The sequence below is a fragment of the Cervus elaphus genome, chromosome 19 (genome assembly GCF_910594005.1).
Source record: "Cervus elaphus chromosome 19, mCerEla1.1, whole genome shotgun sequence".
NCBI lineage: Eukaryota > Metazoa > Chordata > Mammalia > Artiodactyla > Cervidae > Cervus > Cervus elaphus.
Window position 1 is genome coordinate 75,088,424 of NC_057833.1, and position 70,829 is coordinate 75,159,252.

The following is a 70,829-nucleotide window of genomic DNA, read 5'->3' on the forward strand; positions in this document are numbered from 1 at the left end:
CATTCATTTCTCCAGGGGGTCTTCCCAACCCAGGAACCAAACCTGGGTCTCCAGCATTGCAGGCAGATTCTTTACCATCAAGTCACCAGGGAAGCCCAAAAATGAAAGTGTTAGTCACTCGGTTGTGTCCCACTCTTATATATATATATATATATATATATATATACACTTTTATCAATAATAAGAAAACAAAAAAATCCAGTTTAGAAACAGGCAAAAGATCTAAATGAACACTTAACAGAAGAAGATACAGAAATGGCTATTGAGGATGCGAAAGCTATTCAATATCATTAGTCATCAGGGAAATGAAAATTAAAACCACAATGTGATGCCGAATACACTTACTGTGCTGTGCTTAGTCGCTCAGTCACGTCTGACTCTTTGCATCCCTATAGACTGTGGGCCGCCAGGCTCCTCTGTCCATGGTGATTTTCCAGGCAAGAATACTGGAGTGGATTGCCACGCCCTCCTCCAAGGGATCTTCCCAACCCAGGGATTGAACCCAAGTCTCCCACATTGCAGGCAGATTCTTTACAATCTGAGGGAAGCCCAAATACACCTACTAGAAGAGCTAAATTTGAAAAGACAGACAGTACCAAGTTTTGGCAAGGCTGTGGAATAATTGGAACTCTCATATGGTGTTGGTGGGAATGCAAAATTGTCCAACATTTTGACATTTGAGTTTCTTGAGTTAAACATACATTTGCTATATGACCAAGTCATTCCTAGCAATCTTCCAGGGAGAAATAAAGATGTGTGTCCACTAAAACTTGTACCTGGACCTCCGTGATGGCTTTATTCATAGGAGACCCAAACCGGAAAAAATTCACATGTCCATCAACTAGTGAATGGATACACAAATTATGGTGTGCTCAATCAATGGGATGACATTTATCTATAATAAGGAACACACTGTAGATTCATGCAATATCATGGATGAATTTAAAAGAACATTATGTTGGTTTAAAAAAAGCCAGAGACAAAATCATGCTATATGATTTTATTTAAATGAAATCCTAAAAATGATAAAACTAATCTATAGAAACAGAAAGTAGATTAAGTGGTTGACCAAAACTAGTGTATCTAGGGGCTTTGCAGGGTAACGGAAATATTCTATTTCCCGATTTGGTGATGACTATATAGGCACATAGATCTGAACTAAACACTTAGAATGACTGAACTAACACTTAGGATGAATGCATTTTATAGTGTGTAAACTAAACCTCAATAAAATTGATTTTAAAAAAGGAAAGAAAAGGAATCCAAAGGACAATAAAAAGCAGTGTGCCAATTTCCACCAAAAAAACAGAAAACAAATCCTGCTGGGATTTTGTTTGAGGTTTTGCTGACTCTGTAGATCAATTTCAACAATACCGAGTCTTTCATTCTATAAATATGATATATCTGTCTATTTAATTTCTCTTAATAATGCTTTGCAGTTTTCAGGGCTTTATGCTTCTGTCATTAGGTTCATTCCTCCGCGTTGCTTGTTTTTGGTACTGTTGTTTAAAAATAATTTCTACTTACATTTGTTTGTTGCCTGTGTATAAAAACATGATTGATTTATGTGTACTGACATCACATCCAGTAATCTGACAAAAGTCACATAAATTCTAATATTTTGTAGATTCTCTTGAATTTCATATGTACACAATTATGTAATCCTCAAATAAGGACTGTTTCCCCCTCACTTTTTAATATTTATAAACTTCATTTATTTAATATTTATGAACTTTATTTCCTCTTTTTGCCATATTGTCTGGCAAAGACCTCCATAAAAGTGACTTTTTGGTAGGCAGTCTTTATCAAATAAAAGAAATTCCTTTTCACTCCTGGTTTACTGGAGTGTGTTAAAATGTCACTAATAGATATTAAATTTTATCTTATGCTTTTTCTGCATCTATTATGGTGATCATATTGTTTTCCTTCTTTATTCGATAATTATACCAATTGACTTTTTTAAAAACCTACAAATTAAAATAATTTTATTAATCCATTTAAAAATAACAAAAATAAACCATTATATGTTAATGTAAATATCATATTTTGGTGACAGAAAACTACATTTTACAAAACAAAAAAATTACTAATAAGATTGGCATGTTTTACATTTTTGCAAATCTCTTTAGTATCCAACTTAACATTAGAAGACACCTGAATTGTCACTTCTGCTTCTGCATTCAAATCAACATCAATATTTGTTGTTCTGGTTGAAGTATATGAAGAAAACCTGGCCTTAGAGAGTTTGATACCAATGGACTCTTGAATGTTAAATGGATCTTATTTTCCAAAGAGAAAACCTCCTTGGCCATAATGTGTTACCCTTTATATATATTGGTGTGCATGCTCAGTTGTGTCCGACTCTTTGCAGCCCCATGGACTAGCCTGCCAGGCTCCTCTTTCCATGGGATTCTTCCAGCAAGAATACCGGAGTGGCTTGCCATTTCCTCCTCCAGGGAATCTTCCTGACCCAGGGATCAAACCCATTTCTCTTATGCCTCCTACATCAGCACGCAGGTTCTCTAACACTAGCACCACCTGGCTTGCTGGAATCAATTTGTTAATGCTTTGCTTAAAATTTTTGCACCAATAATTGTAAGTTAGCGTGTCCAGTTGTTTTCTTGTAATTTCTTGTCAGGTTTTGTCAGTAGAGTGATCAACTCATTCTGATTGACCTGTGAATTTCTTGGTCTTAGCATGAAAAGTTCCTATCCTTGGAAACCCCCTCAGTCCCAGGAAGTTGAGGGGTCAGTTGGTCACCCTAAGGGTCAGTGTTATTCTGCTCTCATAAATAAGTTGGTAGGTGCTATCGCTTTCCAAGTTCTTGAGTTTTTGTAAGGTTGATACAGTTTCTTTCTTAAATTACTTGAAAAAATTTATCAGCGAAGTCATCAGAGCCTTCACCTCTTTTGGGTGAAGTGGCTCAGATGGTAAAGTATCTGCCTGCAATGCAGGGGACCTGAGTTCGATCCCTGGGTGGGGAAGATCCCCTGGAGAGGGGCATGGCCACCTACTCCAGTATTCTTGCCTGGAGAATCCCCATAAACAGAGGAGCCTGGTGGGTTGCAGTCCATGGGGTTGCAAAGATTCGAACACAGCTGAGTGACTAATGCTTTCACTTTCACTTTAAACTGTAGATTTAATTTATTTAAATGGTATAGGACTAGTCTTCTTCTGTTTTCTCGAATTGTTTTTCAAGGAATTTGACCATCTTATGTGAGCTGCCAAAGTTCCAGGCACTTCCAATTGTTACATAATTTCTGTCCAGATTGTTGATCTTAAGAAAATACAAGTCAGTTACTTTACAGCAAAAATGGGTTCATTTGAGAATAACAAAGAATTGCAATTTGGGACAAGCAAATCAAAGTAAAAATCATGGACAAGTCCAGTAAATAAAGGAAAGGAACATTACTTTATAGCTAAAAAAGAGGAGGTTGGGAGGGCTTATTTTGAACTAAGTCCATTGGAGAAAAGTGAGAGTTCAAGGTGATGATGGTTTCTCATTGGCTGAGTTACCGAGTTGGTCAATTCCTTGAAGAAGGTGCAGTGTGCATCTTTTCCTGCTGGGGCCTCATTACTGGTAATTCTTTCCTCTTGATGATTCTTCTGTTGGGGTCTGTTATTGATAGTTCGTCCTGAAACTGGCATTTCTACCTGTATGTCTGCGAGAGCTCCCCCTTCTGGCCTCTCAATTCCATTTCAGTGAGGTTTCCCTCTTAATTTTCACATTTTGCGATATCGATTCAATTATTCTTAGATATTTGATTATTATTGATGCACTGTAAATTATATCTTTTTGAAATTTCATGTTCTGATTCTGTTGCTCAGAGATCAAAATACTATTGGTTTCACATTATTTTATATTTAAATTATATTCACCAGTCTTGCTTGAATAATTTAATTCCAATAGTTTATCTTTAGAATTTTAAAGGTATTCTATGTGCAGAATAGTTTTGTCTATTAATGAATAATAGCTTTATTTCTTTTTATTAGCCAGTACATATTTTCTTTTAAAAATTCTCCATCCCTTGCTTACTTCTTTCCTTCTCTCTTTCAAAACTTCCTCCCATTATTCCTTTCTTTTTTCTTCTCTTCTTTCATCTTTTTTCCTTATTCTTTCTTCTTCCTCCTTCCCTCTCCCTCCTCCTCCTTCTGGTTTTATTGCCCTGGCTCGCATATGAAATATTGAATACATATAATATATGTCTATATATAGTGAATCTCCTTATATTGTTTTCCATCTCAGGGGAAAAGGCTTTCATATTTCACCTTTAAGTATGAAATGTGAGAATTATATTTTAAAGTATTATCTTCTTCCCTTGAGGACATCAAAGGACGAAATCACTTCAAAATAAAATGAATTGCAAATCTTACATTTGAACATCTGAAAAGAGACAAAGCTTGCTACCCAAACGGAAAAAGGCAGTTTTGGACTCTGAAATACAGCTTCTACTCAAACACATTTTTCTCTTCTAAGAGTGAACCACTTTTGGAGCAATGATGATTATAACACTAAAATATATATCTTTTTAATTTTTTAAAAAAACTTACTTCCGTATACCAGGAAATGCCTTATCGAGGTTAACTCACTTTTCTTAGAATGAAAAGCTATCTTCAAAGGCCAGCCGTGGGAAGACTGAGCTTCCTGACTGATGGTCTCTACTGTGACTGACCCCTCCCTTCACTCACTAAAGGAATCAACAGACCACACCTGTAACTCCGGCTGTCTGCAGGTGGTTCCCACAGCTTCACAGAGCCTGGGGGGAGCCCTCGGGGGAGGATGGCCCTTCTCACACCTCCAAACCAAGACCTCTGAAGACATCGGCTTGGTAAATACCAGATGCCAGCCCTAGGTATGCTGATTTCTGTTTTCTTAACATTTATCGTGAGCTTGATGGAATTGAATTGTAAGTTACCTTTCTGAAAGGCTACTTCATGGTGGTAGAAGTCCAGCTACCTCCATGGGTTCTTTTCCTAATACCCCCTTGGTGAATTGTCTCAATCTTTGACCTCATCTGACACATGTGCCAACATGTGAACACATGTTAATACGACCTTGTGATTGCTTTTGTTTCCTGCATGTCTACTCAGTATTGTTCATCCACCTTAGTTTATAATCAGCTCGTATACATGGAGCCCCATCATACACTCATCGTTGTGCTGGACACCCAAAAGTACATTCTGGACTCTGTCCTCCAAGGATTGAACTGCACTTGGGAGCAGTGCCCACGACATCTGTGTAAAAGCAAAGGAAGGATGAGGTTCTAAGTTTCCTGTCGTTGTCTTTAAGAGCAAATATTCCTTCAAGGAGGCTTCCCTGGTGGCTCAGATGGTGAAGAATCTGCCTGCAACTTGGGAGACCTGGGTTTGGTCGCAGGGTCAGGAAGATCCCCTGGTGAAGGGAATGCAACTCACTCCAGTATTCTTGCCTGGAGAATTCCATGGACAGAGGAGACTAGTGGGCTACAGTCCATGGGGTTGCACAGAGTCAGACATGACTGACTGACTAACACTTTCACTTCTCATTTCATTTCTTCAGGGACTGGAGATGATAGTTAAGAAAGAATGAAAGTGAGCCACAACTATGAGCCTGTACTTTGAAGCCTGAGAACTGCAACTTTTGAGCCCACATGCCACAACTACTGAAGCCCAAGCCACTGCAACAAGAACCCCACACACCGCAACGAAGAATAACCTCCACTCGCCACAGCTAGAGAAAAGACCTGTGTGGCAACAAAGACCCAGTACAGCCACAAATAAATGCATAAATAAATAAACATGATATTAAAAAGATCAACCCCAAATCCAGCCTTGATCTCCACCTGCACCATCAGCACCTGGTCGTGGCTGCAGGGACCCAGGTTTTCAGTAGCCTCCTCCTGGCTCTCTACACCCACTCCTGACCCTACACACATGGGTAGATCCCCACCTGACCCTGCTCAGCTCCTCCAACCTGTCCCTCACACAGACGCCAAACCAGAGTCCTTCCAGGGGCCCAAGCCCTTACCTGCCTATTAGCCTCTCCAGGCACAGAGGCTTCCCAGCACCACTAGCTCACTCCCTCCACTGGGCCTTTGGCATTGATGCTCCCGTGCTTGGAGCCCCTCCCCTCTTTGCTGGGATCTGAGACCGTTACTGCGGTGCTTGCTCCTGGACAGACATCTCCTCAAGCAACACAATACAAAGAAGGTATAAGGGGCTAAAAACAACTGCGTGCGTGCACAATGGGGACAAATTCTGGACAAGATACAAAAAATACAAGACCAAAACAAAACCACCCAACTGCCACTTCTGAAGAGCTGGGAGCAAAAGCAGGGTACTGCCCATGCCCCCTGCCCTCAACGTGACCAAAGGGGTGGGCAAACCACCTAAGCCACCCCTCCAGCCTGACCACTGGACCCACTCCCACCTTCAACCTGTATAAGGAACCTGCTCAAGCCTCCTCAAGGAGCAATCAAGAGAAACTTCCTTGTTCTTGCTCCTTCCTGGGGCCACAGGAGCTCCTATAAAGCCTTGCCTGAATTTCTCATCTGGCCTCTTATCTATTTCTATTGATTAGGGAGGTCAAGAATCCTGGTCAGTATCGAGCTCATAAGACCCACTTCATCACGTCATCAAGGGCTCTGCTAAAATGTCACTTCTTCCTGGAGGCCTTCTACCACCGTGTCCCACGATTCTCTAAGCCTCTCCCAGCCTCATCTCTTCCCAGTATTTGTCTTCACCTGAAACCACAGGTGAGTCCTTTGACCTCTTTGCCATCTGCTCTGCGTCTAGATGGCTGGCCCATGGCAGATGGCCTGTGAATATTTGCTAAATCAATGAATGCCTGATTTCCATCTAGCTCACATTCTCCCCAGCCTTCCAAAGGGGCTCCTAGTTCCCGGCCCACAGCAGCAGGGCTCTTTGCTCTCCTGGTTACACATAGTGGAGCTGTATTGTATGCAGGGGCCTCTTGGGAGGCAGAGGCCCCTGCAGAACAGAGCCAGAAAGTGTCTCTGCACAGTGCTGAGCGCAGGTCCCTCGTCTTTTGTCTGCAGAGTGGCTGCAAGTCTAAACCTAGACTCAGGCATGCAGGGGGTAGAAGTACCCACCAAAGCATCTCCCTGTCCCCTGGGTGAGCTTGCTCGGCATTGGGCAGGACCTCTCAGTTCTTTTAAATAAAAGGGGTGCCTGTGACCCAAAGCCTCTAGGATGAAAAGTGTCTGAAAAGGTTGCTCACTTACTAATTAAAAGCGAGCCACACTTTCCCCTCCTGGTCTCTGCAGTCAACCCCCAGTGGCTACCTGATAGTCGCTGCCAGGTAGGGTTACACAGAGGCCTGCGATCTTGCCATTTGCTGCGATGACTGAGTCGACAAGGCTGAGTGACTCGGTGGAAATATTTCCCGGTTGGACTAAGCTGTTGGCGGCCTGCTTACCATCACGCTTGCATTTATAATGAAAAAGGAAGCTATTTCTGCTTTGAAAGATGGCGGCTCCAGAAATGGTGAGTGAAGTGGGTGGGTGGAGAGAAGATGATTCTAAAAGTTGACTTCTCAACATTTCTCAGTGGAAACCTCCCAACAATGACCTGTTGGGAAGGGACTCCCTTACCTATGTTCCCTGTTTCAGAAAGCATTTTGCTGTTGATTCTTATGTTTGTTCTAAAGTTGGGCTGTGGAATTTGCCACAAGCTGATGGCAAGCAGCATGTATCAGCAAGCATCAAAGTAAAAAATGTTGAGTGTGAATTGATTAGTTTCTAAGATACACTTTGAAGCTACTCTTGCAATGGAAATGAAATAAACATTTTTAACGTTTTTACCTCTTGCTTAGATTTTCTCATAACTTCAAGAAATGGCACGAAGATAGAGTTTAAGAGGCTTAGTAGTTCCCTTTTGAATTTCAAATGTTATAAGTAAACAGAAAATAAAAATGTGTGATCTATATATCCATCTTTATATGACTGTTGGAATGTTCTAGGTTTTAGCTCTTTGAAGAAGCAGCTTCCTGGGGAACTCATGCCTGAGTCCTGGGAGAGTAAGCTGGAATTTAGTTGGGAACATTAGGCCCCTTCCTTGCCCCCTCCATCCCTCTTTGAGTTACTGGAAGTGACTTCCAAAGGCTTCTCACCTGTCCAGCATCACAAGTGGAATTCCCTTGCGGGGGACAGAGCCCCAGTGTAGCTCTGGTACAAGTCCTTGGTCAGTACCCAGCCACTCCTTCCTTTGCGAGGGAAGGGGGGGACTGGGCACCCAGAGGCCCAGGATCCTCCCATCCTTAATTAGGTCAAGCCTGTGTGAGCCAGGAAAGGGTTGTGTTTATGGGAGGCTCCAAATACTGGGGATGACTGTCCCTTCCCTGGTGCTGTCTGCATTTTAGCACGGACATAATGTAAGTATCAAAACTTATGATTACGGTACGTGTTATCACCTGTGCAGGCCAAAGGTCAAGTTTATGAGGGATGAAAGAGAGGAGGAAAGTGTTTGAAAGTAATTTATCTTCTGAAAAATAATGGCACACTGACTTCGAAACGGTAAACCAGCATATCTCTAAGGACGTGCTATTCAATTGAGCTGAAAATTGGTTGAGCAAACTGGGAAAATCATGTTTGGAAGAGTTATGTTCATAGTTTTTCGCTCTCTCTAGACATTTCTCTGTTATCTGCTGGGGCTCAGGAAAAAAAAAAAAAAGATGCATTCTCCTTGGACAAATAGTTTTGATTTATCGGGACCAAATGCATTTTATGTGGATTGTCAGATTTCAAAGATTTCTCTCGACAAAGATTCTTTTGATGTGAATACTCTAAATAGAGAAGCAAGCACTCTCTGTTCTTTCCCGAGAAGGAGGTGGAGGTGGAGGTGGAGCCCAGCCTCCGAGGTCCTGAAATAGTCACGATGGGGGAGAACGACCCGCCTGCAGCTGAAGCCCCCTTCTCCTTCAGATCGCTTTTCGGCCTTGACGATTTGAAAATAAGTCCTGTTGCACCAGGTAAGTGGGGCCAGGTGTAATGTCTGCCCCCACCTCACTCCCCAGATACAGATAATCCATGTGGTTGAAGGTCCCCTGTAGAAATACCTCCCCAGGAGTCCTCACATTCACAGGCCACTTCCTTGGGTTTGCAGAATCCCAGAGGGAAGGGGCTTTAAAAAGGCAATCACTTTGTTCAGGCCTCTTTGAACAACTCCCTGGAGACAAGTGGTATTTTTTTCTGGATGGAAGTTTTCAGAAATTGAGGCTCCAATTTCTCCTGGGGAGTTAAGGGTCAGATCCTGGCCAGGAAATCTCTGAGCTCTCCAGGAAGTTCTGACGGTCAGTGGTCACCAGCCCCTCCAGAAAACTTAAAATAAGCTGGATCCCTTGAAGGTATTGGGTGCCTAGATTAAAATTCATCAGCAGGTGATGGAGTTGCTTCTAGCAACTAAAGGAAGGGAAGTTGGTTTTGTAAGCAGGTCATAAACGCTTGGAGAAACGGCGGGCTCTTTAATGCCTGGTTAGGATCCTTTTGGCAAGAACCTATCAGAATTTGTCACAGGAAGCTGCGGCTCCTGGTCCTGGATGTGGTCAAGAAGACTGAACTGGGGGACACTTGGGGGCTCTGCTGAGGTTCCAGAAAGCATGGTGTGGGGAGTTGTCATATGATTCCTTTTAAACCACTTGGACAATTGATGTGAACGAATGAGAGGTGGGAGAAGAGGGTGAAGTAAGGGAAAAGATACACAATTTACAAACACTTTTCAAAAATTAGCATCAGTGCAAATGAAAGAAAAAAGTGCCCTGCAATTACCTGACCACCAACACTTAGCTGGGTTTTATATCTTATTTATTTTCTCTGTGTCCTTGTCTATAAATACATGTTCATCTACAGTGCAGAGAGAGACATGTATTTTTCCATGTATTTTCTTGGTTTTATAAACATGCCGCCCCCCTTTTTTTAAATAGGATTACAACTTTGCATCAAGTAGATGTATAATCTACGTGGCCATTTGGCATCATTTGACATATAATTGTTGCTAATACTTTATAATATATATCATATGAATATCAATAGCAGTATACATATTCTTTTCTGCTAATTTTTGAAAATTTCTCCATGATTAATTCCTAGTTTCAGGAAAGAGTAAAAACTTTTAAAAACTTTTCTTTTTTAAATAAGCCAATGCATTGTTCATGATAGAAATTTAGAAAATATAGTTAATCAAAAAGATTTTTTGAAATGACCCACAATTTTATACTTTTACTCAGAGATAATGCTATAGCATTTTATAGGTTTTCTTGCCTTTTTCCTATCCTATCAACATATCTGTATTTCTCTTTGAAAGTGACATATAAAGGGAGAACCCAGAGATATTTTGGGTTTGGTTCCAGACCATTTAATTCACCAATTAAGCAAATACTGTAATTGAGTCATATTAATTTTTTGATTTCCCATACATGTAAAAGTCAAACTTATTCTATAGTGTAGTCTATTCATTGTGCAACAGCATTATGTATAACAATGCACATAATACCTAGTTAAAAATTGAGTTGTAACTTAATTAAACAGTTAACTTATTTCTAAATAATGGTAGCCATTATCTGACTATACAGTGTTGCTACAAACCTTCAGTTTATGAAAACTGCAGTATTGGCTGGCAAAGAGTAATAAGATGAGATCTATGTATGCTATTTGTACAATTTTGAAGCTTTTTTGAAACTTAAAAATATCATGTTCATCTTTCTATGGCATTAAGTAATTAGTAACCTTTTAGGGTTGTCAAACAATGGCTCCTGAGCCAAATCTGGCCCACCATCTGTTTTTATAAATGAAGTTTTATTGGAACACAGACGTCCATTTATTCACATTTTGTCTGGCTTCTGTCATGTATAGCTATAGAGTTGAGTAATGGTGACAGGGACCAATATGGCCCATAAAGTTGAAAATATTTATATTGGGTCCTTCACAAAAAAGTTTGCCGAGTCCTCTTCTTTATCATTTTAAGCATTTCTATACCATTTGCTATTTCACCAGCTCCTTTTTGGGGGGGACTTAGGCTATTTTCATGTATCCATGTATCAATATTATCAAGGTCATTCCTTTAAGTGTACTTGTTTGTAGAGTTTTGTGTATATCTCTGATGACTTTTTAGAATAAATTCCTAGAAATGAAATTAATAGGTCAAATATTCTATCCATTTTTTAGCTTTTTGATGTGAAGTGAAAGTCACTCAGTCATGTCTGACTTTTTGTGACCCCACAAACTATACAGTCCATGGAATTCTCCAGGCCAGAATACTGGAGTGGGTAGCCTTTCCCTTCTCCAGGGGATCTTCCCAATCCAGGGATTGAACCCAGGCTGGCCACATTGCAGGTGGATTCTTTACCAGCTGAGCCACCAGGAAAGCCCAAGAATACTAGAGTGGGTAGCCTTTCCCTTCTCCAGGGGATCTTCCCAATCCAGGGATTGAACCTAGGCTGGCCACATTGCAGGTGGATTCTTTACCAGCTGAGCCACCAGGAAAGCCCAAGAATACTGGAGTGGGTAGCCTATCCCTTCTCCAGGGGGTCTGTGCATTGCAGGCAGATTCTTTACCAATACGTATTTCCAGTTTGACTTTCAAAAAGTTTACACAAATTATACTCCTGTTGACTATTAAGTGGAGACCTATTTCTTTTCCCTTGGACTTCAGCCGGAGTAATGCTAATAATAATACACTGCAAAGTTGATACACAATTATGTCTAATTGTCTTTTTCTTTTTCTATTTCTGAAGAGATTGAAGGTTCTTTTGTGCTTGTTTATCATTTACATTTCTTCTTTGGAGAGATATTACGCCTTTTGCTTTTTATTCCAAGCTTGTCCTCAAAGACAGAGCAAGGAGGGAGGGGTGGGGCCAGGAGGGGGCCACAGGGCATGAGGCTGAGGAGCTGTAAAGGGGCAAAGGTAAGCTGATACAGAGGTTCTAACTGAAGGAGAATCTTTGGATCTACAGGGGCTTCCTTGATAGCTCAGTTGGTAAAGAATCTGCCTGCAATATAGGCGACCCGGTTTGATTCCTGGGTTGGGAAGATCTGCTAGAGAAGGGGAAAAGCTACCCATTCTGGTAATCTGGCCTCGAGAACTAGTCCATGGGATCACAAAGAGTCGGACAGGACTGAGCAACTTTCACTTTCACTGGGGCTTCCCTGATGGCTTAGTTGGTAAAGAATCCGCCTGCAATGCAGGAGACCCTGGTCTGATTCCTGGGTCAGGAAGATCCCCTGGGGAAGGGATAGGCTACCCACTCCAGTATTCTTGGGCTTTCCTGGTGGCTCAGCTGGTAAAGAATCCACCTGCAATGTGGCCAGCCTGGGTTCGATCCCTGGGTTGGCAAGATCCCTGGAGAAGGGAAAGGCTACCCACTCCAGTATTCTGACCTGGAGAATTCCATGGACTGTACAGTCCATGGGGTTGCAAAGAGTCAGACACGACTGAATGACTTGCACTTGGATCTACAGTTAGGGCTCACTTCCTAAATCTCACTCTTAGCTACAGAACATTTAGAAGGATGAGCGGCCATCCAGGGCTCATGCTGAGTTGTAAGTGAGACTGGAGAGTGGGCATCTCAGTGGGGAGACTGACTAGTTTGGGGCAAGCTTCCTGGGGCAGGGAAGGTAGAAGGGAGGAGTCTGCTTTGCTAACAGTGAATTGGTTATCCTGGAAAGAACTGGTCTCTGACCCTGAGATAAAACCACCTTCATTATCCTGAAACCATCCATCCGTCCATCCATCTGCCCATCCCTCCCTCCCTTCCTCCCTCCATTCAATCTACTAACATGTATTGAGGACTGCAGTGTGGCCACTGCTGTTCTGGGTGCTGAGAGTGCAGCCTGGACCAAGCCACCTGCTCCTCCATCCAAGGCTAAACAAGGATCATGCCAGTGGTCCCTCCACCCTGCTCTGTACCCTTGGCACTAAGCCTAGTGTGCTTCTCTTGTCTCCTCATTCTTCTTTCTCCCCACCCGCCCCCTGCCCTTTTCTTCTTTACACTTTTCTCCTTTCCTATTATTTTATCACCCCCTTCTCATTTTTGTTTCCCAATTCTCTTCCGTTTTGGACAACTTGGAATGCTATTGATCATTTTACAACCACAGTCTTTATTGTCAGAGGGGTCTTCCTGTGTGGCTCAGATGGTAAAGAATTTTCAATGCAGGAGATGTGAGTTTGATCCCTGGGTTGGGAAGATCCCCTGGAGAAGGGAATGGCTACCCACTCCAATATTCTTGCCTGGAGAATCCCATGGACAGAGGAGCCTGGTGGGCTACAGGTTACAGACAGTTGGACGGGACTGAGCAACAAACACTTTCACTTTCTTCACTTCAAGTTGTGGGTTTCCAGGCACAGGCAGGGGGACTCTCCAAGATATGATCTGGAATGAAGGCCATCAGTGTCTGCGCCCAGGACTGGTGGAGAATGACCTGCATGCCGTCTGGTGACCGTCTCAAAAGTCCCAGCTCTTCCTCTCCTGAGAATACCCTGTTTGGGTTTTCCATGTTGCCCTCTTCTGTAGGAAAACACCCTTGGAAGTGGGGTCCTACCTCCCCTCTGTATTAGTTTCCTAGGGCCACCAACACCACAGACTCTGTGGCTTAAAACAGCAGAAGTCTATCACCTCCCCATCTTGAGGTTAGAAGTCTAAAACCAAGGTGATGACAGGGCATTTCTCCCTCTAACACCTGCAGGGAAATCCTTCCTTGCCTCTTAGATTCTGGGGGTTGCTGATAATCCTGCCTTTCTTGGCTTATGGATGAGTCACCCCAGTCTCTGCTTTCATCTTCACATGGTGTTCTGCCTGTGTCTTTTCACATTAGCTTCCCTCTTCACGTATTGGTCTATGTCTGAATTTCCCCTGTTTGTAAGGGTGCCAATCATTTTAGATTAAAGCCCACATTGATGACCTTGTTTTAATTTGATCATCTCTGTAAAGACTCTATTTCCAAATAAGATGATATTCTGAGTTATGAGGGTTTGAACATAAACATGTCAACATGTCAGGGGGACACAGTTAAACCCATCACATCATCCCCAAATGGAGGATGAACAGAACTGGGTTGGTGTCAGGGAGTGTCGGGCTCAAATTTTAGAGAACGTGCCCCTGATAGGCGATCACTTCTCTGAGTCAGCTTTCTTTGGCTGGAACATTCTCTGCATTGAGGACAGGGGGAGGAATAGCTAAATTTTGTTTTCTTTCATTCAAATTTGTGGTTCCATGGCCTTTTGCTCTTTCCTCCCCCACTTTTTGGTTTCTAGATGCCGATGCAGTGGCTGCCCAGATCCTGTCTCTGCTGCCATTGAAGTTCTTTCCCATCATCGTCATTGGGATAATTGCGTTGATATTAGCGCTGGCCATCGGTTTGGGCAGTGAGTACCATCCATTATTTAGTAGCTTCTCAAATACTTGTTAAGCATTTAGACTCTCACAAGGTTCTCTTTCCTCCCAGGGCCACTGCCCAGCCTTAATTACTGAGGCAAACACTCTCTGGGTTTGCTGATTTGAGCTTTATTTGCCTGCAGGACTCTGGAGGGCCCCAGTCAGAGCCTTTGGCCACGCTGAAGGCTTTGTCACCAAGGAGCCTGCCTTGTTAGATGTGTCCAAAGGCAGCTGATGAAACCGAACCCACAGGCAGGAGGGGGTGGAGCCGGTGGAGAAGACAAGGAGGCCATTCATGCCAGGCCAAGTCAGGTTTCAAATAAGGTGCAAGTGGCTTTTGAGAAAGTGAATCACTTGAATGGTCTCTGATAGGGAACAACTTCTCATTTACTCCTCAAATAAAGAGCTCTCAGATCAGTTTAACTCTCCATATGCTCGCCATTGGGGTCCACAGTTCCCTCATTTCTCACCCAGGGTCAGAGAGGACAGGAGGTAGACTGGAGGCTGGGGTCCTCACTCAGGGCTTCTTGCTCAACTGGCTCAGCCAGTCAGCCGCGGCCATGCACTTTCTCAGTTGACCTTGAGTCTCCAGGTCTAAATTCATCTTGAGTTGTGGCTTGAGGCCACTTAGGGAGACAGAGTGGGGTGCAGCTGCCCCACCCTCTGGAATCCAGAATAGAAACTGGGCTGAGAGGAGCAGGTTGCTGGCAGGGCTGCAGTTTCGGTGCAGCTTCTGTGACTCTGGAGCAAGTTCAAGGCTGCGTGGCAGGTGCATGGTTGTCTGTGGGGCGCACTGAAGCAGCCCTTCCTTGACACCCCCTCTCCTTTCCTCAGTCCACTTTGACTGCTCTGGGAAGTACAAGTGCCGGTCGACTTTTAAGTGTATTGAGCTGACGGCTCGATGTGACGGGGTGTCAGACTGCAGAGACGGGGAGGATGAATACCGATGTGGTAAAGTCACGCCTTTTCACTGCAAAAGCGGGAGGATGTCAGTAAAACTCGGCCTTGACCTTCCTCATCTGTGAAATGGGTCCAAGGCAATGCCATTGTCAAGACCTGGGACCCAACAGACATTCACCCCAGGAGACTCTGGGCTGGTTGTTAAGGGAGGGCTTCTATGGACCTTAAATTAAGTTGGGGGGACTCCATAAGCAATTGGAAGAGACTCAGGTCCAGATGATAAAAACTGTGGCTGCCCTGTGGGAGTGGGATGCTGGTCAGGGGGAGGTCAGACTCAGCACAGGAGGGTCTGGGCTGGCTTCAGAGGAACTCTGCCAGGTCTCAGGGCCCTGCGGGCACTAACGACCTGTCTTCTTGTGTGCCGGCCAGTCCGTGTGAGTGGTCGGAACGCCGTGCTCCAGGTGTTCACGGCTGCCACCTGGAGGACCGTGTGCGCCGAGGACTGGAAGAGTCATCATGCAACTGTCGCCTGCGCCCAGCTGGGGTTTCCAAGGTAATTCAGAGTGTCCAGCGGTAGGCAGGACGCAAGCAGTGATCACGATGAGGGCAGACAGCTGCTGTTTATCTGGGCACCCACAGGGCGCCTTGACATCCTCATGGCAACCTCACAATGTCTGACGTCACAAACCAAGGTCCCAACACACTAAGGGATGTGGCATGTTTGGGCGCATCTCAGGCCAGGACCCTAGATGCAAACATTCAGTAAAGAGTTTCAGAGCTGAAGATCGAACCCCCGGTTCCTCTGACCACAGTTGCAGGGGAGCTTCCAGCCACCACCCTGCTTGGTCCCACTTCCCAAGGAACCCCAGAGAGTCAAGTTTGAGAAGTCAGTGATTTAATGAAAGTCTAATCATTTAAAGCAGTTGTTTAGCACTAAATTGGAAAAAGAACTTTTGCAGTAAAATCTCTGCATTTTAGCACTCTGTGTTGCCTATGTGACTTTTTGCACAGGGGCGACATATTTTTGCCCTGATGCAACCCCTCCCCTCTCCTGGCTTCTTCCTTCAGACCGCCAAGCAGCTGCCCAGGACATTTCTCTTGCTCCCCTTTTGCTCCGGATTTTCAGAGTTCAAAGTATGCCGGCTCTGAGTGCTCACACTACCCACAGAACGTGAGCATCCCTGTTTGTACCCAAGGAAATGGGCATCAAAACCTCAGTGCTCTGGACCCAGGGACTCTGGACTTGCAAAATGTGAAGTATCATATTCTTAGCTTCTTCCTCCAAAGCTGGTGAAACCTGCCCTCCAGCCTGTTTCCCTGAGACCCGCCCCCTCTTCTCCAGCAATGACCTGAATTCAGGAATCAGCTGCACTTCTAGGCCGATGACAACAGCAAATGACTCCCACAATTGCCTTCAGAAGTGATGTAGGCTCAACTCCTCATAGACTTGGAGGAAGCTCTCAGAGCACACACACACATACATACACACACACTGCAAACACACCATGCAGTTCTTACTCACACACTACACACACACCACACACACACTGCAAACACACCATACTCACGCACTACACACCATACACACACCACATCACTCAACACCATATCTCACGCACACACACCAATTACACAGACACACACGCAAGCCCCACCACCACGGCTCACACCTGAAAGCTTCCCTTGGACATTTCTGCTACCTGGTAGGTGGTTTCTTGGCCTCACTAGGGGGCGTCCCTTCCTCTTCCCTTCTGCCTTCCCTGCCTCTCCCTCCTGGAATACTTCCCCTTCTGGAATCCTTGACCTCCTCCCCATCAAGCTGAAGGGCCCAGTGACTCCCCTCCCCGGATCCAAACCCTCCTGGCAGCCCTCGTTCCTTTGCTCACCCCTCCCTATCTGCCAGGATGGTCATTCCCTGTTCCCTCTCAGGGTAAGTCCAGTGGAAGCAAGTTTCCAGGCTATCCCCTCAACAGGGTCCATTTTTCTTCCGTCTAAACTTGCTCTTTGCTTCCCTATCTCTTGCTCCAGTTCTAAGGTTTATTCTGTATCTGTTCTTGTTTGTTCTACTTCTCTCTCGAAAGCCCTCCTTTGATCCCTGAGCACTACAGCATACCGTGTCAGAGGTCTGTGATAAAAAGAAAAGATGGACTGACAACTCAGATTGCCTGGGTCCAAACCCCAGTGCACATGCAGCCCTGTCGTGTGACTGGGCCTCAAAATCAAGGCTAATAATAGTACCCGCGTTAGAGGGTCACTGTGAGGTTCAAGTGTCTCAGTGCTTCAAAGCCAGCCTGGACCCCAGGGATACCCCATAAGACTGCGGTCATGGCTATCATTGCCACTGAGACTTTGAGGATTTGTGGGACTCCAGTAGCAGCCCTTGGGATGCCTTTGCATCATCCCCACTGCCCCGCCTGCAGCCCAGCCCACCTACGCTGGGACCTCCATCTCAGTGACAACTGGCTCTTTCACCTGGTGCCTGCCATATCAGCGGGTTGAGCAATACCTGGGGAGGATGGGAGGGTCAGTGCCACGGCCTTGATTACATTTTCCTCCAAACCAAACCCAGCTGGACTTTGTATCCCATGCCTGCCACCGGCCCCGCCCCTCTGCATTTGCAGTGACCTGATGAGATCCTGTGTGATAAGTTGGTGCGTTCAAGAGTGAAGCAAGTCAGAGACTTTGTCTTTTGCTTGTTCCACGTCCTGCTATGTCATAACTCTTCCAACACCTGATCTGAAAAAAATTATGTCCTCTTCATCATTCTCTACTGGCCCTTCAAACACGGGCTTGTCCTGGAGCCCCCCAAAGCGCTGTGTCTCCTGCTCATCTCTCTGTAACAGGAGCCCCATCCGCTCTGGGCAGCCTGGGAAAATCTTCCATTCCCACCTGGGTTTCTCAGCATCCCCATTTTGGTGCCCACCTGAAAACACCCACTGGACTTCCACGTTCTGTCCCCCCTGGGACTTGTTTTAGGCAGTATCAAGGTGGAGGTCCACCTAGCTACATCAGGAAGTAGTCCTCTCTCCCACGTGCCTGGAGCTGGGAGTGGGCGAATGGACTTCAGGGAGGGGGCTGTCCCAGACTCTTCCAGGTCTGAAATGCCTTGCTAGGTTGGCAGAAGGAAGCCACTGATGGTTTGGGAGCACAGCAGGACCTTCCTTCCCCCCACACAGTGTGATACCTGTGACACTTTGACTTGAGCCCAGGTTGATTTGGGGGCGCAGAGTGAATTTCTCAGGTCCGGTCTGCATGTCCAATGTGCTTGCAGCTACGTGAGTTCAGACACCCTCAGAGTGGACTTGCTCGAAGAGCAGTTTCGAGAGGACTTCGTGTCCATCAATCACCTCTTGCCAGATGACAAAGTGACCGCTTTACACCACTCGGTGTACGTGAGGTAAGTGGCCAGGTGGTGCCGGGTCCCCTCTGCCTAGTCATGCCCTGAGTTTGACGATGAGGTTGTGTCCTCCAAGTGCAAGTTGAGGGCTTGGCCAGTTTGGTTAGATAGGGTGGACACACCAGGCTGGGGGACAGGAACTTAACCCCAAACCAGGCAGATACAGCCCAGCAGAGAAACGGAGGAAGGATGATGAAGTGGCCACCTGATGTGGGGAAGTGCGGTACTGGCTAGGCACATAGTGGGTGCTGCAGATGTGTTTGGGGAAAAGAAGGGAGGGAAGGAAGGAGGGAAAAATATTAGAAAGAAAGGAATTAAGAAAGAAACTTAACTTTCTTTATTTACAAAGTACTTTAATGTTCACCATTTGTATTACATGTTTCCCCAAATAACTTGTCAGTCAGTCAATCAGTCAGTTGCTCAGTCGTGTCTGACTCCTTGCGACCCCGTGGAGTGCAGCCTGCCAGGTTCCTTTGTCCATGGGATTTCCCAGGCTAGAATACTGAGGAGGGTAGCCATTTCCTCCTCCAGGAGATCTTCGAAGGAAAGTGAAATGAGGTATCCGTAAATGACAGGTGCCTGAAGCTTAGAGGGGTCACCTGCCTGATGCAAGGAGGTACCACAGGCTTTCTGAACTCACATTTTATACTCTTCCTGACTTCTTGGACCAAACCCCGAGAGAAGTATATCCTCTGCTCCAGGAAACAATAGTCTTCAGCCTACCATCATGGAGTTGATAATTGCCCCCCTGGACCCACATGCAGTTTGCAGGGACAGTTCATCTCTTGGGTCCTAAAACCCTGGACTGGTGACATTTGCTTTTTCTTGCATGATTAATGACAGGACTGGGCTCTAGAGGCAGGAATTTACAGAGGGCTCGCAGGGTGGGTTTTTCTGTCTGACATGTGTGTGTCCCAGGCTGCAAGGACTTGGTGCCAGGGGAGCCCGTCACGCCATCTGATGGACATTCTGTGTCTCACAGGGGCCAGTGAAGGACATCGGAGTAAAATGGACAAACAAATGATACCAGTATATGTTTATCTAATATAGCTCATTATTTGTCTCTTATCATTAGCTATACAAAGCCTAGAAATACTCAGCAGTGGTCACACATACACCACACTTCACTTGGTCACCGGTTGTTAATGATTTGGTTTTTTTTAATAGACTAAAAATTGAAATCTGTATTCAAGAGCCAGGGAATAGAGTTTATTTATTTATTTTTTTTAGCTCAAGATTTAAGTTAAAAAAAAAAAGTGGTTCCCAGGCCTTGGGTGTGTGAGTGCTAAGATGCTTCAGTGATACCTGACTCTTTGAGGCCTGGGGTGTTTCATTAAACACACTCTTTTTCCATTTAGGGAGGAATGTACCTCGGGCCACGTGATTACCTTGAAGTGCTCAGGTGAGAGTTGCAGGACTGCAGAGAGAAACAGATGGAAGCCCTGGCTCACAGGCTCCTATCCCCTCTGCTTGGCCCGCTCTGCCATCAGGCCCTTCCTCCTGGGTGCTAGGTGGGAGCTCTGTGACCCCACATGCCAGGTCAGGGGAGTCAACCTGGAGAGACTTCTCAGCAGCAGACAGGACCACAGTGCACAGAGTTCTGTCATTCCATGGTGGCTGCAACCGCCTAACTCACGTTTCCCCTCCCCCCACCAGAAAAGTGGGCACAGTCTGCTCTGTCCACCCCCCTCAGCCCTAGCCTGGGCAGGACCCTCTTGTTCCTGGCAGGGGGCTCTTGTTGCAGGGGCTGGAGCTGAAGAAGTCAGTCCCTGCATTTGTGAGGCTCCCCAGCTCCCAGAGTGCTGTCACCATCCTGGGGACATGAGTGTCATGGGGAGGTCAATGCTAGCTCCCAGCTCTTTGCTCTAATGGGCTGTGCCCACTGCACCCCACAGCACCCTGCCCATCCCCTGTCTCAGGTGACTTGCCTCCACCGTTTCCCCGAGGCACCCGCCCCACCGCTCCCTATCCCCCTGCAGCCTGCGGTCTGAGGACTGGCTCCAGCCCCCGCATCGTGGGTGGAAACACATCTTCGCTGGCACAGTGGCCCTGGCAGGCCAGCCTGCAGTTCCAGGGCTACCACTTGTGTGGAGGGTCCGTCATTACCCCGCTGTGGGTTGTCACTGCTGCCCACTGTGTTTATGAGTGAGTTCTCCTGACCTCCTGGTGGGGGGGCATCCTCATCTCCCACAGACCCCTGTCCAGTACAAGCCACGTGGGGACAAGGCTGATTTGGGTGGTCAGCAGCAAGACAGGTCAAGAAAGCATGAAAACAGGCCAGATCATCACAAGGTAATGTCCACAGACCCTCCTCACTGTGGATCCAGCTCCATCAGCTAGGTGGGATTGGTGACCCCAGGATCATTTTAAGGACCTTCAGCTCTTACAGAAAAGATAGAAAAAGGGGAAGGAAACTCTCATGTATAGGAAACCCAGCAATGCAAATCCCCTAGACCTCCTTGTAGCTCATTCCCATGGACCATGTTGTGACTGAGAGAGAGAGGGATGGTGCAGGGTGGGCAGGGGTCTCCCCAGAGCAATCTCTGTTAGGGGGTTTGGTGTGGAAGAAAACCACAGAAACTACTTCCAAACACAGTAGCAAGTGTCTGTGTTATTTCCACCTGCCTCTATTTCAATTTCTGATGGAGAATGGGCCATTATGGAAAGGTGAGCTCATTTCTCAAATGTCCAGAGGTGCAGAGATCAAGACCTGTCTAGGGGACACATGGGTGGATCTGCACTTCTGCAGGGCTTGTGGGGGCATCTCCTGCCATCTCCTTAGCACTGGCTCTCGGGAGACTTGTGATGTGTGGGTGAAAGTGCTTGGGTCTCTCGTCATTTCAGTCTCTACCTCCCCAAGTCCTGGACCATCCAGGTGGGCCTTGTTTCCCTGCTAGACAGTCCAGCCCCCTCCCATCTGGTGGAAAAAATCATCTATCACAGCAAGTACAAGCCAAAGAGACTGGGCAATGACATCGCCCTCATGAAGCTGGCCGGGCCTGTCACTTTCAATGGTACGTCCAGGGATCTGTCATTTTCCTGCTATTGTTTGTTTCAGGAGAATTTGTATTGCTTGTTGAAGCATGTTGATGAAGGCTGCCTTACAATTTCCAGTAGGTAATTCCAATATCTGATTCATTTCAGTGTTAATTGTTTTCAGCTGATTGTCTCTTTGCATTAAAGTTGTGATTTTCCTGGTTCTTGGTATGATGAGAAATTTTCAATCACGTCCTGGACATTTGGGCCACCGTGTTAGGAGACAGACATCTTTAGTTTTAGCAGATGGTCACCCTGTTCAAGTTTGCTGTGCAGGTCTTGGTCTACTTTTATGGGTTGTGGTTCTGATGACTATTTGACTTCAGAGTCTTTGTGGTTCTAGTTTGGCCAACTTGGTTTGCCTGGGGCCACTGAGGTCTCACTTGAGCTACTTTCTTTCACTTAGTGCATCTTGGAGATTAAAGGGGTTTCCCCAGACCAGGCCACCTGGTACCTGTGGGTGGTAGAAGGGGGGTCATAGGCCCCTGGGGACAAAGAGCTTTTCCTTGTTTGGTGCTTATTCTGGTGAGGTACTCTGCCAGTGCTACCCACGTGCCTGGGATCTTGACATTGGCTGAGGCAGAGAGGGCCTACCAGCTGGCCAGCTGGCTGGGGTGGGATCTTCTCTGTGGCCCTTTCTTTATAAGCTGGAAGATACTGGGCATCTCCAATTCCTGGAAATTCTCAGAAATAACCTCTCACAACCAGCTGCTGAGTTCAGCTCTGTTTACCCATGGAAATGTCAAGTCCTAATGATTGGAGGTTTCAAAAACACCAGAAAAGTCACCCAGGACAGAATTCTTCAGCGTCTTGCCGTTGTGACAAAGTACATGAGCCTCCGCCTAAATCAGTAAAAGCCCCCCTTCACCTTCCCAAGAACTAGAGCAGCTTGGAGATGAGGTAGAGGATAACAAACAGCCCTTGTTAGAGCAGAAACTTGGCTCAGAACCAACGGCAGGTTGGAGCTGGTAGAGTCATCAGCGTGTTTATCACACAGCACACGGAATTCTCTATGCGTCACACTCTGAGACAAATATTTCTAGAAAAACAAAGAGAAATTGTAATGGTGGTGTTCCTTTGCTAAAATGATTAATGACCCTTGGTTATAAAAAAAATGAGGTGCCAACACTTGCACTTTGATAAAACTGAAAATGAGTGCCCTTGTCTTTTCTCCACCTTTCCATTTTTGTCCTACCTGGAAAGCTTAGGTCATATCTCAGAATGTAGTCATGTAAAGGCCCTGTGACAGTTTCTGGTGGAGGGCTTATGTGATACAGCTCATGTGGACAGGCAGGCTCATTGCCTCCAGATGTGTCAGGAGGGACGGGAAGATTCACGGAGCGATGTTCCGTAAAGCAGTGTGCCCACAGTCTAGACCAGGAGTGGGCAGACTAGGGCCCATGGGTTGAACTGGACCTTTTGCCTCCTTTTAAATCAAGTTTTATAGGCACACGGACCACCCTGTTCACCACTGCCTGTGGCTGCCTTCATGCTTTAGTGGCAGAGGTGAGGGTTGAAATGGAGACCACGTGGCTTACAAAGCCTAAAATATATACTGTTTTCCTCTTTACAGAAAATATGTTGACCTCTGGTCAGACTCACTCATGTTGCCATGGTCTACAGTTGACCTGTGGACTAGACTCACCCATGTTGCCTTGGTCTTGGGTTGAGTTGACTTCTGGTCTAGACTCACTCATGTTGCCGTGGTCTGGGGTTGTTTTAGGGCTCTGGTGGGGGAGAGGTCCCCAGTCTGAGCAAATGGCCAAGGGCCTGGCCTTTCTCTGGGAGACACCCCCACCCCCAGCCCCAAGAGGCAGACGCTGAGTGCTGGCTTTCTCAGACGGCAGCTTCCATGGCCTCAGCTCTCTTGTTTCTCTCCAAACAGAGATGACCCAACCAGTCTGTTTGCCTAACTCCGAAGAGAACTTTCCTGATGGAAAATTGTGCTGGACATCAGGCTGGGGGGCCACAGAGGATGGAGGTCAGTGGTCTAAGATCAAGATTGTGCGTCCAGTGTGCCCGGAACCAAGAGGCCCGGGTGCCTGCTCCCCTCTGGTGCCCCAGTTTAATGTCCCCCTGACATGTCATGGTCGGGGGGGAGCACAAACCCTCAGCCGGATGCTGAGACCGGAGAGGAGTGAGAGGCGGGGTGTGCCCTGCGGTGAGCCCATAAGACGTGAAGATCGCAGTTTACAAACAGGTGGAGTTAGAGGGGATCCATCCCTCGGGGTGAGGGGGCGAGGCTGAACCACTGCAGACATGCTGTTACTTTCTAGTCGCTGCTGAAACACACGACCCCAGACTTAGAGGCTTAAAGCAGCACTCGTGGACCACCTCACAGTCATGGCCGTCAGAAGTTGTAAATCAATGTGTCTGGGTGGGGGCTTCCATCCTCCCTGAGGCTCTGGGGGCAGATCTGTGCCCCTCTTTCCAGCCTCTGGGGCCCCCACATCTCTTGCTCCTGCTCCTCCTCCCCTTTCACAGCCAGCAGCACAGTGTCCCCCAGTCTCTCCTCTCTGACCTCTGCTTCTTCCATCATCACATCTCCTTCTCTAGCCCTTTGAAGGACCCTTGGGATGACATTTAAGGTCCACCACCAAGGTGTCCCCATCTCAAGGTCTTATCACATCCGCAAAGGCCCTTCTGCCATGGGAGGTGGCAGGGTCCCAGGTTCCGACGGTTGGGGCCTGGAGGACACGTTTCTGCTGACCACCCCCAGGCTCTACCCCAAGGCTGTGTGTGGGACCTTCACAAACCTCAGTTTCCTTCTGTCACCTGGGTTCAGGGAACTAAATGGGCTGGTGTAGGTCGAGGGCTTGGTCTAGGTAGGACCCTGGGGGAGGGGTGCCTGCTGACTGTGGTTGCCCCCTCCTTTCACACTGGTGACCTTAGGGAAATGAGTGGCCCTGGGATGAAGCAGGGTCTCCCCCAGCCCACTCACTAGGGGACAGAGCTCTAAGGCTGTCTACCTTCAGGCTGCCCCACCCCTAGGCAGTCATCTGAGCTCCCGGTGGGGCCCCCTCACTGCACAGACCCTCCATCCCCTTGCTCTGACCCAGGTGACGCCTCCCCGGTCCTCAACCACGCAGCCGTGCCTCTCATCTCCAACAAGGTCTGCAACCACAGGGATGTGTACGGTGGCATCATCTCCCCATCCATGCTCTGCGCTGGCTACTTGAAAGGCGGTGTGGACAGCTGCCAGGTAGGGGCACCCAGTGACGTCTGGGGGCCACGCCGTGGGCAAGGCGACCCAGCCCTCAGGACAGACTACCGTCAGCACGTCCCTATGACTGACTGAAAAGCAAATTTACAGGGCGTGGGAAGAAGTTTGCTCAAGATATCGCTCCCTTTCCTGTCTGGCCGGGCCCGTGTTTACTCAGCGCTCCCCTCTGCCTGGGTGCTGGGCGGAGGTGGTGGGGAGGGTCTCAGAGTTTCCAGGGGGTCCAAAGGGGCAGAGGGCAGGGGAAACCAGTGGACAAGACTCCACCACTGCCTGGTTCAGCTGAAGCCCCTGGCCAGGCAGATCCTCCCTCTGAAAGCACCCCTCTGCTCCCCACGCTGCCTTGACTTGGTGGGTTCAGGATGCTGAGCCCTGGCAGGGAGACAGCTGGAGGGGGACCATCCCCGAAGGACGAGGACCCCACCCTCGGGAGGGCAAATCAGTTCCAGAAGGGCAGTGGGGGAGGTGGTGGATGCAGGACCATCCATGTGCTGTATTTTGTGATACAGTGAAGCAGGGTCCTGTCACCAGGACAGGGGACACATGGTGGCAATGTCTGTTCTGTGCCCTTGCCCTTTGCTCTTTTCCTGCCTTCCAGGGTGACAGCGGGGGTCCCCTGGTGTGTCAGGAGCGGAGGGTGTGGAAGCTGGTGGGAACCACCAGCTTTGGCATAGGCTGTGCCGAGGTGAACAAGCCTGGAGTCTATACGCGCATCACTTCCTTCCTGGACTGGATTCACGAGCAGATGGAGGTGGGTGCAGTCCCCATGCCCCCTGCAGCTCACTTAGATGCCTATCATTCTAGCTCTAGCATCCTTTCTGTGGGCCCTCAGCCCTGCTATTTGAAGCCAGGAAGTGACTAATTAGGTATTAATTTGTCAGACAGTGACTTTGTGCTCCTGGGTATGAACTAGGGATGGCTAACCCCTCAAGCAAGGCCCTGGCAGGGTGGGCCTGGCGGGCTGGACACACACAGGGCGAGCGTGGCTGGGACGTGGAGGACCATGTACTTCTGCCAACTGGGGAAAGAGGAGGGGCGACTGAGGACCAGCCCTGGGGGTGGAGACCAGTCAGGTGGGCATGTGAGGGCATGGAGACAGGTGGGAGTGGTCTGGACTGGAGGCCCTCAATGCCCACTGGGGAGTTTGACTTTGGGGGAACCGGGATGGGATGAAGCGTCTGGAATCAGGAGGGGCCTGGGTAGCTCTGTGTGCCTTGGGGGCCTCCCTGCAGTGGGAGTGGGAGGATGGAGACGGATCAGTGAGGTTGGCTTGGCAGGACCAGGGTGGGCAGGAAGAGCCCTGGAGATGGCGGGAGGAAGAACAGAGCATCCAGGGACAGAAAGTGCCCAGCTGACTCCAGGTCCTACCACGATGGCTTAGCGAACATGGGGTGACACCATCCCCAGGAGCAGGAACCTCAACAGCCTGCCCTTCCACGCTGTGGGCGTGCAGCAAATGTTTACCTACTCAATCACCAGGCTGAGCCCCGTGTCAGGCCTCGGACCACTTTTAAAGAACTTTGGTTTTTGGTTTTGCTGCGGTTTTTTTGTTGTTGTTGGTTGAGGGTAAATATACGCAATGTGAAGCTGATGATCCTAAAGTGCGAAGCTGGCAGCATTCAGCCCATTCAGGATGTTGTGTTGCTGCTGCCTGACCTGTACCCAAAACATTTTCATTTCCTGGAAATGAGACTCCATGAAGCAGTCACTCTGTGTTGCCAGGACCCTGTCCTCTGGCGGCCAGTAATCTACTTTCTGTCCTGGGGGATCAAGACCTTTTAAAATGGTCCCTGATAGCTCAGTGGGTAATCAATCCGCCTGCAATGCAGGAGACCCCGGTTCAATTCCTGGGTCAGGAAGATCCCCTGGAGAAGGGAAAGGCTACCCACTCCAGTATTCTGACCTGGAGAATTCCGTGGACTGTATAGTCCATGGGATCTCAAACAGTCAGACATGATTGAGTGACTTTCACTTTCTTTTCATTTAAAGCAGCTGGCTAAAACGGGCACCAAACTGCTCAATTGCCTTGATGTCAATTTCCACTCCTTCTTCCTTGAATATTTGCCTTAAATCAGGAGGGCAGGGCTGAGGCCCTGGGACCTGGTTAGAATTCCAGCCCTGCTGCTGTGTAGCTGTGTGCTATCAGTCCACTGCAGGGCGAGGCAGCAAACAGGCTGCAGGGGAGCTGCTGGGGCACTTTGGCTGTTAGCTGGCTGCCTGGCCCAGGGCTGAGGGCCGTGCAGTGCTGTTCAGCACAAAATTCAGCCCAAACCCATCACTCCCTCAGAAAACAGATGTTTGAAAGAGCAGCCTCCTCACTGCAGTGGCCGCAGACAGCCTGTGAACAGGACTAAAGGGGTTGAGAGCCACGTGGGGGGTGGGGGAGGAGGGACCTCTGGGTGGGGAGGGGGAGGGTCACGTGGGCAGAGAGCCATGTGGACAAGGGTGGGGCTGAGGACTCTTCCCGTTCACCCTGGGAGCCTCAGAGGTGCACCCCCACGAGGGTGCTTGCAGCGTCAGCGGGTCTGGATGATGAGGCTTGTCGCAGGGGCAGGTTGAAGAAGCCTGGCTCAGTCCTGAGCTGGGCGGAGTGCAGTTCAGGTGCAGGGCTCCAAAATCACTGTGGGAGCTTCTGAAGGGAGGTGCCCTCATATCTCAGCCCGTGTCCCCCCTGCTGTTGGGCCCTGGGACCATCCCCCTATTAGAGGTGATGGGACCCTCGTAAGCCCCCACCCAGGCTAACAAGGGGCAGAGCCTGAGTCTGACCAGCTCCGCGAGCCCAGCCCCACACCCGCCACACAGCCCAGTGACGAGCTCCAACCTGGGGTGCGGAGCACCGCCCTCAGCTGCTTGCTAGCACTGAGGGTCCCAGGACCTGTTCCAGAGGTTCTCATCAGGCGTCCGGCGGTTCAGATGCGGGAGGCTCCAGGGCGTGCTGGGGGAAGTGGGATGGCTAGAAAGGGCTCCCCTTCCTCCCAGAACTGGAGGAGCAGGCTCTTCTGGGCAGGTGGACAGCTCCCCTGAGGCCTGGGGAGCACATCAACCAGGGCTGCCCCCGCCCCTGAAGGCCTCTGTGAGTCACATTCCCTGAAATGTCTCAGGGGACAACCCAGAAGAGACTTCCCTCCACGAGAGGTTTCCAGCAGGCCTGCCGTTCTAGTTGTTTCTTTTGAGCATCTACAGGACGGCCTTCCGGTAGCTCACACACCTCGAGGGGAGTCAGCCCATTTTTTTCTCTGATGCTAAAGGTTACTGCATCATTTTTCATCCAGTAGTCTTCTCTCCCTACTGGGAGCTTGAATCACTGTTAAAACTCAGAGCAGGACACAGAACACTGATGCTAAGAGCTGGAAACTGTGGAAAAGTCTCAGGTTGGTGATGGAGAAGGCTGGGTGTGGCTGGTAGGAGGCACACAGGGCGGGGAAACTATTTCACACTTACCTGGGGTCCACATGGAACAGAGACCAATTTTATCCCCATTAATTGTGAACTGCTGACGCCCTCCACAGGGCAAAATGTAGGTACTCACTTGATCTTGGGCTTCCCCAGTGGCTCAAGCAGTAAAGAATCCTCTTCAATGCAGGAGACACAGGAGATGTGTGTTCAACCTGTGGATGGGGACGATCCCCTGGAGGAGAAAATGGTAACCCACTGTGGTATTTTTGCCTGGGAAATCCCATGGACCCTGGCAGGCCACAGTCCATGGGGTCAAAAAGAGTCAGACACGACTGGGCAAGCATTCACCTCACGCTTTATCTTAATATAGGAGAGATGACTTGACATGATGAAAAAGGTAATACGTATGTTTTCATTTCCAGAGGGACCTGAAAACTTGACAGGTGAGAGGCAAGTGACCACCATGAGTTCCTGCCAAGATGGAGACATTCCCATCCTTCCATGGATTCTAACAGCAGAGCCAAATGAAGGAGCATCTTCTCATCCCTCCACATCTAGAACAATTTTCTTCTATCATCTCTGACAAGCCAGAGGGGCATCAGAATAAAATGATCCTGAACCTCCTTTTTCTGATCTTCCCAAGAACAGGAGCAGGAACACCTCCAAAGCACTACCTTTTCCCACTTTTCCATCTGGTTTCCTCCCTCACAAAGCCCCTCAGCAAAGATAGGCAGTCAGGATCTACAAGTGTGCAGTCAGTGTAGACACAGATGTCCACACATTTTATCCGGGTACCAGAACCAAACCGATTTTTTTCTACCAGGATCTCCTTTAACACACGGGAACTTATAGGTGATTTTAGTTTTGTAGTCTTTGGTCCTCGTTGTATCATTGTCTCTTGCTTCTGAAGGACATAGAATTTCTTAGCAAGTTCATCACTCGGAGTTTATTGAATGAATCTTGATTGCTCATGTAAGCTTGATTCAAGAGGCTTAATTCATTTGATCTGTTGGAACAGATTTACTGGGAGATCGGAATCATCTCCCATTACATCAGAGTAGTCAGAAGCAGAGCAAGAAAAGAAAGGAATAAGTCAGGACCACCTAACTCCCACACAATGTTACCGAAGGCCAACTAGACAGTCTCATGTCATTAAGACACTAGGGCTTCTCTACCTCTCCACATGGGCCTGTTAAATCTCCCACACAGCTGCAGGTTGGAGGCTCCTCCTGGTACCCACCCATCCCCTGAAGTCCCCATAGCACACGCATAACAGAGGAAGATTCCTTGGTAAGTAATCATTGTCCAGTGGTGCTTTATCACAAATGACTTTATTAGAATATGAATCTGTGGCTTTGCCCTGACAACAGTGGGAAAGATGGGTGAGTTTCAAAGAGATCAGAGATAGGCCCAGGTGCCTGGGGAAGGGCCAGCTCCAGGGAGCCTCCTGGGCCATGTGTTAGAGGCGGGTGGAGGAAGACATGGAGGGGGAGTTCAGGGCAAATTACTAGGACACACTTCACTGTATCAGAGTTCCTGCACAGATCTCTCCACATGTCAGAAAATGACAAGACCATTTTTGAGTATTTCTGCCCAGCTCTCTTTGAAAGCAATGGTAGCTCACAAAAGCATCTTGAGAAGGATCAACAAAGCTGGAGGTATCACTCTCCTGATATCAAATGCAAAGTTTCAGTCCTCAAAACAGTATGGTACTGGCATGAAAACATATATGTCAATGGAACAGAATAGAGAGCCCTGAAGTAAACCTGTATTTATATAGGCAATTAATCTACAAAAGGAGGCAAGAATATACAATGGGGGAATGGACAATCTCTTCAGCTAATGCAGAAGAATGAAAGTGGCCTACTTTCACACCATACACAAAAATAAGCTCAACAGGGCTTAAAGACATAAATGTAACCTGAACCCAAAAAATTTGTAGAAGAAAACATGGGCAGTAAATTCTTTGAAATTAGTATTAGTATCATTTTTTTAACCTGTTTCCTCAGGCAAGGGCAAGAAAAGCAAAAATAAATCTTACTAAAAAGCATTTTGCACAGCTAAGGAAAGCATCAATAAAATGAAAAGGCTGCCTACTTAATGGGAGAAGGTACTTGCAAGTGATATAACCAATAGAGGCTTAATATCCAAAATATACAAAGAACTCATACAACTCAATAACAAAAAAATGCAAACAATCCAATTTTTAAAATGGGCAGAGGATCTGAACAGACATTTTTTCCAAAGAAGACATACCGATGGTTGACAAACACATGAAAAGCTGTTCGATGTCAATAATCACCAGGAAAATGCAAATTAAAACTACAATGAGTTATTACCTCACTCTTGTCAGAAGGGCTGTTATCAAAAAGGACACAAATAACAAATGTTAGTGAGAATGTGGAATCCTTGTGCACTATTGGTAAGAATGTTAAGTTGGTGCAGCCACTATGAAAAACAGTCTGGAGGTTCCTCAAAAAACTAAAAATAGAGCTACTATTTGATCTAGCAATTCCACTTCTGGATATATGTCTGAAAAAAAACAAAATAAAAGCACTACTCAGAAAAGATACATGCACCCCAGTGTTGATGGCAGCCTTGTTTATAATAGCCAAGATACAGAAGTGTCCATCAGCAGATAAATGAATAAAGAAGATGGGGTATACAAGTACAATGGAACATTATTCAGCCATAAAAAAAAAAAAAAAAAAACGGAATGTTGCCATTTGTGACAAGGTGGATGGATCTTGAGACTATCATGCTAAATGAAATAAATTAGACAAAGACAAATACAAAAAAAATAAAGGAAATACTTCACTTACATGTGAAATCTAAAAGCAAAGCAAACGAACAAACAGAAAAAGACTATTACATACAGAGGACACCTGGGTGGTCGACGGAGGGGAAGAGGTTGAGGGTTGGGTGAAACGGGTGAAAGAGATTAAGGGGGACAAACTTCAGTTATAAAGTAAATAAGCCACAGCGATGTAATACACAGTACATATATATAGTCAAAAATACAGTAATATGTTGGTATGGGGACAGATGGTAACTAGACCTACTCCAGTGATTGTTTAGTTACTTAATAACGTATTTAAATGCTGAATCACTATGTTGTACACCTGAAACTAACATAATATTGTATATCTGCTATACTTCAATAAAATACAATGTTCTATAGGAAAAAAGAAAGAGAAATCATCAAGTTCTTCATATTTCAACCTATAATGGCGTCGTAGCACTTGATCATTTCTTGGTCTAAACCCATGCATCTCCATTAAAATTCATTGCTGTTGTTCAGTCACTAAGCCATATCCAGCTCTTTGCATCCCCATAGACTGCAGCATGTCAGGCTTCCCTGTCCTTCACTGTCTCCTGGAGTTTGTCAGGTTTATGTCCATTGAGTTGGTGATACGATCCAACTCTCTCATCCTCTGCCACCACTAGTGCCGCCTGGGAAGCTGTGTCATTAAAATCACCCTGTTAGAAGTTAAATAGTACTCCAATAAAAAAAATAAAAGAGAGCAGTGGTAACTCAAGTATTAAAGATCCAAGTTGTGAAAAGATGAAAGATTTCATATGTGATCATCTCAGAGTCACCAGAAATGTACTCCAAGCCTGTTGTGGTTTCTTTCTGCTATTTTGTTGGGAAATACTTGCTGGCTTACATCTTTCAAAAGGTCTTGGGTAACGCTAAGGGCAGGCAGTTCCTTGGCAGGTCCTGGCCCCATTCTAAGCCTGTTTCATGTGCTGACTTGTTTCATGGTTACACCAACCCTACGATACAGGGGTGCTCCCAGTCCCATTCTGCAGGTGAGGAATCCAAGCTGTGAAACAGACAATATTTTCCCAGGACCACACATGGGGCCAGTGGTGCACATCACACTAGCACACACTAGCAGGAAGTAAAGCATGCTTTGGCATCTGAGTCCAAAGGGAACTTTGCACCACCCGTTTGAACCCATTTGAGATGTAGTTCAGTTCAGTCGCTCAGTCGTGTCCGACTCTTCGAGACCCCATGGACTGCAGCACACCAGGCTTCCCTGTCCATCACCAGCTCCCGGACCTTGCCCAAACTCATGTCCATCGAGGCGGTGATGCCATCCAACCATCTCATCCTCTGTCGTCTCATTCTCCTCCTGCCTTCAATCTTTCCCAGCATCAGGGTCTTTTGCAATGAGTCAGTTCCAAAGTATTGGGGTTTCAGCTTCAGTTGAGACGGTAATAGTGATTCAAAATCATAACCAACTTCTCTGTTACCTAGAAATGTTTAGTCCCAATGGAAATATTTGCTGGCTTGAGGTTTATGGGTGGAGCTGTTTGCCATCTTGTTCTTTTTTCCCGTGGAAAGAGCTTAGCACTTGCTCCATGCCTGACAGCCATCCAGAGCAGGAGCCAGGAGAGAAGGCTGGGCTCTCCTAACCTAAGCCCGACCACAGCCAGAGGAACACTTCATAGATGGGGAGGGCTGTCTTTCCTGGTGACTCAGATCTGAAGAAGCAGCTGTGGGACATTCAGGTCCTGAGTGGATGAGGGAGCCCCTGATCCCAAATGTCCAGGACAGTACCCCAGAAATGGTTCCTCTCTCAGTCTTTCTTTCTCCCTCTCTTTTATTACCTTAGTATTTAATATGGCTATGGCAGCACTAGTGGTAAAGAATCCACCTGCCAATGCAGGTGATGCAAGAGACACAGCCTCCATCCCTGGGTTGGAAAGATCCCCTAGAGGAGGAAGTGACAACCCACTCCAGTATTCTTCCCTGGAGAATCCCATGGACAGAGGAGCCTGGCGGGCTACAGTCCATGGGATTGCAAAGAGTTGGACACAACTGAGTGACTTAAGAGCACCCTTGAGAATTGCAGAAAACCTAATGATATGATAGAAAGCTTGCAAACAGTATTTAAAAAGTGGTTAACAGCGTGAATACTCTAGTTGGTCACAAAAGCTGTCAGTTGCCTCCCTCTCCTAAATAGGAGGGCTTCTGCCAGAAACCGAGGAAACTGCTGGAGCCGATTTCGTCCTCTCCTCTCCTGGAGAGACCCCCTGGGTTGCAGAAAGCTTCCAGGAAGGTCTAGCTGTGCTTTCCCCAGCCTGTCACCCTGTCCCACAGCCCGGCCCAGGAGCCACCGCTGGTGGGAGAAGCTCAAGGTGTAGGAGCAGCTGGACAGGTCTCAGTGTCCAAAGGCTCCTCGGCAAGAATGTCCCCAAAGCACGACAGTGAGACTGGGGCAGGTGTGTAGCAGCCAAGCTCTGACTTAATGGCAGATGCCTTTTGCAACTGCCCAGCCTCCAGCACACAGATGTGCCGGTGATGACCAAGAAGGATCAAGTTTCTGCTACGAAATCTTAAACAGCATTGGCTTCCGATCAATTAATTAATACTAATTTACTCATCTGGCCATGTTTCCCCCTCATTGCGGGAAAGAAAGCCTGGCTGGCCTGCTGTGTCTCGGTGAGGTGGGACACAAGGTCCTCGGTGCCTGGCCCAGCCCCACCCGGAGAACCATGGGGCTGTCTGTCTGTCTGCCTGGGAGCAGCTTCTGGAGACTCGCTGGCTTCTGGTTCATGTGCCTCTTCTGAGTTCCTAAATGGTCTGAGTTTTCCCCAAAGCTCGTGGACCTGTAGAGAGAGGTCATCCTTCAGGGGTCCTGTAGCACTCTGTGTGTGGGTGTACATATGTGTGTGTGTGTGCGCATGCACATACACATAGATGGAAGCATATTTATACGGCAACAAACTGCAACAAGAGAGTTTGTTTCTGAGCCTGCCTCTCATCTAGGCTGAAGCTCCTGAGTTCAGGCTATGTTTTCTTCACCTGCACATCTCAGCATCCAGCCCAGGACCCAGAAACTGCTCAAGGACACCAGTGGAGGACTGAGTGATGACCATGAAATAAACACACCACCTCTACGGACTCTGCCTGAATGCCACTGTGTGAAAAACCAGGACATGTATATACAGAAGTAGGTGAAAATTCACCTAATAATTACATTCATAATGGAAAATTATGACTCTTTAGAAAACCATCCATATCTCTCCCCTTAAAAGTACACAGTAACTACCCGTTGTGTGAGGACTGAGTCCTGATACATTACGCTGTATCCTGGTGTGCCGTAGCATGATCATAATTCTGTAAAAAATTATGACTCCACGTCTAGTTCACAGAAAAACTATCAAGCCATGAAAAATGGCAAAATAGAGGATTTATTCTAAGAATGAAAAGAAACAATAATGGTGCTCTTTAAAATCCATCCACTAAGCACCGATGTCATGTTTTCAGAGTTGGAGAAATGGACTTTTTTTCTATCAGGATCTTTTTACCGTTTTTCCTCTTTCTTTCCTTTTCATCTTAGGTGCAAACTTGAAGTGCCCACTGGCCCTGGCTTCCTTGCTGGGGTCAGAGCAGCGGGGCAGGATCGCAGGAAGAGCTGGGGTCCGCTGTGTCCCCCCACCCTCCGTTCCCTTGTGCCTTGCCCTCTGCTGACCCCCCTCTCTCGGAGCGGCTGCAGACCGACCTCTGCAGGATTCCTCCTACTCTCTCCTCAGGCCGGGGGGGTGGCCCAGGCGGGAGGCCCCCAGGTTGGTACATTATATATAATGGGTAACATCACTGGTTCCCAACACAGTGTCTGAACTTGGCGCTCATTTCCCGCAGCCCCAGAGGACAAGGCCAGGAAGGGGAAGGGACGGAGTTGGAGGCTGTCCTGGGGTCCAGATACTGCTGGTTTATCACACCCACCCTCAGAGAGCCTCCTGTAAAGGAAACCTGGGTGCTTCCCAGGCCTGACCACCAGGTGGGGCCCTGGGGAGTGCGGACACTCTCTTCCACTCTGCTGATTACTGGAAAACTCCAGACTCTCTCCCAGACCCCGGAGAGGAGCTTGCTGGGCCTGTGACCAGGGAGCCACATCTCACCTTCCCCCTGGCTTGTGAGAGGGCGGCCAGGCCAGAGCTGCTCCCCGCCCCCACCCCTGGGGTACAGGGGTCCGTCAGAGTCACCAAGAGGGATGCTGGGAGATGGCAGGGCCCAGGGGTCACTCCAGGGTCTGCACCCTCTTCACCCAGGGCTTGAGTCAGGCCTTCGGCCATGAAAGTGTGAGGACACCCCTATAGCCCCCAGCTTCCCTGAGGCAGAGTACGAGATCCCCCGTGGGCCCTTGTCGGGGGGATGCTGGGGGGCCTTATCTACCGGGGCAGTCACTTGCGTGAGGCTGGGTGGAGCGCTGGTGTTTCCGTTTACTTTCCCATGGCCAACCACACAGAGGGTTTGCTGACAAAAATAACTCTGACAATGATTTTTTTTTTTTTTGACAATGATTTTTTAGTTATGTTTGGTTTGATGAAGCCGCAGAACCATGATTTCTAAAATATTCTTTTTAAAGGGTTTTTTTTTTTTTTTAATGTGGTGAAAGTTGCTCAGTCATTTCCGACTCTTTGTGACCCCATGGCCTTTAGAGTCCATGTAATTCTCCAGGCCAGAATACTGGAGTGGGTAGCCTTTCCCTTCTCCAGGGGATCGTCCCAACCCAGGGATTGAACCCAGGTCTCCCGCATTGCAGGTGGATTCTTCACCAGCTGAGCCACCACGGAAGCCCCCCCTTTTTTTTTTTAAATGTGGACCATTTAAAGTGTTTATTGAATTTGTTACAATGTTGCTTCTGTTTTGGGTTTTGATTTTTTGGCCTAGAGGCATGTAGGAGTTTAGCTCTCCAACCAGGGATGGAACCCCATCCCCTGCATTGGAAAGAAGAATCTTACTCACTGGACCTCCAGGGAAGTCCCTCCCAGAAATATTCTTATCAGGCTAATATTTTCTAACTGAAATCTTGATTGAGATCATTGCAGCATCATGTGCAAGCATGAGGAATAAGGCAGAGAGGGGTCTCTTGTGAATGTGGCCCCGTTTTTCTTCATGATGACATTTTACAAACCTATAGGACACTATCTCAGGCAGGATGTGGACAGTGACAAAGTGTGTTGACCGTATTTGGATGTGTCCAGTCTTCCTTATACTCCTGTGCGTGTGTTTGCATGTGGTATGTGTTCTGTGTGTCTCTGTGTATGTGTGGTATGTATAATATGGAATCCTATCCCAACGCCACAGAGATGACCAAGGTCATCTCTGGAACTGACTGAGCCCCATTGTAACCACTGCCTATACCCCCCGATCCTTAACAACCAGCTTCCTGACCTCAAATTAGGCAAAACTGTCCACCCTGGTAATCACTCTCTGACACCCTAACTGATCACCTAATGCCACCCTTCTAGCAGGAATTTTCTTTGTCTTGAGGCTATAAAAATTGGCTACTAACCCACGAAAGGGGTTGGCTCTGTCTGATCTAGCAGGCGGTCGATCTGCTGTGTTTGCAGCGCCCTCATTATCTCTGCTTTTTGCTCTTAATAAACTACTCCCTCTGTGTCTAGAAATTCTTTTCCAATCCACGCTTGAATTGCCACAACATATGTGTGTGTGCACGTGGTGTGTCTGCTTATGTGTGTATGTATCTATGTATCTGTGGTTTGTGTATGTGTGTGTGGTGTGTCTATGTGTGTATGTATGTGTGTGTTTGTATATGTGAGTGTTTGTGGTTTGTATATGTATGTGTGATGTGTCTGTTTATGTGTGTTTTTATGCACATGTATGTGTACGTGGAGTGAGTGTGTGTGTTTGGTGGTGTGTGCATGCAGGCTGCATCTGTGTCTGTATATGTGGATATGTGGTGTGTATCCATATGTCTGTGAGCTGTGTGCACTTAGCTCTGTTCACTGTAGGACCTGTGTGGGTCTGTGTACCCAGCACCACAGTGCAGACACGGAACAGTTTCAAGGCTGCAAGGATCCCCCCTCTGCCCTTTTTAAAACCCCACCTGTTAATAATTCCCTCACGAATCTACCACCCTCACCTCCAACCCCAGACCTATTCTTTAATCTCTGGCAACCACTAATCTGTTCTTCGTTTCTAAAATACAGTCATTTCCCAATGTCCCATAAAGGAAGCAGACAGTTTCCATTTCTCTCAGATAGATGCCCAGAAGTGCGCTTGCTGGGGGAATCCCCCAGTCACATAACTAGATTTTTAGAAAACTGCTGCCCTCTTTCTCAGAGCAACTCCAGCTTTTGACAAGCCCAGAAGTGCACAAGAGTTCTGGTTTTCTGAATCTCTGTCAGCATTTGCTATTGTGATTGTGTTTTATCAGAACCATTCTGATAGGTGTGTGGCAGTATTTCATTGTGGAGTTAACTTGCATTTCCCAGAGGGCTGATGTTCAACACCTTTTCAGGTGATCATTTGCCATCTGTGCATCTTCTTGGTGGAATGTCTGTTCCCGTTTCGCCTGTTTTCTAACTGGATTGTTTCCCCGCTGCTGAGTCTCGAGAGTTCTTTATACCTTCTAGATACAAGTCCTTTGTTTGGTGTGTAGCTTGCAAATATTTCTCCTCGGTCTGTAGCTTGTCTTTTCATTCTCCTCTTACAAACATCCAGAGAGCAAAAGTTTTAAATTTGGGGAGTGGGTTACACAGTTCATTTATCACAATTTTTATGTGTCTTGTTCATGGTATGAAGTTAAACAGCTTCTTGCCTAGTTCTTGGTCCCAAAGATTTTCACTTATTTTCTTCCAAAAGATTTATAGGTTTATGTTTTACATTTGATTCTATGCTGTATTTTGAGTAAATTTTTTGCATAAGATGTGGATTTAATTCATAGTTCACTTTTTCCCCTCTGTGGATGTCCATTTGCCCAGCACCATTTGTTGACAAGGTTGCCTTTCCTTCACTGAATTGCTTTTACTCCTTTGTCAAAAATCATTTGGGCATATTTGTGTGGGTCTATTTCTCGGTCCCCTGTCCTGTTCTATTCATCTATCCCTCTGTTTCGATTACAGCCACTAGATAGAAAGCCATATTATCAGATAGAATGATTCATCTCACTGTGTTCTTTTTCAAGATTGTTTTAGCTATTCAAGGGCTTGTGCTTTTCCATATAAATTTTAAAGTAAGTTTCTCTATCTCTCTAATGCCTTACTGGGATTTTGATAGGAATTGCATAAACCTATAGATTAATTTGGAGAGAATTGCCATCTTGACTATGTTGAGTTTTCCAACATATCTATTAGATTTTCTTTGATTTCTTTCATCAGAATGTTGTCATTTCTAGCATTCAGTTCTTCAATGTGTTTTGTTAAACGTATACCTAAGTGTTCCTTTTTTTAAGTGGTTATAATAGTATCACATTAATTTTAGTTTGTGCATGTTAACTGAGAGTTAGACCATAAAGAAGGCTGAGAGCTGAAGAACTGATGCTTTCTAATAGTGGTGCTGGAGAAGACTCTTGAGAGTATCTTGGACTGCAAGGAGATCAAACCAATCAATCCTAAAGGAAATCAACCCTTAATATTCATTGGAAGGACTGATGCTGAAGCTCCAATACTTTGGCCACCTGATGCAAAAAGCCGACTCATTGGAAAAGACTTTGAAGGCAGGGAAGATTGAGGGCAGGAGGAGAAGGGGATGACAGAGGATGAGATGGTTGGATGTCATTACTGGCTCAATGGACTTGAGTTTGAGCAAGCTCTGGGAGATGGTGAAGGACAGGGAAACCTGATATGCTGCAGTCCATGGGGTTTTCAAAGAGCTGGACACTATTTGTGATTGAACAACTGAGAGATATAGAAATACCTTTGATCTTTGCATACGGATCCTGAATCCTATTACTTCATTAAACTTTTAAAAAATTATTTCTAAGAGTTTGTTTTTAGTTTCCTTGGGATTTTATACATATAATCATACCATCTACAAATGGTTTTATTTCTTCCCTTCTCATCTGTGTTCCTTTTATTTCTTTTTCTTCCCTTATTTCAGTGGCTAGAAGATCTAGGACATATTAAATAGTAGTGATAAGAGCAGATAGCCTTGCTTTGCTACCAGTCTTAGGGGGAAAGCATCAGTCTTTATCAAGTTTGACCTCAGCTCTAGGTGTAGATTCCATTTTCCAAGCTGAGGCAATACCCCACTATTTTGAACTTGCTGAAAGGTTTTGTTATGAATGACTGTCAGACTTTGTCAATTTTTTTTCCATGTTAGTTGATATGATTACATGGTTTTTCTTCTTTACCTTGACACTGATTATTTCCTGATGTTGAACCAGCCCTGCATACCTGGAATAAACCCTATTTGGCCACAGTATATAATTCTCTTTTCTATATGGTTGAATTAAGTTTGCTAATATTTTGTCAGGGACTTTCGCATCTAAACTCAAAGGAGACGCTGGTTTCTAGTTTCCTTTCGTGTGTGTGTTGTCATTGTCTGGTTTTGGTATCAGGGTGATTCTGGCCTCATAAAATGAGCTGGGAAATGTTTATCCTTTTTCTATTTTCTGGAAGAGATCATGTAAGATTGTTGTTAATTATTCTTTTAAAACTGGGTGGAAAATTTTTTTCAGAGATTTTACATTATAAATTACAATTCTTTAATGTTTATAAGGATGTTCCGATTTTCTAGTGGCTCAGATGGTAAAGCGTCTGCCTGCAATGAGGGAGACCTGGGTTCGCCCCCTGGGTCAGGAAGATCCCCTGAAGAAGGAAATGGCAACCCTCTCTAGTACTCTTGCCTGGAAAATTCCATGGATGGAGGAGCCTGGTAGGCTACAGTCCACTGGGTCGCAAAGAGCCGGACATGATTGAGCAACTTCACTTTCTTTCTTTCTTTCTTTCTTTACAGATTTTCTAGTCCATCTTCACTGAATTTTGGTTGTTCATAGTTTTTGAAGAATTAATCCATTTCTTCCATGTTGTCAAATTTATACGCGTAAAATTCTTCACAGAATTCCCTTATTATCCTTTAGATGTCTGCAGAGTCTGTAGTGATATCCCTTGTTTCATTTCTGATGTTACTTGTAGCTTCCTGCTTTTAATTTTTGTCAGTTTTGTTATAGGTTTGTCAATTTTACTTATTTTTCTGAAGAACTAGCTTCTGATCTCTTTGGTTTTTTTCTATTGTTTTCCTATTTTTCAATTTCTTTGATTTCTGCTCTTGTTTTTCTTGTTTTCTTCCTTCTCATTGCTTTGGATTTATTTGGCTCTCATTTTTTTCTAATTTTTTGAGATAGAAACTTAATTTTTTGGACATTCCCTGGCAGGTCAGTGGTTAGGACTCTGCACAGCACTGCAGGGAACACGGGTTGCATAGCTGGTTGGGGAACTAAGATCCTACAAGCTGCACGGTCAAAAAAAATTTTTAATATGTTAAAAAAATAAAATTTTTTGATTTAAAAACTTTTCTCATTTCTAGTGTATTAATAAGTCTATGCAATGAATTTCCCTCTCAGCACTGCTTTAGCAGGTGGCACTAGTGGTAAGGGACCTGCCTGCCAATGCAGGAGACAAAAGAGACACGGGTTCAAACTCTGGATCAGGAAGATCTCCTGGAGAAGGAAATGACAATCCACTCCAGTATTCTTGCCTGGGAAATTCCATGAACAGAGGAGCCTGGTGGGCTACAATCCACGGGGTCGCAAAGAGTTGGACACAACTGAGCGACTGAACACACACATGTAAATTTTGATATATTGTGTTCACTTTACTCAGCTCTATGTACTTTTAAGTTTCTTTTGAAACTTATTTTTTAACCTGTGAATTATTTAGACATGTGTTTTCCCATGTGTGTTAGTCACCTCGTTGTGTCTGACTCTTTGTGAATTCATGGACTAGTAAATGAATCTCTCCCCCCTGGTCAATCGTGACTGATCACTAAACCACGGGATAATCTTGGGCTTGTGAAAGAGTGTCGCAGAAGTAGCTTCAGGGGCAGTAACTGCCATCCTCCGGCAGCTCTACTTAAGGGTAATTTACAGGTAGTTTTTCTTATCCTTTTCTTCGCTGTTGTTGTCGCTCAGTCATTCATGTCCAACTCCTTGCAACTCCATGGACAGCAGCACATCAGGCTTCCCTGTCCTTCACCATCTCCCAGAGTCTGCTCAAACTCATGTCCACTGAGTCAGGGATGCCATCCAACCATCCCATCCTCTGTCATCCCCTTCTCCTCCTGCCTTCAATCTTTCCCAGCATCAGGGTCTTTTCCAATCAGTTGGCTCTTTGCATCCGGTGGCCAAAGTATTGGAGCTTCAGCTTCGGCATCAGTCCTTTCAAAGAATATTCGTAGCTGATTTCCTTTAGGATTGACTGATTTGATCTCCATGCTCTCCAAGGGACTCTCAAGAGTCTCCTCCAGCACAACAGTTCGAAGGTATCAATTCTTTGGCGCTCAGCTTTTATATTGTCCAGCTCTCACATCCATACATGACTACTGGAATAACTATAGCTTTGAATATAAGGACCTTTTTTTTTTTTTTTGGCAAAGTAACGTCTCTACTTTTTAATATGCTGCTAGGTTTGCTGAAGTGAAGACAGTTCTTCACCAGTCCCAGCCAGATGGCCAATCCTCATGCCTGAAGTAACAATCACACACCTTTGTCTGGGGTAGACAGGGATTGAAATCAACCAAAGGATCATATCAAAGAACTCCATCTGGGAGTCTGGGGGATGGGATGCAGGAGGGAACAGGATGGACCACAGGAGCAGGAGTTATTGGGCTGGACCAGTCAGCACTCTTGGTCAGGAGAGGAGCAAAACTAAGGCCCAAAGAGACTCCAGCCAGGGCCTGCTGGCTAGAAAAAGAAACAGAATCAGCATCACTCAGAGGGGCTGGCCCAGTGTTCACTGTGGGGACTAAGGTGCAGATCAGGGGATGTATGTACTATGCCTGCACTTAGCCTAGGCTCCCTGGAACCAAGCTGAGGAAGTGGCAGATGGATCCGGATGCACTCGCTGGGAGGCACAGACCTGGCTGGTGCCAAGAGAAGTGTGGAAGATTTAGCTGCAGCTTGGCAGAGTCGGGAGGCTGGCTTGGGGGTGAGGAATTAGGTACTGGGCTCCCTGACTTAGAGGCCATGGTTAGGACGTCGTTGGTTTTTGGAGCCTTAGTCATTGAAAGAGATTGCTGTGTCTTGGGACCACCTCCCTGAACAGGAAGGGTGGTGAGGGCTATTGCTGGGCTCAGAGGCTGTCGGGGGAGACCCAGGGTGTGAGGGGGCAGGGAGGGGAGGGGAATTGTGTAGAGGCCTCTGGGGTTTGCCAGGTGGGTCTAGGACTCAAGCAGCTGGCATGGGCAGCTTTGCACATTGGGATTGCTAAAATCTCAGAGAGTATAGGCAGTTCACACCAACCCCAGAGTTGTGTTTAACTTTAGGGGAGGTGGGGGCCAGCAAGTCAGTGGGGCATGGACTGTGGGTAGTGCCCCCAATGTCAAATACCTGCTCCTAGACTCACTCACTGACTCATTGATGAGTAGGGGAGGCATGGAAACTCCCCTCTTTCTTTCTTTTTGGGGAGGGCAAAATCATTACACTTAATTTTTAAATATAGTATTTTTCAATCATAAAAGTTAATTATACTCATTGCAGAAACAGCTCAATGATCAGGAAGGCAGAATCCAAGGAAAGCAACCGAACTCATCCTTTCACAGTGACACCCACTGGCACAGCTTCTTTTTTCTCTTTTTTTCTACTGAGTTGTTGTAAAGCTTTGTGATCTCATTCTTTCTGATTTAACACTGCAGGATGAAAATTCTGTATATGATTACAGATTCCATGATTACTAATTTACAAATTCAGGAAATCAACCCTGAATATTCATTGGAAGGACTGATGCTGAAGCTCCAATACTTTGGCCACCTGATGTGGACAGCTGACTCATCAGAAAAGACCTCTATGCTAGAAAAGACTGAGGGCCAAAGGAGAAGGGGGTGACAGAGGAGGAGATGGTTGAATGGCATCATCGACTCAATGGACGTGAATTTAAGCAAACTCCAGGAGATAGAAGAGGACACAGGAGCCTGGCGTGCTGCAGTCCACGGGGTCACAGAGAGTCGGACATGGCTGAGCACACCCCATAGTGATGGTCACATGATATTTTACCATGCAGCTGTAGCCAACACATGTTAGTGATTTCTCTATTGCTGGTAACTTGGGTTGTTTACAATTTTCAATTACTTCTAAGCTTTCCTTTGATGAACATCTTCATGCAAAACGATTTTTCTTTGGGGAAAAAATCGATTTTTCTATGCTTAGAATTCTTTCTTCAGGGCATCCCCAAAGTAGATTTATTGAGTCAGAGAGTGTGTGCTTTCTCAGATTCTCAGTACAAAGCATCATGTTGATTTCCACAGAGGTGATGCTGTATCACTTATTATGGATATAAGTGTTCATTCCACCTGAACGTCATTCACCAGCATTGAATCTTCTGATTAAAAAAATAAAATCTGACCATTTGACTGGTTTGAATATTGTTATTGTTGCTTTAAATTATTTCTGTGATTGTTAATAATTTTTCTCACTTTTCCTGTAATTTTGGGGCATTTGCATTATTGTCTTCTAAGAATTTTGTGTTAATATTCTTTGCTTCTTTAACTGTGGGAGGATTCCAGGATTTAAACATTGTTTTGTGTAAGAGCTTTAAGTCTCATAAGTTTCTAAACCTTTGTCTATCATATGTCCTATAAACATTTTACATTTAAAAATGTTTTATACCCAAAGTTCAAGACATTTTACACAGTCATATTTGCTCTCTACCTATGTTTTTATATACATTTATATCATTTCTCTTATTGTTATAAGGCTTAGAAACCTCTAAACTGTCCAGAAATGTGCTGAATATTTACTATAATTTTCTGTCATTTTCATTAAACATAGCTGCTACAGTACCTGCTTTGCTTGCTGGTAAGAAGGCAAAGTGGGTTGTCTTAACGTCCTTCCCATTTCAGGTCCTGTTATGACTACCGTCACTCCAGGTGGATGTGGTTACTTCCCCGGTGCGTGCGTATGTGCTCAGTCACTTCCACTGTGTCCGCCTCTTTGTGACCCCCATGGACTGTTGCCCGCCAGGCCTCTGTACATGGGATTCTCCAGGCAAGAATACTGGAGTGGGTTGTGATGCCCTTCTCCAGAGGAATCTTCCTGACACAGGGACTGAACCCAAGTCTCCTGCGTCTCCTGCATTGCAGGAGGATTCTTTACCACTGATCCACCAGGGAAGCCCATTTCTCTTAGTAGGACTTCCCAAAGGTGTCATATATCTGTGCCTGCCATGAGTATTTCACAAGCCATTGAAACTTCTGGGCCCAGTGGCAAGGCATCTTGAATTACAGCCTGGACCAACTGCTGCAGAGCTCTCTCTGACTCTGAACTCCACTAAGAACTGAAAAATTATTGGTGACCTGGAAAATAAGCCAGAACAATATGTCCAACGTCATGTATATTACCTCAAAACCCCATGAGTATTTTGAGGGAGTGAGTGGTACAAAGTGCAGAAATTTAACTTTTTCTTTCAATAGAATTGCCCCAGTTCTCCTAAACACCTCACTCATAGTCCCTGAAACTTTCCTATCTTTGCTGCAAATGTGTTTAAACAAGGCCTTTAACTTCCCATTTTCCAAATCCAATCAACATAGCATCATGTTATCAATGTAATCTTCAATGTAATGGGCCAGCAGGATGTTTAGCATAATGTTCAAGTTCCCTCTGAATGTGTTAGTTATACCAGAGATTAGGGGACTTGGCATAACCCAAGTTCACACAGCAGAAGTATATTGCTGCTCCTACCATGCAAAGGCAGTGTACTTCTGATTCTCTTTTCTGAAGAAATGGGGGGAAATCAAACATTTTCTAGATCAGCAGCTGCATGCCAAATACTAGGGCATTTTTTGGTCCAGGAACAACACCATGTCCAGAACCTTAACAACAAATTGTCACACTTGGTTAAACTTATGATACTCTATACAATGGGCACTTGATAAATGTCACTCTGTGGGCCAGACTCTGCCTGAGGCCTGTTTTTATACAACTTGCAAAGTGAGAATGATTTCTACATGCTTTAAGGGTAATGAAAATAAAACGAAGAACATACGAGCAACTATACTCCAATAAAAATTAATTTAAAAAAAGAACATGTGACAGAGACCAAATGTGGCCCACCAAGCCTCAAATAGAGCTTCCCTTGTGGTTTAGCTGGTAAAGAATCCACCTACAATGAGGGAGACCTGGGCTTGATCCATGGGTTGGGAAGATCCCCTGGAGAAGGAAAAGGCCAGCCAATCCAGTATTCTGGCCTGAAGAATTCCATAGACTGTATAGTCCATGGGGTCACTAAAAGTCAGACTCGACTGACCAACTTTCACTTTCAAGCCTCAAATATTCACTGGCTGGCCCTTTATAAAGAGTGTGTGCTCTGTAGTCATTCTCCATAACTCACCTGCCTTGAGCACTGGCCAAACACATGAGCTCAAAGGGCATGTGCAGTGACCATTCCTGAGTTTTTCATGTCCTTGATAATGGCATTGATTTCAATAATTCTTTCCTGGACTGTGATAGTGGTTTTGATTCCCTGTCTTGGTGAGAGAGACTTCTGCTATAATCAGTCAGATCAGTCACTCAGTCATGTCTGACTCTTTGTGAGCCCATGAATCGCAGCACGCCAGGCCTCCCTGTATATGTCACCAACTCCTGGAGTTTACTCAGACTCATGCCCATCGAGTCGGTGGTGCCATCCAGCCATCTCATCCTCTGTTGTCCCCTTCTCCTCCTGCACCTAATCCCTCCCAGCATCAGGGTCTTTTCCAATGAGTCAACTCTTCACATCAGGTGGCCAAAGTACCGGAGTTTCAGCTCCAGCATCAGTCCTTCCAATGAACAGCCAGGACTGATCTCGTTTAGGATGGACTGGTTGGATCTCCTTGCAGTCCAAGGGACTCTCAAGAGTCTTCTCCAACACTACAGTTCAAAAGCATCAATTTTTCGGCGCTCAGCTTTCTTCACAGTCCAACTCTCACATCCATACATAACCCCTGGAAAAACCATAGCCTTGACCAGATGGATCTTTGTGGGCAAAGTAATGTCTCTGCTTTTTAATATGCTATCTAACTTTCCTTCATAACTTTCCTTCCAAGGAGCAAGCGTATTTTAGTTTCATGGCTGCAATCACCATCCGCAGTGATTTTGGAGCCCAAAAAAATAAAGTCTGACACTGTTTCCACTGTCTCCCCATCTATTTCCCATGAGGTGATGGGACCAGATGCCATGATCTTAGTTTTCTGAATGTTAAGCTTTAAGCCAACTTTTTCACTCTCCTCTTTCACTTTCATCAAGAGGCTTTTTAGTTCCTCTTCACTTTCTGCCGTAAGGGTGGTGTCATCTGCATATCTGAGGTTATTGATATTTCTCCCAGCAATCTTGATTCCAGCTTGTGCTTTTCCTAGTCCAGCATTTCTCATGATGTACTCTGCATATAAGTTAAATAAGCAGGGAGACAATATACAGCCTCAATGTACTCCTTTTCCTATTTGGAACCAGTCTGTTGTTCCATGTCCAGTTCTAACTGTTGCTTCCTGACTTGCATACAGGTTTCTCAAGAGGCAGGTCAGGCGGACTGGTATTCCCATCTCTTTCAGAATTTTCCACAGTTTATTGTGATCCACACAGTCAAAGGCTTTGGCGTAGTCAATAAAGCAGAAATAGATGTTTTTCTGGAACTCTCTTGCTTTTTCGATGATCCAGCGGACGTTGGCAATTTAATCTCTGGTTCCTCTGCCTTTTCTAAAACCAGCTTGAACATCTGGAAGTTCTCGGTTCACGTATTACTGAAGCCTGGCTTGGAGAATTTTGAGCATTACTTTACTAGCGTGTGAGATGAGTGCAATTGTGCAGTAGTTTGAGCGTTCTTTGGGATTGCCTTTCTTTGGGATTGGAATGAAAACTGACCTTTTCCAGTCCTGTGGCCACTGCTGAGTTTTCCAAATTTGCTGGCATATTGAGTGCAGCACTTTCACAACATCATCCTTTAGGATTTGAAATAGCTCAACTGGAATTCCATCACCTCCACTGGCTTTGTTTGTAGTGATGCTTTCTAAGGCCCACTTGACTTCACATTCCAGGATGTCTGGCTCTACGTGAGTGATCACACCATCGTGGTTATCTGGGTCGTGAAGATCTTTTTTGTACAGTTCTTCTGTGTATTCTTGCCACCTCTTCTTAATATCTTCTGCTTCTGTTAGGTCCATACCATTTCTGTCCTTTATTGAGCCCATCTTTGCATGAAATGTTCCCTTGATATCTCTAATTTTCTTGAAGAGATCTCTAGTCTCCCATTCTGTTGTTTTCCTCTATTTCTTTGCATTGATCGCTGAGGAAGACTTTCTTATCTCTCCTGGCTATTCTTTGGAACTCTGCATTCAAATGGGAATATCTTTCGTTTTCTCCTTTGCTTTTCACTTCCCTTCTTTTCACAGCTGTTTGTAAGGCCTCCTCAGACAACCATTTTGCCTTTTTGCGTTTCTTTTCCATGGGGACGGTCTTGATCCCTGTCTCCTGTACAATGTCACGAACCTCCACCCATAGTTCATCAGGCTCTCTGTCTATCAGATCTAGTCCCTTAAATCTATTTCTCACTTCCACTGTATAGTTGTAAGGGATTTGATTTAGGTCATACCTGAATGGCATAATGGTTTTCCCTACTTTCTTCAGTTTAAGTCTGAATTTGGCAGTACGGTGTTCATGATCTGAGCCACAGTCAGTTCCTGGCCTTGTTTTTGCTGACTGTATACGGCTTCTCCATCTTTGGCTGCACAGAATATAATCAATCTGATTTCAGTGTTGACCATCTGGTGATGTCCATGTGTAGAGTCTTCTCTTGTGTTGTTGGAAGAGGATGTTTGCTATGACCAGTGTGTTCTCTTGGCAGAACTCTATTAGCCTTCGCCCTGCTTCATTCTGTACTCCAAGGCCAAATTTGCCTGTTACTCCAGGTGTTTCTTGACTTCGTACTTTTGTATTCCAGTCCCCTATAATGTAAAGGACATCTTTTATAATACCCCTCTCCAAAAATCAGAGATGCAAGGTACCTACTAAATGTATCAATTCTGGGCCTGAGGAGATCCCCAAGGGTGCCTGTGTCACCTTGCTGGACCCACAATGAGACAGACTTGGGCCAACTCCTCAACCAGCACCTGAAATCCACTGGCTCCATCTTTGGTGAAACACGTGATGTTTGGGCTCTGAGGATTGGTGTGAGTTCAGACCTAATATTTAATGACCTTCAGAAAGTCTTATTTTTCCTTCTCCAGTACATAGTCACCCTGGTTATATTAGTTGTTGAGACTGCTGTAATAAAGCACCACAAACTGAATTTAAAGCAGAAGCTTATTGTCTCTCAGTTCTAGAGGCCAGAAGTCTGAGATGAAGGTGTCACTGGGGTTGGCTCCTTTTCTGAGGGTGACTGTTGTTCCTGGCTCTCCCCCAGCTTCTGTCAACCTCAGGCATTCCCGAGGCTATAAATGGTATTAACCGCCTATGTCTTTACATCACCTTCCCTCTGCGTATATCTGTGTCTAAATGTTCTCTTTTTATAAGAACACAGCCATAAAGGATTATGTTGTTGTTTAGTCACTCAGTCATGTCCGACTCCTTGCAACCCACCCCTATGGACTGCAGCACGTCAGGCTTCCTTGTCCTTCACTATCTCTCTGAGTTCGCTCAAACTCATGTCCATTGAGTCAGTGATGCCATCCAACTATCTCGTTCTCTATTGGCCTCTTCTCTTCCTGCCCTCAATCCTTCCCGGTATCAGGGTCTTTTCCAATGATTCAGCTCTTCCCATCAGATGGCCAAAGTACTAGAGCTTCAGCTTCAGTGTCAGTCCTTCCAATGAATATTCAGGGTTGATTTCCTTTAGGATTGACTCATTTTATCTCTTTGCTGTCCAAGGAACTCTCAAGAGTTTTCTCCAGTAATGTAATTCAAAAGCGTCCGTTCTCATTTGGCCTTCTTTATTGTCCAAATCTCATATCCAAATGACTACTGGAAAAACCATAACTTTGACTATACATACCTATGTTGGAAAAGTGATGCCTCTGCTTTTTGTCTAATGAGTTTATCTTAACTTGATTACCTGCAAATCAATTCCAAATACATTTATGGGTACTAGGGGTTAGGACTGCAGCATCTTTTGAGGGGACACAATTTATCTCTAGCAAACGAGCCCTTGTGGATGGCTCAGATCACTCTGAGGAAGGCTCAGGACTTGCCTCTGTGGCCTTACTGTGAGGCTCTTCCTCAAGGGGACCTGGCCTTTATTCTTGTTGAGAGACTCTGGATCCCACATCAACTCTGGACTACAAAGGCTCGAGGAGCCATGGGTCTTGTGAAGGATGCTGTTGTCTCCTCAGGGCAATTATGAACACCTGAGTGACAGGTGTATGCAAAAGATTGCAGTACTGCATCAGCAGGAGCCTGGGGAGGATGGTTGAGGGTGGCGTTGAGGGGATGTTGGACCCTGGGTGGTTGAGAAGGGTTCACACCATAGGTCCATCCAATAGTGAAACCTCCCTGAGCCTGGCACCCCTGCACCTGCTTCATCACTGACCTTCCCACAGCTAACGTGCCTGTGCAGTGCCTGGAACTTGTAGAATGCAGATTTGACCCCATGAAGCCTGGGGGGTGGGAGAGCATGTCTGCTGAGATCCCAGGGTGGGATTCTGCTAACCCAAGACCACCTTGAGTAGCGAGGCTGCCATGTTTGGGGGGTGGAGGGTAGGACTCCAGTATTTCTGCTGCATGAATTCTTGGCCACTTTTGACCCAGGACTTGGTTAACCACTAGCAGGATGGTCATAGACTGGTTCCAAATTGGGACAGGAGTACATCAAGGCTGTATATTGTCACCCAGTTTGTTTGACTAATATGCAGATTGCACCATGTGAAATGCGGGCTGGATGAAGCATAAACTGGAATCAAGATTGCTGGGAGAAATATCAATAACCTCAGATATGCAGATAACACTAACCTTATGGCAGAAAGTGAAGAAGAACTAAAGAGCTTCTTGATGAAAGTGAAATAGTTGGCTTAAAACTCAACCTTCAAAATACGAAGATCATGGAATCCAGTCCCATCATTTCATGGCAAATAGATCGGGAAACAATGGAAACAGTGAGAGACCTTATTTTCTTGGGCTCCAAAATCGCTGCAGATGGTGACTGCAGCCATGAAATTAAAAGACACTTGCTCCTTGGAAGAAAAGCTATGACCAACCTAGACAGCATATTAAAAAGAAGAGACATTACTTTGCTGACAAAGGTCTGTCTAGTCAAGGCTATGGTTTTTCCAGTGTTCATGTATGAATGTGAGAGTTGGATTATAAAGAAAGCTGAGCACCGAAGAATTGATGCTTTCCAGTTGTGGTGCTAAAGAAGACTTTTGAGAGTTCCTTGGACAGCAGGAAGATCGAACCAGTCAATTCTAAAGGAAATCAGTCCTGAATATTCATTGGAAAGACTGATGTTGAAGCTGAAACTCCAATACTTTGGCCACCTGATGCGAAGAGCTGACTCATTGGAAAAGACCCTGGTGCTGGGAAAGATTGAAGGTAGGAGGAGAAGGGGATGATAGAGGATGAGATGGTTGGATGACATCATTAACTCGATGGACATGAGTTTGAGCGAACTCCAGGAGTTGGTGATGGACAGGGAGGCCTGATGTGCTGCCGTCCATGGGTTGCAAAGAGTCGGGCACGACTGAGTGACTGAACTGAACTGAGGATGGTCATGGCCTCTCGTGTGCTTGGTCAGCACATCTCTCCCAAATCTTGGGGAGTGTTATGATGCCAGTCCTCTGAGAGTGACACCTCATCCTCTGTGGTCCAACACCCCACACGCTGTCCTTCCAGAGTCCTGCTGATGCCACTCTGCAACTCTCCTGGACACAGGCTGTGCCTCTGTCTGAGCTATGAGGCATCACAACCTCATGCACCTGGAAGTGATGCAGAGATGTGGAGATGATCCCATCCTGTGGCTGCATCCCGTGTGAGCTGGGGATGGGGGTGGGGGGCAATGGTCAGTGGAAGTGCTTATGGAGAGGAAAGATGTTCGGTCTCAGACAGGGGAGGAAGGAGCACCTCTGCTGGGGGAAAGGGTCAGAGTGTTTGCTCAGGATCCCAAATTGTCATTCTCATCTTTCTGCCCAAGCATCACAATCCCATGTTTAGAGTTTAACTCTTTGCTCTCCGGTGTCAAGGCTTTGGTGTAAGGAAGTGGGAAATGATGGACATCTAATTGGTGCTGCAAACCCAGGATCTGGGCTGGACCTGAGCCCCACCCTCACTGCCCTGCCACTCTGGGGGTTTAGCCAGGAAAGCCTTTCCACTGTCCCATTCCCAGGAGGACACTCTCAGTCCTCCATTTCTTCTTTCCTTCTTGAATGTTGTATAGCTCTTGGAAGAAGCCAACTGACCCCCATCTTTACCACTTGACTGTTACCAGGGAAATGAGATTCCGCCCCCCCCCCGACTCACGCTCCCCTCAGGTCCCCTGCCTTACCTTCACTCCACAGCACCTTTGATGGGTTTGTGACCTGTGCCTGGAGACCTGCCCAGGGAGCCAAACTTGGGTCTTATTTTCAGGATCTGTTAAGAAAGAGGGTCACTGTTGGTAGCAATTTCTGTATCAATAAGCTGGCCTGTCACTCCCAATGCAGGAAGTTAAAGGAAAATGAGATGGACAGTGCTGACCTCTCTTTGGGGTTTGTGAACCCCTCTGCCAGAGGAGTGAGGAGAGGGATTAGTTTTGGGGGGCTGGAGAAGACCACTGTGTGGAGAACACTGCCCACTGGGGCTGTAGGTGGACCTGGGATCACGGCCCATCCAGAGTGACTGTGCTGACTTCCTCCCAAGTACCCATGTCCTACTGGCTCCACCACAATGGCCAGAAGCCAGAGGACCTGAGGGCAGGACACAGCCAATGCAGCGTCACCCTCCAGGGGCTCAGAGAGCTGATGGGATGAGCAGACAGAGGACTCCCAGCTCTCCCAACTCAGACACTGACCCTTGAACAGAACCAGTGTGGCTCTGGGATGGGGGAGACAGGGTGAGGGGATGGGACAAGTCAGGCCAAGTCACACCACGGGCAGTGGGGATGGGGGAGGGGGCCTGAAGATGGAGAACTTTATCCCCAAAGCAGGAAGGTCTGCTGGGCATGCAAAACCAGGGGCATCCTCCACCCCAGAACCCTAGCACGAGAGGATGGCAGGTTAGGTCAAGCACCAGCTCCCTCGGGGTCCATCCACTTTATTTTCCAGTAAGAAAAGTGAAACCCAAGAGGACTTAAACTATTTTTACAAGATGACACAACCCCTTAGCGGACCAACACTCAATTCAGTGCATTGCCTTCTTCAACAAGTGGTCATTTAAAAAAAAAATAGAATCATAAATTATCCTATGATTCTGCGATCTTATGTTAGCCTTGTCTTCTAGGAGTCTTGGAGTCGTTGCTGCAAGTCTGGGACGGCCTGAGAGTGACACGGGCTCTGCCAGCCGTGCCACCTACACGAGGTCAAAGTCATGCACGCACAAGGAGTGAACAACAGGCATCCATGAATCCTGCACATGGCGCCTCTCCTGGAGACCCAGACTTGGGATTGGGACCCAGGGGGTGGGCTGGGGGTGAGCCTGACGCAGAGCGTGGCTGCCCTGGTTCTAACTCTGCTCCCTTCTCCTGGAGACCTGGTCTTGGGATTGGCAGCCAGAGCCAGGGGGGTGGGCTGGGGGTGAGCCTGACTCAGAGCGTGGCTGCCCTGGTTCTAACTTTGCTCCCTTCTCCTGGAGACCCGGTCTTGGGATTGGCAGCCAGAGCCAGGGGGGTGGGTTGGGGGTGAGCCTGACTCAGAGCGTGGCTGCCCTGGTTCTAACTCTGCTCCCTTCTCCTGGAGACCCGGTCTTGGGATTGGCAGCCGGAGCCAGAGGGGTGGGTTGGGGGTGAGCCTGACGCAGAGCGTGGCTGCCCTGGTTCTAACTCTGCTCCCTTCTCCTGGAGACCCGGTCTTGGGATTGGGACCCAAGGGGGTGGGCTGGAGGTGAGCCTGACTCAGAGCGTGGCTGCCCTGGTTCTGACTCTGCTCCCTTCTCCTGGAGACCCTGTCTTGGGATTAGCAGCCAGAGCCGGGGGGTGGGGTGGGCTGGGGGTGAGCCTGACTCAGAACATGGCTGCCCCGGTTCTGACTCCACTCCCCTCCAGAGGGACCCCCCAAGGCAAACTTAACAGGTCACCCAAGAAAAATCAGTCTCACTCCAAAGCTTGACTCTTTCCCCAGAGCCTAATCTTTCAATGAAGAGAAAACATTTCTCCTATATTTATTCATTCATTCATTCTTCAACAGATATTTATTGAATAAGGCACCCCAGGTGCTGGGTCCACCTGAGCCCACCAAGTAGGTGAAGCCCCCCGTGCCATGGACCTTCTGCTCTGCTGGAGGGCTGGGAGAGGGTCTATAAGTAACAAGGCCAGGGCGCAAGCAAGTCACTGTGTCCCTTAGAAGGTAGTGAGAGCTGCAGGGCAGGAAGGGCCAGAGCTGGGGAGGGACCTGGGACACGGGGCTAGAGGAGACCCTTTGGGATCGGAGTCAAGGAGGCCGCACCTGGAGGACCCGAGCAACGGAGCCCCTCCCAGATGCGGGTCTCCTGCTTAAGGGAGTGCCCGATACGTCATCAGTGTCACGTCAGCTCTTGTACACATGACCTCACTGTGAAAAGGACTCCATTGTAAAGGAAAGAACGAAGCAAAAAAATTTATTAATTAGTTTTTAAGATTTGTTGCTGCTTAGTCTCTAAGTCCTGTCCAACTTTGGCAACTCCATGGACTGTATAGCTCGCCAGGCTCCTCTGTCCACGGGATTTCCCAGGCAAGAATACTGGAGTGGATTACCATTTCTTCCTCCAGGGGATCTTCCCAACCCAGGGAAGGATCGAACTTGCGTCTCCTGCATTGGCAGGCATATTCTTTACCAATGAGCCACCAGAGAAGCCCGATTTTTACGATAAATCATCTTAAATAATTTTGAAGAAAAACAAGGTAATTTATCCTCAATTAATTAAGATAAATAAGTAAGAACGCCCCTACAATGCCACAGTGTAAGTAGGAGGTTGAACATATGTGATTTTCAATGTGGATGCCAGCAGGAAGGGGCCCCTCAGGACAAGGCCAGGTCAAAGAGCCTATGGGTGCTTTGTGCATGCACCAGTTTCCCAGGAGGAAAGCCTGACACGACAAACAAATGGGGAAAAGAAGTTTGAAGTCCAGCTCCTAGTATTTTCTGCTCTTCTTGTCCAGGCACGGTGGTTCCATGAGACGTGAATCCTGAAAATCGTTGAAAACAGCTGCACGCCCACTTGGAAAGGACCTCACCAGGCCGGCAGGCCTCACCTGTCTGCTGTCCTTCCCTGACCACCGTGGGGGAAGCCCACGGCCACTGCTGACCCTGTGCCTGGCATCGCATGGCATCTCTCACTATGAATCACCCTCAAATGAGTGTGCTGTTGACTTAGTGGAACCACCGTGGGGGAAGCCCATGGCCACTGCTGACCCTGTGCCCGGTGTGGTGTGGGTGTCTCTCTCTGAATCACCCTCCAATGAGTATGTTGTTTGCTTAGCAGGAGGGTCTCTGAACAGCTCAGGCGCTGGAAGAGGTCATGACCAGGGAGACTCCCACAGGATAAGAGAGGAACTTTCTGAATCTCCAATCCTTCAACCACGATGACCGCAAGATAAGGCATTTTTCTCTATCAGCAAACCTGTCAGTTTGGCTTGGCCGCGTTTGGGAAACACCTTCTAATCAGTGGCGATTACTTGGAATGAAAGGTTTCGGGGCCCTCCTTAGGCAAACGTTATCTGGCCCTCTGTAGAAAGCAAACAGAGCCTACGGTATAAGATTGAGGGCCAGGACCCACTCTCATCCTGGATTGCGGGCCCCTCTGGAAAGAGCAGGAAGGTCACGGCCGCTATGGAGCCCAAGGTGATCTACGTGGTGGTGCTGGTTTTCGCGCTGGCCCTCGGCAGCCTGGCGCAGAGCGAGACCGGTAAGACAGCCCCTTGCTGCTCCTCAATGGGCACCCCGGGCAGAGGCCCACCTCGGGGGGAGTCAGGGCTTCATAACATACTTTTGAGCCAACTGCTGTTTTGTGCCAGGAGCTGTTCTAGGCCCTGGAGAGATTTTGGATGGCAGAATACATAGAGGACAGCAGGAGGGTAGAGGGGTCCGTGGAAGCGTTGGGAACTGCAGTAAGAAAGTAATGATGACTGTCTTCAGTTGTTCAGTTGCTCAGTCTTATCCAGCTTCTTGCGACCCCATGGACTGCAGCACGCCAGGCTCCTCTGTCCTCCACTGTTTCCTGTAGTAGTAGCAGTGTTGGTCACTCAGTCGTGTCTGACTCTTTGCGATACCACAGACTGTAGTCTGCCAGGCTCCAGTATCAATGGGACTCTCCAGGCAGAAATACTGGAGTGGATTGCCATTCCCTTCTCCAGAGGATCTTCCCAACCCAGGGATCAACCCCAGGTCTCCTGTATTGAAGGCAGATTCTTGACCATTTGGGCTACAGGGAAGACCTCCTGAGGTTTGCTCAAATTCATGTTCATTGAGTCGGTGACACCATCTAACCATTGAACTGGCATCTCCTGCATTGGCAGGCGAATTCTTTATCACTGAGCCACCAGGAAAGCCCTGTCTTCAGAACCGCTGCTAGACCATCCTACTGCTTTTTAAGTATCACATTTCAAAGAGCTGTCTTTAAGGTCGGGAATAAGAACAGCTCTTCCAAATGTCCAAGCCAAACTCTGCCCCCTGGGGCTGGACCCACTCACGGTCCCACACAAAGGTCCGAGAGCCTGTTCCGAGGGTCTCCGTCCCTGGGAACCCCTCCGACAGGTGCCGTGGGCCCCTCAGCCCCCTGCTCCGTGGAACCCAGACCCTGTCCCACTGGAGTGTGTGTCCTGTCAGTGCCTCGTCCATGGGCATCACCAAGTGAGGGACTTAAGGCGGGAGGTCCCACTGCCTCCTCTCAATGTGTCTGTCTCAAACCTTTTCTCTGCACAACGGGGTCAGTCTTCAGCTTTAGAGGGTTGTCACAAAATTAAGTGGTATTTGGGAAAAGCTACAAAGTGCCATATAAACATTATTTATTACTGGTAGATATATTTTTAAATGGAGGGGGCAGGAGAAGAATTTTCCAAAATTTTTGAAATGAGGATTCCCATAGAGGTTTGAAGGGAGGTGAAGGACAGTTCCCATGTGTCTCTGGGCTCCTTCCAAGGACCTCACAACTCAGGAACAAAGGATCAGGTGTGGGGGTTCTGGGAAGGGGGCCCCACAGTCTAAGGTAAGGAGGAGGGAGCAGGCTGGACCTGAAAGGAGGTATGACCTCCTGTGGGGATGGAGGAGGCGGTCTGTGCCTGGCCGTCTGCACCCACCAGCCCATCTGCATCTTCCCTGCCAGCCTAGTGCCTAGCTCTGCCCACTGCACAGCCTGGCTCCAGGAGGCTATGCAGCCCAGCCCTGTTCCCCACCCTCCCGGCTGCTGCTGGCCACCCACTGGCCCTGCCCTGGGGCCCACGGCTCAGCCTTTCTCTGTGGATCTCACAGGTCAGCCATCCTATGACAACGGAAAACTCCATCCAATTGTAGTGTAGCTGCTGCTGCTGCTCCTGAGTCGCTTCAGTCGTGTCCGACCCTGTGCGACTTCCAGAGACAGCAGCCCACCAGGCTCCCCTGTCCCTGGGATTCTCTAGGCAAGAACACTGGAGTGGGTTGCCATTTCCTTCTCCAATGCATGAAAGTGAGAAGTGAAAGTGAAGTGGCTCAGTTGTGTCAGACTCCTAGTGACCCCATGGACTGCAGCCCACCAGGCTCCTCCGTCCATGGGGGTCTTCCAGGCAAGAGTACTGGAGTGGGGTGCCAGTGTAAGTGTAGACTTGGATGGAAATCATTTCTGTCTAATCCTGTTATGCAACAGAAAATGGTGGGCAAGGGAGACTTCTGTGGACAGAACGCTTGGAGACCTTCAGTTCCTATTTAGGATAGCAGCTGGTGCGGCGGGGGCAGTGGGGGGGATCCGGTTACCCAGCCAAGTAGCTCCCTCCCCCTCCTCTAGGGAGAGAAAGGACTTGAGAACTGTGGTCCCAGCTCTGCATACGTAGCCCGTCTTGACCTTTCCCACCGCCTTGCCTAGTGGAGTGGGTGATAACCACCTTTGCACTATGTCAAGGCAGAAGCCCTACAAAGATCAGGTTGTGTGATGGGCTCTGATTTGGGACACTCACCTGGACTCTATGGGGGACAAATGTGGCCTCCTGCCCCTCAGTCTAGGGGAGGCCTTGCATCTACCTGTCTTTAACTGGGTTGTCTTTTAGAACGAGCGCGATGCCCTAGGTCAAAGCCTGCCCATGACAACATCTGCTCTTGATCTCGGTCCTGCCCTCCTCTCTGACTCTCTTCCCTCTTCTGTCAGGGCTCCTTCCTTTCCCGTCTCTTTATCACCCACACTCCTAACGCCTCGTTGCACATCCCTCTAGCTCCAGGACAGACTGTTGTCTGGGAGTGGATGGAGCACCTGCACAGCCAGGCCTCTCTCTGGAACCTGGCTGATGGCCCTCATCCATGGGCACCCCGAGACCAGGTGCAGAGGAGCCCCCCATTCTCCATTCCCACCCCAAGAGACAGAAGGGGCTTCAGACTCTTCTGCCCCTGTCTCAATCTGTCCACCACCAGATCTGAGCAGCACTCCTTCTCAGAGCCCCAAGTCCAGACCTCACAGGCCTTGCATCTAGATCACGCGGGCACTTCTTGCTGCCCATCTCCCCTGCATGTTCTTTGCCTTGAGTCAATGGCCTCTCGTACCTGGCTAGAGCTTCTGAAGATAGCTGCTTCTTTGCTCTAGAGCTCTAGAGCTGCAATCAACCACTCCCAGCCCTCAGCCTGCCTTCCCTGCACTGCCCCACCTGCCCCCCCTCCCCTTACCTGGAACATACCTTGCTCTCTCTCTTCACTACCTTTGAACACTCTGCTCTCTCTCCTTGGAATACCCATTGCCTCGGTCTTACCTGGTCAACCTCCTCCAACAGGAAGCCCTCTTGACTTTGTTCAGTCTGTAATCAATCACCCCTGCTGGGCTTGCCCTGTGGCTGGCTGCACTATGCTGTTTTGTATGTTTACTTGGCTTCCTCCTCCATCAGACTGTTAGCTTCTCAACAACAGCTTCTCTATTTTCAATTTCTGGGTCCCTGTTACCCAGCACGGGGCCTGGCGTGAACTTGATCTTTGAGAGGATAAAAAAATTCCTGTCTGTGTCCTGTGCTAGCTCCAGTTTCTAGCACCCACAAACAGTGTTCAACAGATATTTACTCATCTAGTGACTAAAGTTTAATAATTGTTCATTGACATTAATGAGCAAATGGGTACATTGCCTGGGTAGGTGCAAAGTCTATGAATCCTGGACACCTTGCATTTTTCCTGAGTTTCAGTGTTTCCGCGCCAGTAAGTGAGCTGGGTCTCCATGGGCTGCTCGTCTGATGGCTGATTTAACTGGGGAAGGAGGCAAAGCGGAGGGTGGGTCATAACAGGGAAGGCGTCAGCTCATGACTTACTTTCACCTCCTGGTCCATATCCTTTCAGAGACATGTCAGGTGGAACCCCATCAAAGACAGAATTGCGGTTACTCCGGCATCACGGCGAAGGACTGCGAAGAGAAAGGCTGCTGCTTTGACAACACAGTCCGTGGAGTCCCGTGGTGCTTCCATTCTGTGCCCGTGGAGGAAGGTAGGGCCTTGTCAACCCCACAGAGTCAGAATACACAGGACCACGGGGCCCTAATTCAAGTTGCCAGCTGTGTCTTTACCCAGAGTCATGGCCTCGGGGTGACTAGGAAGATGTAGTTTTGCCTAAATCAGTGTGAATCCAGGGCTGGGGGATGGGAAGAGCTGGAAGACCTGTTTGGTGGGGCACCCTATTTTTCCTGGCTTTTCTTCATATGTCTAACCATAGATCTGTGAAGAGTTGTCCTTGGTCATGCTTCATTGCTCACTTCGGGTTGGGGCTTGGAAAGAATGACAATTACAGTACAAAGACCATCCTTGTTTTCTAAAGAATTTTCCCAGTGAGATTTTTAAGTAAATTCTCTGTGATTATTTGAAAGTGAAAGAAAATACTTATTCTCACGAATGCATCTCTTCTCTCGGACACTTCACCCTTGCAGAGTGCGAGTTTTAGACGCTTTTCCTGTGGAAATGGCATTGGGGTGAGAAGAACATCTGCCTGGTACCAGGGGCTCAGCTCCATCGCTGGCCGGATGTCTTGGGGTCCTATGAACCTGAACTCCCCGCCTGGATTGACTGCTCAGATTCTTTGTATTCCAAATTAGCCTAAAAATTAAAAGAGATGAATGTTCCTCTCTGCTTGCACTTCTTATAAAAAATGTAAACAATTTTCCCTTCTTTGAAAGAGAAATGCAATATTTGTGCCTCTGGGTTCTCGCTGTGGATTACACATTAACTCAGGCTATCTTGGGCCAGATGAGACCGTGACCTTAGGTTGTCTTGGTGGATGTCAGCCACTGGGGTCCGTACACCAGGCCATCAGGTTAAAAAGCCTCAGAGAATCAACGTGAGCCCATGCCCTTGTCAAATCATGAAAACAGGCTCCAATTCTATCACATTCTTTACATATTCATTGTGGTAACAAAAATTGCCTTGCAATTTCTTCACTTCCCTCACACGGAAACTGACTTAGGAGATAAAACCCACGGCAAAGAGTCTGAACGTGCTCATAATAAAAACAATTGCAGAGGACGGCATGAGTTGACCACTTGAGGAAGCTCCCCCACCCACCTGGCTCCCCAAACTTGAAATCCGAGTTGGAAAATAGGACAAAAGGGAAGGGTCGAGAGCCCCCAGTGACCCCTCGTCACCGACACAAGGAAGACGGAAGGGAGCCAATCGGACCTGCCTGGATCTGAGCAGACACCCCCACCCAGGCGGGCAGTGCTGCCTGAGCAGCCTCTGGTGCCCCCAGCCCCACTTGCTCAGTGGGAACAAGAAAAGCACCCCCCACCTCCCATCCACCCTGGGCAGCCAGCCCTGCTCCAGGGAGCTCAGTCCAGCCAGCCCCGTTCCTGGACACCTCCTCCCCTCCCAGGTGCCTGACCCTGGGGTTCCTGGAGCCCTGGGAGCACCCAGAGCCAGCTGGTTCCCAGGAGTAGGGGACAGTGCTGTTGGCGTGACCAGTTGTTTCCAAATTTACAAGAAGATCTGTCACCCACCCTCAGCCCTGGCCACCAGGGCAAGCAAGCACAGATGTTCCAGGGGCCAGGGGATACACTGCACATGTGAAATAGCCAAGGTGGGGCCCCCGACACACGCACACAGCAGCAGACGTGGGCCTGCACTAGCACATGTGCCGTGAGGATCACTGTAGCCTTCCTTCACTGGAGAACATGCAGAAACATGTGGGCTTGTTTTCTTTTCAATCTGTAGCATCTCTGATCTTTTTCAACATCTTTGCCTGCTAGCGGCAGGTAAAAACCAACTACGCAGTTGGCCCCTTTGGAAATGCGGTGTGTGATTGTAAATTATGCAGCTTCTGTAGGTAATACTGTGGTCCCTGGGGATAAGTAGCCAGTCTCCTCCTCTCCCTCCCCCACTTTCCTGCCCCTCTTTAGAGTTGGGTGGAAGATGGGGAGTGGACCAAGCACCCACAGCTGTGGAGTGAGGGAATCTTTTGGGTTTCCATTGGCCAGTCTGGGACCTCGTTGGAGCCTTCTTGAAGCCCAGCTGGTCCACCCCCTGCTCCTTGTTCTCCTCATATTCCCCAGCCCCTGAGAGAGGGGCTTTCTGCCAGGACACAGCAGGCCCATTTCCCTGTGACTACCATTCATTATTTCCCTCTTTCTTCCCTGACCCCACCCTATAAAGAACGATGGAAAGACTCACTTTCCCAACCTTTCTGTCAGTTAGAAGCAGGTCTCCTTTCTGGCCCATGAAGCAGAGGGGGCATCTACCTAAAGACTCTGGGGAAAGGCTTTACCCCTTGGTGAGAGAAGAGCTCCCTCTGGCTGTCCTGGATGGACTCTGCAGCCTGTCTTTGGATGCTGTGTAGTATGAGGGTGTGATGCAATGCTTCAGGCAGCCATTCTGTGATAATGAGGAAAAGTCACAGCACTGGAAACTTGTTATCCCTGAAATGTTGACTTGGCCCCAGCATCACCCATCCCCAGACTTCATGTTAAGTACATCTGAATATTCTTATGGATTAAACCAATGCTGGTTGAGTATTCTCTTCCTTGTCAGTGTTTTACCAAAGCCTGTGTCTTCCCTGTACCTTAAAGCAGTGAGCCTTCATCCCAGATACCATGGATGGGACAAATTCTCACCCAAGGTAAATGTCCTCATCCAGCCCTTCAGCCTGGGCTCTTCATCTATTAAAGGAATGTGGGCAATCCACTCTCTCCAGCACATCTAGTGTTTCAGTAACTTTTCATTGAACCATCCACCTGTCTCAGGCTCTCATGAGGAACCTCAGGCTCAGAATCAGGAGTGATCAGGAGCAAAGGGAGGTGCGTGTGAGGCGAAGTAAAAGACATTTCTTTAGTTTTCAAAGCAAACTCCACTACAAATGTCATCTCACTCTCATCTTCATCCCTGTTTTGTAAGCTGAGAAACATTTAATAATTCGCCCAAGTGAGCAGACACACAGATCAGACTGGCACATCAGATTCTTGTGAACTGGAGAGCCTCCTGAATCCAAGTTTTACTAATTTCAAAGATGCAATCAAAAGAAACCCAAGAATGGGGCCTGGGACATGACCTGGGCACACTCCTCCTTTCCCCAGGCATAGCACCGTGTGGGTGACACCACTTTCCAGGGGGCCGTGATGCACAGATTGGGGGTCCTTGACCCTAAGTACTCCTGCAGTCAGGGTTTCCAGCAGGAAAGTGCCTTCCTTCTGGCATATACACCAGACTGTGGAGCAGCGGCCAGGTGATAGGAGGCCAGGTGGGTCTCCTGCTTTCCTTCAGTTGCTCTGGACTCCTGCTCAGTGAGGAAGTGCATGGACGGAGGGCCAGTGCCTTCAACCACCACCCCCGCCCACTCCCACCATGTTACACAGAAAAAATCTGAGATCTGTGAGCCACGATGGCTGGACCACCTCCTCTAGCATCCACCTGCATGGATGTGTGATCTCGAGGCTCTATCATCTGGACACCAAGCCTCTCGGGCTCACCAGTGTGAGGAAGATAGAGTGGGGGACTCCTGCAGAGGCACCCCCACATGGCCGAGCCCCATGCTCGGGCAGGAAAGAGGATTCCACTTGGCTCCTGCCACACTGTCCTCCCCAAGAAGCACAAAATGCATAAGAATTCTGACCGTGGAGGCAGCTGAGAGCAGGCACCCAGACAGCACATTGGGCGGACCTGTCAGAACAGACGCAGGGTGCTCTGGGAAACCAGGTGCCCTGAGAAGGTGATCAAGCCCGTGCCCACCTGCGCTGTCCAGACTCTGCGGTCCGGGAGGTCCCAGTGGGTCCCAGTGTTCAGTGAGGCTGTGGAGGGAGGGAGGCAGGACCTGAGCTGTCATGTGTTTCCTGTGTTCACAGCCAGGATGGGGGAGACGAGGGAGGAGGTGGGGGGCAGAAGAGGGTGAGGTCCCCTGAGAGTGAAATATCTTCTCACCATTGTACAGGATTGTAGAGAAGTGACCACAACCCACAGGTCCCTCCCATCACGGTCCCCCATCCTCTGCCTCTCCCATCATGCACCCACCTGCACCGCCCGCCCCATTAAGGTGATTGGCTGGTCCCAGGGAGGGACATCTGGGTTTCTCGGGAGCCTGGGCCACTGCCCCACCCCACACCTTGCTGCAGCCAGGAGTCCACGGCCAGAGAAGCAGAGCTGACGGCAGGTCAATGGGCGCCTTTTCACAGCCAATGTGGAGGCCTTGAAGCATCCGGGGGTGGTGGGAAAAGTGCAGGCTGCTTGATAAAGTGCCTGAATGAAAACAGCCCTGCTGATAAGGCACGAGGAGCCTCTAACAGTTTGGGGACCTTCTCACATGCACGCACACATGCATATGCGCACACACACAGGGACACAGAAACACACAGCTCTAAAAGGGTCTGTGTGCCTCCCACCCCCAACCTTGGACACCAGCTGGGGACAAGCTCTCTTGCCCCTCAAACCCACCAGATTTCTGCCAGAGGAGGGAAGGCCACCTTACTATTTTCTACATCTACACGTCCCTTGTTAGTGGGAAGTTTTATGTTTTCTCTTTGTTTTTCGAGACAGGCCTTCAACTCAAGAACAGTACAATGGAGTGATGTGTCTGTGTAGTTTTCTTGGCTTTTGCACATGTGGAAACTCTGAGGCTAACTGGCCGGTTAGCACGGCTGAGTGACATCCTACGTGCTGCCTTTTCCCTCCATCCTGGAAGTTGCCAACTCGGGGAACTTTCTAGAACTTTCCATGTCCTTGAAGAGCTTCGGCATTACACAGGGAACAGAAGAGGGAGGAAGGAGACAGAGGTGGCCAGGAGGATAAAAGGGGGAATCAAAAGGAGAGAAACAGATCCAGCCAGTAATCAGTTCCCTGAGTGTTCTCCACAGCCCGGAACACAAAAAAAGATTCACTGAGTTGGGTGGAGAAGAAAAGGGGATGGGGGGAGATAGAGGCGACCTGGTGGAGGAAAAGGAGAGTCAAAAGGGGGAGAGAGCACCCAGGCCAGTGATCTCGCTCCCAAGTAAAAATGGGTACTGAAGGTTGGGTTCTAAGTTGATAACAAATACCAAAAAGCAAAGACGAAAAATCTTGAGTAGAGGTTAGATTCTCAAAAGTACAATATCACACACACACACAAGAAACAAAAAACAAAAACAAAAAATAAACAAACAAGCAAAAAAAAAAAAGGTCACAGAAATTATAAAATATATATATATATATATATGAAGTTTGCTTTAAAAATAGGGTCTTTTTTTTTGCAAGGTAATAGTAGGTTATAAAAATGGAAATTAAAGGAGTAGTGGGGACTTAAAAATTTTTAAAACTTGTTTTTTTTTTTAATTTTTTAAATTTAAAAAATGATAATAGTAAAAATATATCTAAGACTTTTTCTGGAGCTGTTGCGGACAGTGTGGGGTCAGTTCATTTTCAGATAGTTCCTTGGTCCGTCTTGTACTTCTCAAGGTCTATAGGCCCTTTCTATGTACTCGGTGCTAATTACAGGGTTTTAATCCATTGCTCCTGTCACTTCCAAAGCGGTTCCCTCTGTTTGTTTTAGCTTCTGTTTGCTGGTCTCTTCAGTGTCTAATTTCCGCCCTGACACAAGGAGCACGGTGGTGGTCGCTTTTTTATTTTTAGGTTCACTTGTTCAGTCCTACTTTGGGGAGGGAAAGTGAAGTTGCTCAGTTGTGTCCGACTCTTTGCAACCCCATGGACTGTAGCCTACCAGGCTCCTCCCTCCATGGGATTCTCCAGACAAGAATACTGGAGTGGGTTGCCATTGGTGATGTCTTAGGTTAGGGCTTTTCGCCGGATCGCGGTATAGCTTTCCCACAGTCTGGGTTGCTATCTCAAGCTAGTTCCCTCAGATTGCCCTCAGGGCATTCAGGCCCGGTCCTTACCCTAAGCAGTGCAGCCCGCTCCTCCCTGTCCCTCCGCTGCTTGCTAGTAGGGGATGCGAGCGTCTGGGCTGCTGCTCCGCTGGGAGTTGCTGTTGGGCACGTAATCTGTGGGTTTTAATTATTTATTTATTTTTCCTCCTGGTTATTTTGCCTTCCGAGATTCCAAGGCTCACCACAGACCCGCCGGAGAGAGTGTTTCCTGGTGTTTGGAAACTTCTCTCTTTTTTAAGACTCCCTTCCCAGGATGGATCTCCGTCCCTACCTCTTTTGTCTCTCTCTTTCTCTTTTATATTTTGTCCTACCTCCTTTCAAAGACAATGGGCTGCCTTTCTGGGTGCCTGATGTCCTCCGCCAGCATTCAGAAGTTGTTCTGTGGAATTTGCTCAGCGTTCAAATGTTCTTTCGATGAATTTGTGGGGGAGAAAGTGGTCTCCCCGTCCTATTCCTCCACCGTATTAGGACCGCCCTCCTTGAAGAGCTTTGTATGAAAGTTTAGGAAGTCTCTCATGGGAGAGATTTGTGTTTGGTGGGGGGCAAGTTGGGGGTCTTCTGGTGGACAACTGGGGTGGGAGGGGGTCATCTATGTCAGTAGAATGGGTGACAGAGTATAACCCAGAAGCCCATGAGAGCACAGCTCTCCACACAGCCTGAGGGGCCTGGCAGGGAGGGCGGGAGTGCAAGTCCTCACCCCCGGGACTGGCTCTGTCCCCACCCTGGGAGTCCAGTAACACCTGAAGCCATGTGACACCCCCTCCCCATCCCTCATCAGCTCATGTTAGTGTCCCCATCAGCTTGGCTGCCAAGCAAAACACCACAGATGGGGTGGCATAAACAAACAGCAGACATTATTCTCAAAGTTCTAGAGACTGGAGATGCAAGGTCAAGGTGTGGGCAACGTTGATTTCTCCTGAGGGCTTCCTCCTTGTCATGTAGATGGCCGTCTTCACTCTTTGTCACCTGTGTGAGTCTGGGTCCCAATCTCCTCCTCGTTCTAGATGGACACCAGTCCTATTGGACCAAGGTCCACCCCACTGGCTTCATTTTAACTTAATTACCTTTCAAAGACTCCATCTCCAAATAAGATCAAATTATGAGGTCCTGGGGTAACCCCAGGACCGAATGGACTTCCAAATGTGATTTTAGGGGAGATAATTCAACCTAGAACAGTTGGTGTCTCTTGCAACCAAGGAATCCCAGTCAGCGCAGATCACCAAAGGGCAGGGATCATAACTGTTTGCTCTTGGCACTAGCCATTTCTGCTCCAGGTGGTAAGAAAACAAAAGGACATGAGCCTGATAACGTGTCAAGTACAGACAGTGAGCAAACCCAGAGACAGTGAGGTGTGGGTGACACGCATATGATGTGTTGTTGTTGTTCAGTCATTAAGTCGTGTCCTACTCTCTGAGACCCTGTGGACTGTAACTTGCCAGGCTCCTCTGTCCATGTGGTTTCCCAGGCAAGAATCCTGGAGCGGGTTGCCATTTCCTTCTCCAGGGGAACTTCCCCACTCAGGGCTCAAACCTGCATCTCCTGCAGGCAGATTCTTTACCACTGAACCACCAGGGTGACCACAAATGACATAGGATGTACAGTGTGTTAAGAACAGTGAGGGAGTGGGTCACATGTGGGATGTGTTACATGACAAAGAGGATGCAACAGGAAGCATGTTATCACAGGTGGGACGGGACCCAGCCCATCAGAAGCCGACCACTCATCTCCAGGCTGACTGCTCCACCATCCCTGATCAAGCTCCCACTGGTGACCCTTGCGCTGGTCCAATTCAGGCCCCATGTGTCACCCCAGAAACACAGACTAACATCATGGCTGCTCTGTGGGTCACTGTGGGTGCAGCTGGGCCAGCACTGCTTGCCCAGAGTCTCTCCAATAGAGCCTGAGTGTGGTGGCCCTGCCCGTGTCCTGGCCCCTTGCTCAGACCCCAGTTCTGGTTCTTGTCACCGTGTACTGATGGGAAGTCCAAGAGAGGAACAGGACATCTCAGGACTCGGGATCCAGTCTTCCCACCCACTTGCACCCCATGCAAAGTGCAAACCTGCCACCTCTGCCCCTCACTTTTCGCCACATGCTGGAGACCGATTTACTAAAACGTATGGCTTAAACACCATAACTGGATCCGCGAGCCTTCCCACTCTGCGGCTGGCTGTGTGCATGGAAGTTATCACTGTCGCCAGATGATTGCCCTCGCAACAACAGGCTACTGTTCAGAATATGTTGAACTAAGGCTCAGACCAGGAACCAACTGCTGAGGCCAAGTTGCGGCTTCAGATCCTATTTGTAGGGTCACTGGGAAGGGTCCTGTTAGCTTAAGGAAACTCCCTCGCCTTTCTTTGTGTGTGTGGGCAGGGACAGCTTGTGGAAATACTCAGAGCTTGTGAGCCCGATAGGGATAATCACCCAAGAAGAGACACATCCCAGGCCAATCCCAGCACACGGACTTAATGGAAGGGATCAGTCACTGGTTTAAAGGTTCGAGAGGGCACATCATAGATCTACATAGAAAAAATAAATAGTATAATTTTAAAGGTATTTCTTAATTGTTCTCAGCTCTTAAGATTGCCCCTCGCTGGACATTTTGGGGTTAGCAAACTGATTAAATTAGGAAAAACCAGACATACTCACATATATATGTAGCATATATATGTGGTACAGTGAGGTTTGAAAATATTCACTCAGTCGTGTCCGGCTCTTTGCGGCCCCAAGGGCTGTAGCCTGCCAGGCTCCTCAGTCTACGGGAATTCTCCAGGCAAAAATATTAGAGTGGGTTGTCATTCCCTTCTCCAGGGAATCTTCCCAACCCTGGGATCAAGCCTGGGTCTCCTGCATTGTAGGCAGATTCTTTACCATCTGAGCCACCAGGAAAGCTTAGTAAACCTGTAAGTCGGGAACCTCTATGCTGAAGGCAAATATTGGTGGGACTTTCTGCATTTAATCTGATCTAGTACATCAGTGTGGCAAACTCAGAAGGGATGAGGGTTCACCTTATTTGGAGTTAATGGCTTCATGGGTGCTGGCAGAGGACAGGAGACTCTTGGCTCAGAGATAAAGACCTCACCACACTGCGTAGCAATGTGTAGCAATGTAAGCAACAGCACATTTGGTTCCCGGTCCCCACATCCTCCAGGAGTGACACAGATGAGCTCAGATGGACGTCAGCACACACGGAGTCGCATCACAGGGGAGGAAGCCTGACCTTTCCTGGAGCTCAAATGGAACTAGTGGCAAAGAACCTGGCTGCTAATGCAGGAGACACAAGAGACACAGGTTCTATCCCTGGATTGGAAAGACCCCCTGGAGAAGGGAATGGAAACCCACTCCAGTATTCTTGCCTGGAAAATTCCATGGGCAGAGGAGCCTGGCGGACTTACAGTCCATGGGGCTGCAGAGTTGGACATGACTGAGCAAGTAAGCACACACGTATGCAAGCTTGCCTGCCCACTGCTCCAGAGGGAGATACCTTATAAACGTTCCAAGGTTGTTGCCACACCAACATCCTTGCAAAGACAGCCTGGAAGAAACGACAGTTTGGATCGCTCCCCTATTCATCTCACTGGGGAGGGGGTGGTTTCCACCCAAGGCTACAAGGATGGTGGGGCCCATGACACCTGACACTGGAAAGATGGGCCGATAGCCGCTTACCAGTCACATACTGCTCACCCCAGGAGGGGAGGCCATCCTGCCAGGCTGGGCCACGCGGGGGTTGCATAAGAAACAGGGTTAACAGCGGGGGCTGCAGGAGGAGCCGTGTGGTATCAAAAGGGTGGGGTGCCCACTCATTCCTGCAGGACGATGTGATTGGCTTGTTTGAGTAAGTCTGCAGGCTGGCAGGGAAGTGAAATCCGCTACTCGGGGACAAGCAGGAACTGTGCCCGGCCCCTTGATAAGAAGGTTGCTTGGCTAAGGGGCCCTCTCTGTGGGAGCCAAGTAGGGCAGAGAACTCGTGGTTAGGCCACTCGAGGCCTCTCAATTTCACCAGATGTCAGGGCAGCACTTCACATTCAATTATAATCTTAGGTCCTGTATCATCGGGAGAGTTAGTGCCTCATTCACAACACGTGGAAACATGAGAGACTCATAGGGGATTGTCTCCCGGCAACCAGAATACTGAGCATACTATTTTCACAACAGAAGGGGGAAAAAAACACTAAGGCACATATCTGTAACATTTCATTTATAAAATAAAATATGATTATTTCTCTCCACTTTAAAAAATTTATCTCTAGAGTTGTAATAAAGTACAGGAATAAACTTTTTTTTTTTCTTAAAAGACCAGAGAGTAAATATTTTAGGTTCCTGGGCCATACAGTCTCTGCCACAGGTAATCAACTCTGCAATTGCAGCTAGAAAGTGGCCACAGACAATGTGTGAATGAATGGGTATGACTGTGTTTTAATAGAGTTTTAGTTAAACACAGGCAATGAGCTCATGGGTCATCATTTGCCAACGCCTACTATATTATTTTTTTCCTTAATACGTGATAACCTAAATTATTTACGTATTTTTAAGTTTTAATACTACCCAGCTCCCACTCAGATACAAAAAGTATACCAAAAAGACATTTTGAAAGAATGTAAATCTTGGCTAAAGTCCTTCAAAGTAGTACAAGGAGGAATTCCATTGCACGATATATTGAAAAATGCTAATGTTTATGTCCATCCAATTATACCCCCAAATATACTTCATCAATGTCTCTAATTTCACTCCCTCCCAAACTCAGTACCAAATGCTCAATAGTTGGTTTGTTTATTTCTTTCTCCTCCCAAATTTGGCCACTTTGCTTTAAGTAAATAAATTAAGTCTTGGGCTTTGGCAGTGTCTGTGACTTACCCACTCTATTGATCAGCAGAGCCAAACTCCAGAAAATTGGAATGGTGGGGAAAGAAATTGCAGAAACACTGAATATGCAAATGTTGGTAATAAAATTTTTCTTTTTCTCCCAATGACAGTGTAAAAGTGAGATGTTATCTTAGTCAGCATCCTAGTGAGGGTTTACCAGGCATATGAGACATTGGAGATCGTTTAATATACCCTCATTCTAGCTCTTGTTTCGCAGATGAGAAAACTAGTCCAGAGAGGAGAAGAGGCTTGCCTTACTTATTTGCATATACCCAGGTCTAAGTTTAATTTTAAGAATTTCAGGAGGAAATTTGGGTGATCCGTGATATTAGCTGGTGGATTCCTGCTCCTCATCTCCCGGGTGCATGACCCTCACTAAGTAGGTCTAGTTTGTGCAGATGCTGGGTTAGGTTCTGGGGTTTCAAAATGAAAGAGGCATAGGTCCAATTCTGTATGTCACCCTACACTTTCTGTGTGTTTGGGAAAACTAATTTTCCATATAGACTATAAAATGGGGCTGATCTTTTTAACTCTTCCTTTGTATTGTTGTAAGTATTAAATGAGATGTAGCATGTGAAATCATCAGAATATCACCTGGCACAAAATTAACCTGCCGGTTTAGCTATTACCTTCAATACAATGAATAAAGAAGCCAGAAAAGTAATACTCCATTTAAAATGAAGATGTGACTGTGTGGTGAATCTAGTGAGCTTGGGGGAGGGGTGAAGGGCACTTGCCTTCTCTCAGGGGAAGGAGGCCTTCCTGGATGGAGTGGCTCCTGAGTCTAGAGCTGAAGGATGGACAGGAGTTAGGAAGGCAAAGAGAAGAGGAAGAGTTTTGCAGAGAGATAGTGACATGCAGGCAAAGGGTCAGAGGTCAGGCTGTGCCAGGAGGACTAGATACTTACATTAGGAAGGAGACCTGACAAGAGAAGAGGGTGGGGGGTATGTGGGGTCCAGTTCATAAAGGGTCCTGCTTTTCATACTCAGGAAACTCATGCTTGGGCTTTACCCTTCAGGCTGGAAGGTGTGAGGGGGCGGCCGAGGAGTGACATGTACTGACTGTCACTTTATAAAGCTGATCAAGGCAGCAGACTTACGTCTGCGTGGGGACAAAGCTCTGGATGAGCCATTA

At 47.4% G+C, this 70,829-nt stretch overlaps 2 protein-coding genes across 3 annotated transcripts; both read left to right on the forward strand.

Annotated features, from left to right (window-relative positions):
- Positions 1-8,261: 8,261 nt before the first annotated feature.
- TMPRSS3 (transmembrane serine protease 3) lies at positions 8,262-28,916 on the forward strand. Its single transcript, XM_043874789.1, has 13 exons — positions 8,262-8,371; positions 8,824-8,968; positions 14,245-14,355; positions 15,200-15,316; positions 15,695-15,818; positions 18,537-18,662; positions 20,021-20,064; positions 20,642-20,807; positions 21,507-21,676; positions 23,584-23,679; positions 24,758-24,900; positions 25,517-25,669; positions 28,737-28,916. The coding sequence occupies exons 2-13, from the start codon at positions 8,875-8,877 to the stop codon at positions 28,752-28,754; spliced, it is 1,362 nt and encodes a 453-aa protein (XP_043730724.1). The 5' UTR covers positions 8,262-8,371; positions 8,824-8,874; the 3' UTR covers positions 28,755-28,916.
- A 26,185-nt stretch (positions 28,917-55,101) lies between these two features.
- On the forward strand, positions 55,102-59,621 carry TFF1 (trefoil factor 1). 2 transcript variants are annotated; one of them, XM_043874396.1, is made up of 3 exons: positions 55,102-55,259; positions 58,850-58,993; positions 59,430-59,621. In XM_043874396.1, the coding sequence occupies exons 1-3, from the start codon at positions 55,184-55,186 to the stop codon at positions 59,441-59,443; spliced, it is 234 nt and encodes a 77-aa protein (XP_043730331.1). In that variant the 5' UTR covers positions 55,102-55,183; the 3' UTR covers positions 59,444-59,621. The 2 variants fall into 2 exon arrangements, with proteins under 2 accessions (XP_043730331.1, XP_043730330.1); XM_043874395.1 differs by having other exon boundaries at positions 58,850-58,947.
- The last annotated feature ends 11,208 nt before the right edge of the window (positions 59,622-70,829 follow it).

What these genes read in the sequence shown, in the direction of transcription:
- TMPRSS3 (XM_043874789.1), top strand. Translation starts at nt 8,875, where the DNA reads ATGGGGGAGAACGACCCGCCTGCAGCTGAAGCCCCCTTCTCCTTCAGA. An exon ending in GATTACCTTGAAGTGCTCAG is followed by an intron (nt 20,065 to 20,641) that starts GTGAGAGTTGCA and finishes ATCCCCCTGCAG; the next exon opens with CCTGCGGTCTGAGGACTGGC. An exon ending in GCTGCCCACTGTGTTTATGA is followed by an intron (nt 20,808 to 21,506) that starts GTGAGTTCTCCT and finishes TCGTCATTTCAG; the next exon opens with TCTCTACCTCCCCAAGTCCT.
- TFF1 (XM_043874395.1), top strand. Translation starts at nt 55,184, where the DNA reads ATGGAGCCCAAGGTGATCTACGTGGTGGTGCTGGTTTTCGCGCTGGCC. An exon ending in CCTGGCGCAGAGCGAGACCG is followed by an intron (nt 55,260 to 58,849) that starts GTAAGACAGCCC and finishes ATATCCTTTCAG; the next exon opens with AGACATGTCAGGTGGAACCC. An exon ending in GCTGCTGCTTTGACAACACA is followed by an intron (nt 58,948 to 59,429) that starts GTCCGTGGAGTC and finishes TCACCCTTGCAG; the next exon opens with AGTGCGAGTTTTAGACGCTT.